Source organism: Rhinoraja longicauda, chromosome 19 (assembly GCF_053455715.1).
Source record: "Rhinoraja longicauda isolate Sanriku21f chromosome 19, sRhiLon1.1, whole genome shotgun sequence".
Lineage (NCBI taxonomy): Eukaryota > Metazoa > Chordata > Chondrichthyes > Rajiformes > Arhynchobatidae > Rhinoraja > Rhinoraja longicauda.
In genome coordinates this window covers 14,157,467-14,229,555 of record NC_135971.1, presented here as the reverse complement: position 1 = coordinate 14,229,555, position 72,089 = coordinate 14,157,467, and the positions used below count along the sequence as shown (strand labels likewise).

General features: G+C 47.0%; 1 protein-coding gene across 1 annotated transcript; it reads left to right on the top strand.

Annotated features, from left to right (window-relative positions):
- Positions 1-15,216: 15,216 nt before the first annotated feature.
- On the top strand, positions 15,217-53,433 carry LOC144603143 (zinc-binding protein A33-like). Its single transcript, XM_078416303.1, has 6 exons — positions 15,217-15,627; positions 15,716-15,811; positions 27,528-27,761; positions 28,088-28,110; positions 28,200-28,318; positions 52,825-53,433. The coding sequence occupies exons 1-6, from the start codon at positions 15,217-15,219 to the stop codon at positions 53,355-53,357; spliced, it is 1,416 nt and encodes a 471-aa protein (XP_078272429.1). The 3' UTR covers positions 53,358-53,433.
- Positions 53,434-72,089: the final 18,656 nt, after the last annotated feature.

Here is a 72,089-nt window from a genome sequence, read left to right as displayed (position 1 = left end):
GGTGTGAAGAGTCTTTGTGGATGCTGGTGGCTTTTCTGAGGCATCGTGTGTTGTAGATGCCCTCCAAGGCTGGTAGCTGTGTTGCGATGGTCCTCTGAGCTCTGTGGACTACCCGCTGAAGTGCTTTCCTTTCTGCCTCCGTGCAGCTGAGGTACCACACAGGGATGCCATGTTAACTTTGACAATTGCAGAAACAGCGGGAATCTGATTTAATAAGTGATTTTTGTCACCTGTTACCACACCTGCGGCCCAAACAACATGCATGGCTTAAAATGAGGAATAAAAGCAGAAATTGCCCCCAAATACTCAGCAGGTCAGGCAGCATCTGCAAGGTGAAACAGACCTTACGTTTCAGATCTGATACTGATGACAAATGATGATCAACCTGAGTTATTAACTTTTGCTCTCTCTATTTAACTATTTTTCTCTCGACAGACGCTAACCGTCCAGCTGAGAATTTCTCGGATTTTATTTTTAATTTTCAGCATCTGCCTATTCCTTCTCTCCAGAGATCCTGCCTGACCTGCCGAGTTACTCTGGCACTTTGTGTCTATCCGTCCAAACCTTTCCTGTCTGTGTGTCTGCCCGAATTTCTTTTCATTATTGTCCATTCGGGAATGCTTGTGCCTCTGATGGATATTAGGGTGCCGTCTGTACGGAGTACGCGTGTTCTCGCCGTGACCTGCGTGGGTTTTCACCAGATGCTCAGGTTGCCATCCACACTCCAAAGACGTGCAGGTTGTAGGTTAATTGGCTTCGATAAAATTGTAAATTGTCCCGACTGTATGTGGGATGGTGCTGGTGTGCGGGGATCGGTGGTTCGTGCGGATTCGGTGGGCCGAAGGGCCTGTTTCTGTGCTATAAAGTGGAAGATAATAAAGAGGACGAAGATTGGACCTTTTTGCCTTCCATCACAGTGAGGAATTTGGGGAATCCGCTGAGTTGGATGTTTATGTTAACTTCTATGTAATTCTGTGTCTTGTTGCTTTTTTAAAATGTCTGGCTATATGGTAATTCGCATATCACTGTACCTTAATTGGTACATGTGACAATAAAAGACCTTTGACTCTAAAACTTACTGAAGCTTACTTGGAGAATTTAAGGCTTTTAAACTAGCTCCTGTTCACACATTATCTTTTTTCTGATTATTGTGTAATGAGGATCTGTGATGCCATCTGCTAGCCTGATTCTCTCCTCACTTACACCTCAATCATCCCCTCTAACATCTTCAGACTTTAAACTCAAAGCTTGTCAACGACTGATTGCTGAAGATAGACACAAAAGGCTGGAGTAACTCAGCGGGACAGGTAGCATCTCTGGAGAGAAGGAATGGGTGACGTTTCGGGTCGAGACCCTTCTTCAGACTCAATCTTCGTTTAAACCAGCATCTGCAGTTCCTTCCAACGCACGGGTCGATTCTGACCGTTTGAAGATGGGTCTTGACACGAAACGTCACCCATTCCTTCTCTCCAGAGATGCTCTTTGTCCCGCTGAGTTACTCCAGCATTTTGTGTCTGTCTTCGGTTTAAACCAGCATCTGCAGTTCCTTCCTACACATACCGACTGATTATTGTTCACTTAAGCTTTGATGGCAACCGGTATTATGGAAGCAAGACCCCATGGCGCTGATGGCGGCGGCAACCCGAGACCCGCTGTTGCCGCGGCTCCTCATCCCCCTCCTCCACCCTCTCCCCCTCATCCCCCTCACTCTCCGCCGGGCCTGCAGCGGCGGCCCCGACCCCGACCCCGCCCGGCAGCGGCTCCACAAGGAGCGGCGGCGGCTGCGGAGAGAGGCGGCCTTGGAGGCCCGGAGTGAAGGAGGAGAGAGAAATGGAGGGGTGAGGGAGAGGAGGAGAGAGAAATGGAGGGGTGAGGGAGAGGAGGAGAGAGAAATGGAGGGGTGAGGGAGAGGAGGAGAGAGAAATTGAGGGGTGAGGGAGAGGAGGAGAGAGAAATGGAGGGGTGAGGTGAAGAGGAAGAGGCGAGGGAGAGGAGGGGTGAGGGGAGGGATGAGGGAGAGGTGGAGAGGAAGAAGTGGGAGGAGGAGGTGCAGGGAGAGAATGAGAGGAAGAGGAGGGGTGAGGGGGAGGAGGAGCAAGAGGAGGAGGGGTGATACGGAGGTATCCTCTTTCTTCAGGAAACGGGGCTTCAACTCCACTCCACGTTGTTGTCCAGCCTCACTTACCCCCTCTGGCAGCTTGTTCCAGACACCCACGAACTTCTTTGTGAAAATGTTGTTCCTCAGGTTCCGATTAAATCTTGCACCTCTCACCACAAACCTGTCTCCTCTAGTTCTCGATTCCACTGCTCCGGGTAACAGACTGCGCATTCACCCTGTCTATTCACCTCTTGATCTTATGCACTTCAGCCTCCTGCGCTCCAATTAATAAACCCTTCCCTGCCCAACCTCTCCCTTTCGCTCTGACCCTCAAATCCGGGCACCATCTTCGTGATTCCACTCTGCAGTTGTTTCCAGCATTTTATCCTGCCTTACACTGTCCCAAGCGCTACTCTCCTCTTACGTCTATATTCAGGACAGTTTAATGTGTAACTGACCCTCCCTGTGGTAAAGAGCGGGGGAACCCTCCATAGTTTCCGCGGGTGGATTTGTCTCCTTCCTTTAAAATGGTCGTAACGATGGTGACCCTCGGGTGCTCTGGCCGGCGCTCCTCTTCCCAGAGGAAGGCAGACATTGATGGTGAAACTCACCAGCGCCTTTAGTTCACCTGCACAACCTTTGGCCGTCTGAGGAGAAGACTGTTTGAATATCAGCACACAATTCGCAAATCCTCAATCATTTTAGAAACATAGAAACATAGAAAATAGGTGCAGGAGTAGGCCTTTCGGCCCTTCGAGCCTGCACCGCCATTCAATATGATCATGGCTGATCATCCAGCTCAGTAACCTGTACCTGCCTTCTCTCCATATCCCCGATCCCTTTAGCCACAAGGGCCACATCTAACTCCCTCTTAAATATAGCCAATGAACTGGTCTCAACTACCTTCTATGGCAGAGAATTCCACAGACTCACCACTCTCTGTGTGAAGAAATGTTTTCTCATCTCGGTCCTAAAAGACTTCCCCCTTATCCTTAAGCTGTGACCCCTGGTTCTGGATTCCCCCAACATCGGGAACAATCTTCCCGCATCTAGCCTCTCCAACCCCTTAAGAATTTTATATGTTTCTATAAGATCCCCCCTCAGTCTTCTAAATTCCAGCGAGTACAAGCCCAATCTATCCAGTCTTTCCTCATATGCAAGTCCTGCCATCCCAAGGATCAATCTGGTGAACCTTCTCTGTACTCCCTCTAAGGCTAGAATGTCTTTCCTCAGATTAGGAGACCAAAACTGTACACAATACTGCAGGTGCGGTCTCACCAAGGCCCTGTACAACTGCAGCAGAACCTCCCTGCTCCTATTCTCAAATCCTCTTGCTATGAATGCTAACATACCATTCGCTTTCTTCACTGCCCGCTGCACCTGCACGCTTGCTTTCAATGGCTGGTGCACCATGACACCCAGGTCACGTTGCATCTCCCCTTTTCCTAATTGGCCACCATTCAGGTAATACTCTGCTTTCCTCTTCTTGCCGCCAAAGTGGATAACCTCACATTTATCCACATTATATTGCATCTGCCATGCATTTGCCCACTCTCCTAATCTATCCAAGTTACTCTGCAGCCTCCTAGCATCCTCCTCGCAGCTAACACTGCCACCCAGCTTCGTGTCATCCGCAAACTTAGAGATGTTGCATTCAATTCCCTCATCCAAATTATTAATATATATTGTAAATAACTGGGGTCCCAGCACTGAGCCTTGCGGTACCCCACTAGTCACTGCCTGCCATTCCGAAAAGGACCCGTTTACTCCTACTCTTTGCTTCCTGTCCGCCAACCAATTCTCTATCCACCTCAACACTGTACCCCCAATACCATGTGGTTTAGGTTTGTACCCCAATCTCCTATGTGGGACCTTGTCGAAGGCCTTCTGAAAGTCCAGATATAACATATCGACTGGTTCTCCCTTATCCACTCTACTAGTTACATCCTCGAAAAATTCTATAAGATTCGTCAGGCATGATTTGCCTTTCATAAATCCATGCTGACTTTGTCCTATGATTTCTCCACTTTCCAAATGTGATGCTATCACATCTTTAATAACTGACTCTAGCATTTTCCCCACTACCGATGTTAGGCAAACTGGTCTATAATTCCCCGTTTTCTCTCTCCCTCCCTTTTTAAAAAGTGGGGTTACATTAGCTACCTAAAGAGCTTTGAAAAATTATCACTAATGCATCCACTATTTCTGAGGCTACTTCCTTAAGCACTCTGGGATGCAGCCTATCTGGCCCTGGGGATTTATCGGCCTTTAATCCATTTAATTCACCTAACACCACTTCCCGACTAACCTGGATTACCCCCAGTTCCTCCATCTCGTTAGACCCCCGGTCCCCTGCTATTTCCGGCAGATTGTTTATGTCTTCCCTAGTGAAGACAGAACCAAAGTAGTTGTTCAATTGGTCTGCCATCACCTTGTTCCCTCTGATCAATTCATCTGTTTCCGACTGCAAGGGACCTACATTTGTCTTAACTAGCCTTTTTCTCTTCACATATCTATAAAAGCTTTTGCAGTCAGTTTTTATGTTCCCTGCCAGTTTTCTCTCATAATCAATTTTCCCTTTCCTAATTAAGCCCTTTGTCCTCCTCTGCTGGAATTTCTGCAGTCCTCCGGTATGCTACTTTCTCTGGCTAATTTACATGCTTCATCTTTTGTTTTAATACTATTCTTGATTTCCCTTGCTAGCCACGGATGCACTACCTTTCCTGGTTTGTTCTTTTGCCAAACTGGGATGAACAATTGTTGTAGTTCATCCATGCAATCTTTAAATGCCTTTAAGTATAAATTGCCAGTCGATCTTGGACAATTCACGTCTCATACCCTCAAAGTTACCTTTCTTTAAGTTCAGAACACTTGTTTCTAAATTGACTTTGTCACTCTCCATCCTAATGAAGAACTCCACCATATTATGGTCACTTTTGCCCAAGGGGCCTCGCACAACAAGACTGCTAACTAACCCTTCCTCATTACTCAATACCCAGTCTAGAATGGCCTGCTCTCTCATTGGTTCCTCGACATGTTGGTTTAGAAAACCATCTCGCAAACATTCCAAGAAATCCTTTTCCTCAGCACCCCTGCCATTTGGTTCACCCAATCTATATGTAGATTGAAGTCACCCATTATAACAGCACACATTTCTAATTTCCTGTTTGATGCCACCCTCAACCTCACTATAGACAATAGACAATAGGTGCAGGAGTAGGCCATTCACCCCCTCGAGCCAGCACCGCCATTCAATGTGATCATGGCTGATCCTTCTCAATCAGTACCCCGATCCTGCTTTCTCCCCATACCCCCTGACTCCGCTATCCTTAAGAGCTCTATCTAGCTCTCTCTTGAATGTCACCACTACTGCGGTTAGGTGGCCTGTACACAACTCCCACTAGCGTTTTCTGCCCCTTAGTGTTTCGCAGCTCTACCCATATCGATTCCACATCCTCCGAGCTAATGTCCTTCCTTTCCACTGCATTAATCTCCTCTCTAACCAGCAACGCTACCCCACCTCCTTTTCCTTTCTGTCTATCCCGCCTGAATATAGAATATCCCTGGATGTTGAGCTCCCAGCCTTGGTCACCCTGGAGCCATGTCTCCGTAATCCCAACTATATCATAATCATTAATAACTATCTCCACATTTAATTCATCCACCTTATTACGTATACTCCTTGCATTGAGACACAAAGCCTTCAGGCTTGTTTTTACAACACTCTTACCCCTTGTACAATTATGTTGAAAAGTGTCCCTTTATGATTTTTGCCCTGGATTTGTCTGCCTGCCACTTTTACCTTTCACCTTGCTACCTATTGCTTCTACCCTCATTTTACACCCCTCTGTCTCTCTGCTCATGCTCCCATCCCCCTGCCACATTAGGTTAAATCCTCCCCGACAGCACTAGCAAACACTCCCCCAAGGACATTGGTTCCATTCCAACTCAGGTGCAGACCATCCTGTTTGTACTGGTCCCACCTCTCGGAGAACTGGTTCCTATGTCCTAGAAATTTGAATCCCTCCCCCTTGCACCATTTTTCAAGCCACATATTCATCTGAAATATCCTCCTATTTCTTCTCTGACTAGCACGTGGCACTGGTAGTAATCCAGAGATTATTACCTTTGAGGTCCTACTTTTAAGTTTATCTCCTAGCTCCCTAAATTCACCTTGTCGGACCTCATCCTGTTTTTTTACCTATATCGTTGGTGCCAATGTGCACCACGACAACTGGCTGTTCACCCTCCCCCTCCAGAATGTCCTGCAGCCGCTCAGAGATATCCCTGACCCTTGCACCAGGGAGGCAACATACCATCCTGGAGTCTCGTTTGCGGCCGCAGAAACGCCTATCTATTCCCCTTACAATTGAATCCCCTATCACCATAGCCCTTCCACTCTTTTTCCTCCCCTCTTTTGCCGCAGAGCCACCCACGGTGCCATGAACTTGGCTGCTGCTGCCTTCCCCTGATGAGCCATCTCCCCCAACAGTATCCAAAATGGCATATCTGTATAGGAGGGAGATGACCGCAGGAGACTCCTGTACTACCTGCCTACTCCTACGCTGGCTAGTGGCCACCCGTTTCCTTTCTGTCCGCTTATCTTTTACCTGCGGTGTGGCCAACTCACTGTACGTGCTATTCACGACCTTCTCAGCATCGTGGATGCTCCAGTATGAGTCCAACCGCAGCTCCAACCGTTCAATGCGGTCTGCCAGGAACTGCAGCTGGACACACTTCCTGCACACGTAGTCATCAGGGACACCGACAATATCCCTGATCTCCCACATGTTGCAGGATGAGCATTCCACGGAGCCGATCTCACCTGACATGTCTTACCCCCAAATTAAATCAAATCGCTCTTAATCCTTTAAACTGTACCTTTACTAAAAAGCACTGTACCCTTAACTCATTGAACCCTTAACTCACTGAACCCTTAACTCACTGAACCCTTAACTCACTGAACCCTTAACTCACTGAACCCTTAACTCACTGAACCCTTAACTCACTGAACCCTTAACTCATTGAACCCTTAACTCACTGAACCCTTAACTCACTGAACCCTTAACTCACTGAACCCTTAACTCATTGAACCCTTAACTCACTGAACCCTTAACTCACTGAACCCTTAACTCACTGAACCCTTAACTCACTGAACCCTTAACTAAAAGTATGAACAAAAAGCAGAAATACAACCCCGGGGTTACGCCCAATCAGCTGCTTCCTCTAGTCCGCTTCCACCAATCAGCGGCTTCCTCCAGACCACTTCTTTTGAAGTGTGATGGAACGTTATTAAACCAACCGCCCCTGGGCCCCGCCCACACGCTGCACCAACCGCTCCTGGGCCCCGCCCACACGCTGCACCAACCGCTCCTGGGCCCCGCCCACACGCTGCTCCAACCGCTCCTGGGCCCCGCCCACACGCTGCACCAACCGCTCCTGGGCCCCGCCCACACGCTGCTCCAACCGCTCCTGGGCCCCGCCCACACGCTGCTCCAACCGCTCCTGGGCCCCGCCCACACGCTGCTCCAACCGCTCCTGGGCCCCGCCCACACGCTGCACCAACCGCTCCTGGGCCCCGCCCACACGCTGCACCAACCGCTCCTGGGCCCCGCCCACACGCTGCACCAACCGCTCCTGGGCCCCGCCCACACGCTGCTCCAACCGCTCCTGGGCCCCGCCCACACGCTGCTCCAACCGCTCCTGGGCCCCGCCCACACGCTGCTCCAACCGCTCCTGGGCCTCTGAAAACAAAGCCCCGCGCTCGGTTTTTAAACCTAGCGCCCGGACGCTGCTCCAACCGCTCCTGGGCCTCTCCCCCGGTCCCGGGGCCGCGCTGCCCGAGTCTCCCCCCGACGACTCTCTGATTCTCTGCTTCTCCCCCCAGTCTCCGTCACCCTGGATGTGGAAACAGCGGCTCCGGGGCTCGAGGTGTCTGAGGATCGGAAGAGGGTGAGATGGACCGGGACCCGGAGGAGTCTCCCTGACACCGGGAAGAGGTTTACAGGCAGTCCGTGTGTGCTGGGATCGGAGGGATTCACATCAGGGAGACATTACTGGGAGGTGGAGGTGGCGGGGAGTCGGGGCTGGAGTCTGGGAGTCGCCGCAGAGTCTGTGGAGAGGAAGAGACCGGTCACACCGACCCCGGAGACTGGAGTCTGGAGCATCAGGCGGGGGGGTGACGGGTTTGATGCATTCACCTCCCCTCCATCCCGTCTCCCCGCCCGTCCCATCCCCGGGAGGGTGGGAGTTTATCTCAGTTGCGAGTCCGGGACAGTTTCATTTTACGACGCGGGCACCAAGTCCAATTTCCACACCTTCACTGGGAATAAATTCACGGAGAAACTTTATCCTTTCTTCGGGGTTTATTGGGTTGGAAACTGGCTGAGGATCTGCTCCGGTTCCGCTCCGGGTGTGTAAAAGGGTCGGGTCCCGGGACCGGCGTCAGGAGCGGGGCTCAGGGGCTGTGGGGCAGAAACCCGATCGGCGCTGAACGGCTCCCATTTAATCCCCAAATTCCTCGTTGTAAAACCCCAAGTGGAATCAGAGCTGTCGATCCGTTCATTTCAACGCGTTAACTGCGCCCGTCAACGGAACAGAAATACTTTTTTTGTAATTCTGTGTCTTGTTGCTTTTATTTTTGTATGGCTTTATGGTCATTCGCATATCACTGTACCTTAATTGGTACACGTGACAAAAAAATACATTTGAAACCTATATCTCTAAAACTTACTGAAGCTAAGTAAGTTGGAGAATTTAATGCTTTTAAACCAGCTCTTGTTCACACCTTATCTTTTTTTCTGATTATTGTGTAATCAGGATCTGTGATGCCATCTGCCAGCCTGATTTCCTCCTCACTTACACCTCAATCATCCCCTCTAACATCTTCAGACTTTAAACTCAAAGCTTGTCATCGACTGATTGCCAACGACAGGTCGGCACTGAATGGCTCCCATTCAATCCTCAAATTCCACGTCGTAAAACCCCCAATGAGCGCGGAAATAAAACCAGGGGGAATGTAAATGTGGGAAGACAGAAATAAACAGCAAGTGGAATTAACCGCGTCACCTCTTGGTCCCGCCACTAGATGGCAGCAACGCCACGCGGTGCGACCACAGACCAGCTGTAACTTTGAGAATTAACTTTGACAATTGCAGAAATAGCGGGAATCTGATTTAATAAGTGACTTTTGTCACCTGTTACCACACCTGCGGCCCAAACAACATGCATGGCTTAAAATGTGGAATAAAAGCAGAAATTGCCCCAAATATTCAGCAGGTCAGGCAGCACCTGCAAGGTGAAACATCCCTGGCACTTCAGATCTAATACTAATAATGAATGGTGTTCAACCTGAGCCATTAACTCTGTTTCGCTCTCTACAGAAGCTAACCGATCTGCTGGGTATTTCTTGGATCTTATGCCTTTCAGATTTTCAGCATATTTTTTTAGATGTTCCAGTTCAATGTCGATTGGAATGCGAGTCTGACCATAAACTGCCAAGAAAACAACAACAGCAAACAGTGGCAGCATTCGGCAGGTCGGGCAGTGTACAGTATCTGGATAGGAAGGCTTAATATTTCTGAGGTGCTGTGGAGCAGCGGGTAGAGCCGCTACCTCACGGGGCCGGAGACCAGTGTTTCCACCCTTACAATAGTTTGGAGTCCACACCGAGAGCAACAGATACAGTAGATGTGGTTGGGGGAGGTGCAAGTGAACCTCTGCCTCACCTGAAAGGACTGGCGGTGTCCCTGAGTGGAATCTGGGGAGGACATATAGGGATGGGTGTTGCATCGACTGGACTCCTATCTATCGGCGAGACCAAGTGATGACTGGGCGGTCGTTTCGCTGAACACATATGCCCAGTGCGCTTTGACCTACGCGATCTCCTGGTTGCCAAACATTTTAATTCCCATTCCCAGAAAGACTCTTCTGTCCTGGGCCACCTCCATTGTCAGAGTGAAACCACTTGTAAATTTGAGGAAGAGCACCTCAAATTTTGCTTGGCAACTCACAAACCAGCGTATAAATACTGATTGATCTAAATTCAAGTACCCCTTGTAATTCATCTCTCTCTGCCCTCCCACCCCCCACATCCTCGGCATCCTGCTGGTTTATCTGTTCGTGTCCCTTAATTGTCATCCTTTCCACAGTCAACAATGGACCATTGTGGGCTCAAATTTTCCTTCGTGATCAGTGCAAGATCTGATTGTTGTCTTCATTTTCATACCTTGAGGTGACCACAAGACATTGGCCACAAACACACTGACTCCAATATCTCCCCAGACTGAGCCTCCTCCAGGGTAGACACAAAATGCTGGAGTAAGGTTAATTCCCTGAATGGCGGGACTGTCGTATGTTGAAAGGCTGGAGCAATTAGGCTTGTATACACTGGCATATAGAAGGATGAGGGGGGATCTTATTGAAACATATAAGATAATTAGGGGATTGGACACATTAGAGGCAGGAAACATGTTCCCAATGTTGGGGGAGTCCAGAACCAGGGGCCACAGTTTAAGAATAAGGGGTAGGCCATTTAGAACGGAGATGAGGAAGAACTGTTTCAGTCAGAGAGTGGTGAAGGTGTGGAATTCTCTGCCTCAGAAGGCAGTGGAGGCCAGTTCGTTGGATGCTTTCAAGAGAGAGCTGGATAGAGCTCTTAAGGATAGCGGAGTGAGGGTGTATGGGGAGAAGGCAGGAACGGGGTACTGATTGAGAATGATCAGCCATGATCGCATTGAATGGCGGTGCTGGCTCGAAGGGCTGAATGGCCTACTCCTGCACCTATTGTCTATTGTATCTTAGCGGGTCAGGCAGCATCTCCGGAGAGAAGGAATGGGTGACGTTTCAAGTCGAGACCCTGCTTCAGACTGATATCAGGGGAGGGGGTGGGACAAAGATAGGAGATAGTCGGAGACAGTTAGACTAGTAGGAGAACTGGGAAGGGGGTGCGGAAAAGAGAGGGACAGAGGAACTATCTAAAGTTAGATAGTTAAAGGAAGAAAAATAACGCTGAATGTTGGGAAGGGAACTACAAATAACCTGTTGGTTTTGTTGACGGCCACATCGATCTAGAACAGTCCCTTCAGCCCACATCAGACTGTGCAATGCCTTTACCGTATGTGCCTCTACCACCACTCAAGCAGCTTGTTCCAGGCACCCACCACCCTGTGTAATAAAACATGACCCGCACATCTCCTTGAACCTTGCCCCTCCTGTGCTAAAATCTATGTCGTCTCGTCTTTGACTTCTCCACGCTGGGAAAATAGCCGTGAATCATTCCAACCCGAGAGCAACCCGGCGGGGGGCAGCCGAGAACGAAGGGGGGCCCGGCGCGGGGGCGCCTGCTGCATCGTGCGGCGGGGCCTGGTTCGCCGCTGCGGGGAAATACAGACAGTTCCATGAACTTCTCGCAACTTTGTCGGCGCCAGAAACGTGGCCACTCTTTCTGCACCGCCCGGGTGAGGTCTGTATTTTACCGGATTGCACGCAAAAGCAAAGCATTTCACCGTCCCTCGGTACCTGTGACAATAGAGTATAATTGAATCATTGAGTTGAATTCAAGTTTGCACATGAGAAATAAAATGATAGTGTGTAGGAAGGAACTGCCGATGCTGGTTTAAACCGAAGACAGACACAAAATGCTGGAGTAACTCAGCGGGACAGGCAGCATCTCTGGAGAGAAGGAATGGGTGACATTTCGGATCGAGACCCTTCTTCATTACAGAAAAATAACTGCAGATGCTGATACTAATCGAAGGTATAACAAAATGAGTTATTCCAGCATTTTGTGATCCCTTCTTCATTACAGTGTTTGCTGGAGAAGTAATGTTATCGTGCAGCCTAATATAATGAAACGTGCCAACTCTCTCTGTACCGCCCAGGTGAGGTCTGTATTTTACCGGATTGCATGCAAAAGCAAAGCATTTCACCGTCCCGAGGTACATGTGACAACAGAGTATAATTGAATCATTGAGTTGAATTCAAGTTTGCACATGAGACTGTTAAATACAATAACAGTGTTTGCTGTAGAAGTAATGTTATTGTGCAGCCTAATATAATGAACAATTCACGATGGGAAACACTGATGTGTTGAGTTAAAGGGAATGAAATTTACCCGCAGCTGATTGCAAATGACATCCACTTTGTGGTCAGGGCTGTGATTGACGGGGCTGAGCTCCGCCTCCCCTCAGCCGTGCCCCGCCCCGCTCATTGACCGCGGGTTCAGCAGCAGCCGCGGCGGCGGCTCCACAGCTCCGGGTCCCCCCGGGTCCTAAAGCCCGCCGCCAAGTTATTGCCCAGCCTCACTTACCCCCTCTGTCCCAAATACTCAGCAGGTCAGGCCGCATTTGCAAGGTGAAACAGACCTGGCATTTCAGATCTAATACTGATGATGAATGGTGTTGCCATTTGCATTTTCAGCATCTGCGTGTTTTTTTTTCGTTTTTCCTGTTGATTGGGTGATTGGAATGTGAGTCTGACCATAAACAGCCAACAAAAACAGAAAACGTTGTCGGCATTCAGCAGGTTGGGCAGTATACAGTGTCTGGAAAGGGAAGGGTTAATATTTCTGAGGTGCTGTGGAGCTGCAGGCAGAGCCTTTGCCTCATTGGGCCAGAGTTCAAACATGACCTCTGTTGCAGTCTGTTCGGAGTTTGCACGTTTTCCCTGTGACCACGTGGGTTTCCTGCAGGTTAGAAGGATGAGAGGGGATCTTATCGAAACGTATCAGATTGTTAAGGGGTTGGACACGTTAGAGGCAGGAAACATGTTCCCAATGTTGGGGGAAGTCCAGAACAAGGAGCCACAGTTTAAGAATAAGGGGTAGGCCATTTAGAACTGAGATGAGGAAAAGCTTTTTCAGTCAGAGAGTTGTGAATCTGTGGAATTCTCTGCCTCAGAAGGCATTGGAGGCTAATTCTCTGAATGCATTGAAGAGAGAGCTAGATAGAGCTCTTAAGGATAGCGGAGTCAGGGTGTATGGGGAGAAGGCAGGAACGGGGTATAGATTGAGAATGATCAGCCATGATCACATTGAATGGCGGTGCTGGCTCGAAGGGCCGAATGGCCTTCTCCTGCACCTATTTTCTATTGTCGATTGCTCCGGGTTTCTCCCACCTCCAAAAGACATGCGGGTTTGTTGGTTAATTGCCCTTAGTGTGCAGGGAGTGTTGCGACATTTAGCACATTGGCATCTGCTTATAATGTGCATTGGAAAAGTGGTCTGTGGCTCAGATTGAACCACGACAAGACTACTGCAATGTTCTTTCTGTATTCTGTGCCAAATCATGCCGTGGAACTTGTGGATGTGTTTCTTGAAAATATAATTACGTACAAAATGGCAAAGCTACAGAACGCGGGTGAGCGCGGAAATAAAACCAGGGGGAATGTAAATATGGGAAGAGAGAAATAAACAGCAAGTGAAATCAGAGCTGTCGATCCGTTCATTTCAACGCGTTAACCGCGTCCGTCAAAGCAACAGAAATACTTTTGTGTAATTCTGTGTTTTGTTACTTTTATTTTCGTCTGGCTTTATGGTAATTCGCATATCACTGTACCTTAATTGGTACACGTGACAATAAAAGACCTTTGAAACCTATATCTAAAACTTACTAAAGCTTACTTGGAGAATTTAATGCTTTTAAACTAACTCTTGTTCAAACCTTATCTTTTTTTCTGATTATTGTGTAATGAGGATCTGTGATTCCGTCTGCCAGCCTGATTCTCTCCTCACTTACACCTCAATCATCCCCTCTAACATCTTCAGACTTTAAACTCAAAGCTTGTCACCGACTGATTGCTGAAGATAGACACAAAAGCTGGAGTAACTCAGCGGGACCGGCAGCATCTCTGGAGAGAAGGAATGGGTGACGTTTCGGGCCGAGACCCTTCTTCAGACTCAATCTTCGGTTTAAACCGGCATCTGCAGTTCCTTCCAACGCACGGGTCGATTCTGACCGTTTGAAGATGGGTCTTGGCACGAAACGTCACCCATTCCTTCTCTCCAGAGATGCTGTTTGTCCCGCTCAGTTACTCCAGCAGTTTGGGTCTGTCTTCGGTTTAAACCAGCACCTGCAGTTCCTTCCTACACATACCGACTGATTACTGTTCACTTCAGCTTTGATGGCAACCGGTATTATGGAAGCAAGACTCCATGGCGCTGATGGCGGCGGCAACCCGAGACCCGCTGTTGCCGCGGCTCCTCATCCCCCTTCTCCACCCTCTCCCCCTCATCCCCCTCCCTCTCCGCCGGGCCTGCAGCGGCGGCCCCGGCCCCGACCCCGCCGGCAGCGGCTCCACAAGGAGCGGCGGCGGCCCGGAGTGGAGGAGGAGAGAGAAATGGAGGGGTGAGGGAGAGGAGGAGAGAGAAATGGAGGGGTGAGGAGGAGAGAGAAATGGAGGGGTGAGGAGGAGAGGAGGGGTGAGGGGAAGGAGGGAGAGGTGGAGAGGAAGAGGAGGAGGAGAGGTGAAGGAGAGGAAGAGGGGGGGTGAGGAGGAGGGTGAAAGAGAGAGGAGGAGAGGGGGAGGACGAGAGGGAGTGGGCGAGGAGGAGGATTTGGGAGAGGAGGAGAGGGAGAGGAGGGGTGAGGGGGAGGTGGAGCAAGAGGAGGAGGGATGATTCGGAGGTATCCTCTTTATTCAGGAAACGGGGCTTCAACCACTCCACGATGTTGTCCAGCCTCACTTACCCCCTCTGGCAGCTTGTTCCAGACACCCACGACCTTCTGTGTGAAAATGTTGTTCCTCAGGTTCCCGATTAGATCTTGCACCTCTCACCACAAACCTGTGTCCTCCCTCTCCCCCCTCAACTGTGTCAACCTATTGCCAGCCAGGCTTTGTCCTGCCCCCTTCCTCCCGTCGTTATTCTATCTCCCACCCCCTACAATCAGTCTGAAGAAGGGTCCCGACCCGAAACATCAGCTGTCCATGTTCTCCAGATGTGCTGCTTGACCCACAGACTTGCTCCAGCACTTTGTACTTTTTTTTGTAAACCTGCATCTGCAGTTCCTTGTTTCTGCATCTTCACGTTGAACATTTGCGTCAGATTTACATTAATTCCTCTAGACGGCGGCGTGCGCAGTGGACATGCGTTTTGAACCAGGAAATGGCAGAGTTAAAAAATGGCTTCGAAAGAACAGGTCGAGAGTTGGTCCGAGGAGGTAGTTTGTCCCATCTGCCTGGATTTCTTCACCGATCCGGTGTCACTGGAGTGTGGGCACAACTTCTGCCGCTCCTGTATCACACAGAGTTGGGACAGGGAGGAGAGAAACTCCTGCCCGGAATGTAGAGAGGTGTTTACAGACCGCAGCCTCAGGGTGAGTCGGGCCTTGGCGAGACTGGCTGAGAAAGCTCGAACACTGAGCCTGAATCGGACAGAGAAGGAAAGTAAACTTCACTGCGAGGAACATCAGGAAGAACTGAAGCTGTTTTGTGAAACTGACAAGAAGCTGATCTGTGTGATTTGTCGAGATTCGCGGGAACACAGAGAGCACCGCTTCATGCCGGTTAAAGAAGCTGTTGAAAACTACAAGGTAAAAGCAAACCGATTTAATCACATCATTTTAATTCCTTCTTTATTGTTCAATAATTTAATTTTCTGATTCCCAAACACAATTCCAGGATCAGGTGAAATCTTCTATCAAATCTCTCACAAAAAAGAAATCAGGGATCCAGCAAATGGAGCAGCAACAGAAAGAAAAGATTTCTGGAGTTCTGGTGAGGTTTTTAAGTTTCGATTTCCTGATCTTGTGCAGGTTTGATCCCTGTGACGCGTGTAATAACAGGGCAGCGCAGTGACACAAGTAGTGCTGCTGTCTCCTAGTTCTGGTGAGCGGGTTCGATCCTGACCTCAGGCGCTGCCCGTGTGGTTCACGCCTTCTCCCTGTGACCGCGTCGGATTCTGTCATGGTGTTCAAAAATGAAGCAGATGACACAGAGAATTCTTCAAGTAGTTAAAGGCCTTTATTTGCAAACAAAAGCTGGAACAATCAGGATGTCAAACATCTGACTGCCCACTTAGTACACCGGGCAGCCTATTTTTATAGGATTATTCTAAACCTTATCTTCTTTACATTACCTCATACCCACACTCCTTTCTTCAGTCCTTCATTTCTTTGTAGCCACCTGTCTGTCCCGCCACCATTAAATCCCATTTAGTAATATATCCTTATCTCAATGCTCACATCCCTTCATACTTCGCCTCCCTTATTTCCTGCTAGTCCATCCCTCACGTCCATCCATCACCCCAAGGCCTATGTCTTTCCTTATCTCTTCTCTTGCCACCATTAAATCCTACTCATTGATGAATGTCTGCATCTCTTCACATTCTGCCACCCTTATCGTCTAGGCTAAAGCAAAGGTAAAGGCTAAAGAAAAGGAGTGTTATGTTACAGACACGTGTCAAGGGTAAGGAATGTCTAGAGCGCCTTAATTAGTTACAGAGTGGCGCCTAATGCCTAAGTAGTTACAAACCTTAAACAACAATGTATAAAATAATACTGTAACAATGTCTAATGTATAAAATAATATCATGTATAAAATAATATCGTATTATCTCCCATATTCCCCCCTTTGAGACCTACACGGTCTCACAGAAAAAGAAAACCAAAAAACGCACATGTTGTTAACTCAAATCATAAATCCACTCTCAACCATTAGCCCCCCAACTTAGGATTGTATAAAGAATGTGCAGTTTGTCAGTGTTCTCCTTCCAACATGCTAACATCCTGGGTCACTCGCCCAAAAACCTACCCCCATATGTCTAGGGTAGGAAAAAAGACCCAGCTTCCCTTACAACTACGTTCTTAGTAATCTTCCAGAGTAAATTGCTCAACAGTATAGTATTCTATCGGAGGGATCTGTTTCTCTTGGAGGTGAAATTTGCCCGTCTCCTGGAGCAACGGCAGCTGATTCGCAGTAGCTTTCACTCTTCTCCTGTATTTTCGTTCTCTTGCCCGTTTACCTCGAGGTCATTCACAGGTTGTGCCTGTGGGACAGTCCTTGTACAATGATTGAGATGGTACCACGTGGACCGGCCCTCTACCTGAACAGCAGTCGGTGAGGCTTTAGTTACTGTGAACGGTCCTTCCCTTCTCGGCTCATTCCACCTTCGTCGAAAGGCTCGCACATAGACCTGATCTCCGGGTTTAATAGGTCCTTCTCCCTGGTCCGCCTCTGGCTCCTTTTGCTTTACCTGTGTGTAAATAGACTTATGTATCATAGTTAATTGTTGCATGTATTGTTTAAGTTCTACCTCTAATTGTTCCAAACTTGGTCCCTTGTAAGGACCTCTCCATTTGGGCATCGGCATGGGTCTGCCAGTGAGCATCTCATGTGGTGTTAAATGAGTTATTCGATTAGTTTGCATGCAACAGCTCATTAATGCCAATGGCAGGGCATCAATCCAGTTTAACTTTGTAGTTGCGCAAATCTTGTTCAATTTAGCCTTCAATGTTCCATTAACTCTTTCTACCATGCCCTGAGATTGAGGGTGGTATACACACCCAAATCTTTGTTTCGCTCTCAGGGCTTGCAGTACCAACTTAACTGTTTTTTGAATAAAAGCCGCTCCATTGTCGGAACTGATTTCGGTTGGTATGCCGAATCGTGGGATGACCTCGTTAGTCAGAAACTTGACTACAGTTCCTGCACCTATCTGCTAAATCTATCAATTACTACCAGCATATACCTTTTCCCTCTTACTTTTTTCAGCATGTCCACATAGTCAATAACCAGGTGCCTAAATGGTCCTTCGGGCACAGGTATATGTCCTATAGGTGTTGTTATTCCCTTTCAAACATTGTTTTGAGCACATATCTCACATTGTGACAAAATGTAATTTACTGAAGCCTGTAGATAGGGTGACCAAAACCCATCTCTCTTTATCGTCTTTAACACTTCCCCTCTTGCACAGTGGTCTAGCCCATGCGCTTCTGAGATGAGAATGGTCAGCAGAGGTGTAGGTGCTACCAGTAAACCTTCGTCCGTAGTCCACAGGCCCTCTGCATTCTGTTTAGCTCCCCTCTGTCTCCACATTGTTTGTTCAGCTAAAGTAGCCCTACCTTACATCGCAACTATATCCTCCTGTGTGGGTTTCAGGTCCAAATTTACCTGCGGGGCAATAATGGCTGATTGGCATCCAGACGCTTTTCTGGCTGCTTCGTCTGTGGCATGATTGCCCTTTGTGATCATGTCGTTTCCCTTTTTATGTGCCTGGCATTTAACGATAGCTAGTGCCTTAGGTTTAGTCAGTTACTTATTAGGTCTGAAATTTGCTGAACATGCTGCATGGGGTCCCCATTGCTTTTCTTGAAGCCTCGTTGCTTCCATACTGCCCCAAACAGGTGACAGACCCCATGTGCATATGCTGAATCTGTGTAAATGTCAGCTTTCTCACCCTCCATCATTTCACACGCTGTCGTTAAGGCCTTAATCTCTGCTAACTGGGCTGAACAAGGTTGTGGGCAAGCTTCTAATCTGATTGTTTGAAAACCTGATTGGTCCTGCTGCACTACTGCAAATCCTGCATGATTGCCATCATAATCCTTATAGCATGAACCATCCACAAACAAAACTTTCTTGTCCTCATCATTCAATGGTTCTGATTGTAAGTCCATCCTTAATTTAGAAAAACCATTGTTTCCCCAACGCAATCATGGGGCTCCCCCTCATAGTCAAGCGGAACATAATCAGCTATGTTACTTGTGGTGCATCTTTGTATTGTAATGTCTGGGAATGTCAACAGCATTTGAAATGCTATTATTCTGGCCGGTGTTAATACAAACTTCCCCTTCTCCAACAGCTCTACTACTTTATGGTGTGTATATATAGTTACAGGATAGCCCGTGGTTATAGATGAGGCTTTGTTGTACGCATAGTGCAACGCAGCCAGTCCCTGATAGCAGGGTGGGTAACCCTGCGCCACCTCATCCAATTTTGTACTGTAGTATGCTACAGGCTGCTTAGCTTTACCTATGCCTGTTTCCTGCGTCAGTACTGCTGCAGCGTAGCCCTCCTGCCTGTTGGAAACGTACAAGTGAAACATTCTCTCATAATTTGGCAGGGCCAGGGCTGGGGCTGACTGTAACTCTCGCTTAATGGTGTTAAAAGCTGTCTCCGCCTCCTCATTCTATTGTAAAACATTTCTCAAATTTGTGTGTCCTGCTTCCTTCAGTATTTTTCTCAATGGCATCACAATTTCAGCATATTCTCCAATCCAGTCTGAGCTATATCCAGACATTCCCAAAAATGTCATTGTTTGCTTTACTCTCTGAGGCTTGGGAGCTTTAATTATTGCCTCAATTTGATCTGGTGCTATAGCCTTTACTCCCTTGGAGATCAATCGTCCTAAATATTCCACCTGTTGCTTACAAAACTGCAACTTCTTCCTGGACACTTTATGGCCTCCATATGCCAGCCTTTCTAAAAGAGTCAGGGTGTCTTGCTCACATTGCTCCTCACTTTCAGAGCAGACCAACAAATCATCCACATATTGTATTAACGTACTATGTAGGGATATACCTTCCAAATCTGCCTTCAGTACCTGATTGAAAACATGAGGCGAGTGTTTAAATCCCTGTGGCATCCTAGTATAAGTATATTGAATGCCCCTGTAAGTAAACGCAAACAAAAACTGGCATCTTTCCGCTAACGGCACGCTAAAGAATGTTGAGCAGAGATCAATCACTGAAAAGTACGTTGCCTCCGGTGGAATGTTAGTCAGCAGTGTGTGTGGGTTTGGAACCACTGCTGGCCAATCCCTCACTACCTCATTGACTGCTCGTAGATCATGTACTAATCTCCACCTTGTCTTGTCTGCTTTTAAAACTGGCAACAGCGGAGTGTTACAGGGACTTTTTGTCTTGACGAGTACTCCCGCCTCTAACAAACCCTGTATAGTTATTGCTATGCCTTCCTCTGCTTCGGGCTTTAAGGGGTATTGTGGTTTCCTTGCCAAAATTGCCCCCTGCTTTAGTTCTATTTCTACCGGGTTTGCGGATTTCACTTTTCCAACATCTGTATCATGTTGTGACCACAGGCCTGTAGAAGCCTGTTTAACATGTTTTCCTTTGTCTGACCTTCTCCCTTCTGTAATGAAAAGAGATGTTGCTGGGGACTAATTTAAACCTCTTTTGTCGTTCCCACCATATCTATGCTCACCACTATCTTGACATAATTATCATCCTCAAATTTCCATACCTTCAGTGTAATTTTTTTCCAGTTAACAATAGTGTTTACTTGCTTCATCATGAGCCCCAAGTCCCTGGACAGATATCCCTTATTTACTAGTAATGTCACATGAGGTGCAGCTCCTGGCACCCTATACCACTTGTCAAAAAAGGTGTTCCATTTAATTTGCAAGGCTGCCCCTTGTTTTCCAATTGTTATGGCTTCTGCCCTTAGGTGCTGCTGGCCGCATGCTCCCAGGCGCCACAACCTCTCCTGCTCTATGTCCTGGGTCTCGTCAAAACGTACCGTACAATGTAGCTCAGTCTTGGGCGGGGTTGCTTCAGGTAATAGGGTCATTACTCCCTCTTTCCATCTGTTCCACGTATTGCAAATTTGATCTTCTATATTTCCTACCCAAAATACATTAGCTTTCCTAGCTTCCCCCATAAACAGCTGGGTATTCAATTTCTCCACGTTCAGACCATCTTTGGTACATTCTAACTTTAATTCTAGTTTCAACAAGGCATCCCTACCTAGCAAATTAATGGGGGTTCCTTTGGACACCAATACCGGCAATACTATTTCTCTATTACTCATTTTTAAACTTACAGGGGTTGTGCATCGTGTTAACTGTGTTTTTCCCGAGAACCCTACAGTTTTAACAAATTTCCCTGACATGGGAAGGTGGGAGGCATACTGCGGCTGTACACAAGTGTATGTAGCTCCAGTGTCTATCATCATAGGTGTTAGCCGCCCTCCCAAAATTACCTGAACCATGGGTTCTTCTTCTGCCTGTCGCGTTATCATTGGGTAAAGTCTCTTCCCATCCGGGTTCTCTGGGCACCCCTAGTATCTAGCATAGGGGTTCACGAGTCCAGTCGGGCCTCCGGCCGAGCACGCTGCGGCTTGCCCTGGGTTAAAACCCTGCTCATCCCCTGTGGGTCCCTGTTGGTACGGGCCGGGCCACGGACGGTGTGGGCAGTTCCTTCTCAGGTGCCCTACCTGATTGCATCCCCAACATATTCTATCAACTACCTGTCTACCTACTGGCCTTCCTCTTCCCCTTCCTTGTGCTCCCCCTTGAGGACCCCAATCCTGTCGGGGCTGATTCCCTGATCTGATTTGCCCCTGATAGGACATTTGAGGAGAAGCTCCCCCAAAGACATTTATTATTGGCATGGGATTATCCAGCCCCAGCCTGGCTCTACCATAGGACTCACTGTGCATTGGTGTATCGTTCACTTCTGCTGTTTCAGCCAGGTCTGCTGTTACTGCCAGCATTTTCTTTCCTTTTTCACGTTCTTTCTTTTTTAGTTCTTCTAGTTGCATTTGCATCAACTTTCTCTGCACCTCTTCTTGTTGGTTCTCCATTTTTTGTCTCTCTTTACGATTTTTGTCGTCTGCATGAACCAGGTGGTCCCTGAACTGGGAGTGGGATATGGTTGACAATTCCACCACTTCCTCCAGTCTGGACTTAACTTGAGGGGACATGGCGTCCACTATAGCGGTCCGAAACAAAACGGTCATCAACTCGTTACCGTCTATGTTTTGTTCGGTTTCGAGTCTCCACTTTTTCAGTTGATCCTCCAGATAAGCCGCTGGGTTCTCCGTGTCCCCCAGCGGGTCTCTTTTCAATATCTTTAGGTCCACCTTGAGCGGGTAACAGTCTCTGAGGGCCTGCCATACCCTCTGCCTGACTTGATCAAATGGCGTGCCATCAATCATCGGGTTATGTGCGTTTTTTATCCCAGCCATTTCAAACAGCTCTGCTAATTTCGTGGTTCCCATTGCCTTCACCAGTAGTGCCTTCAAATCTCCCATAGCCAATAACCGTCCTGTAGTTTCCTCCTCAAAGGCTCTTATCCATTTTCCTGCCCCGTCATATATGTTGGGCAGGGCATTTTTCAGCCCTTCTCGGTCTCGGGTCGCCCAAGGGATATACTGGGTTTGTCCTGCCTTTTTCAAAAGTAACAGCATCATTCCACCCCTCAGCTCCTGTCTCCCGCTTGCCATCCCCTGTTGTGGTACTACCTGTATGCTTTCCCACCTCATTCCTTCCTGGGTGTACACCTGGCTTTCCTTTCTTTCTCCCTCTACAGTTTTTTCCAACTCCCTTATCTCTATCTCTAAGCGCTTCATGGATGCCTCTATTTCCCTTCTACGCTCCCTTGTTCTTTCCCCATCACTTTCTAATTCTGCTTCATTCTCACAGTTTTGCCTTCTCTCTGATGCCTGCTGGTTACTTGCCTGTGATTCTGCGTTGTTGTCTCCCTCACACCCCTCATCTGCTGCCTGACGGGTCTCATAAATCTTTCTGTCCCTGAGGTCCTGCAGCCTTCTGATGTCTCCTTCTAGTTCCCATTCTTCTTGCCTTATCCTTTCCTTTTCTCGCTGCCCCCTTCTCTGTCTATATTCCTTTATGTCTTGCCCATTCCTCCAAACTTCGACTTCTCCCTCTATCTCCACTACCCCTTTCATCAAAGGGCACTGCTTTATTCCTTCCAGGCCGGAATAGGGAGGGGGATACCCAGGGTCCCTTAGGCTGGGGTACAGAGTTGATTTTTTTCTCCTGAAGCTCCTGACTTTCATGCTGTTTTTCAGGTTTTTCACCTGTGTTTGGGGTGGTATTCTTTTCCTGGTATGCTTTCCTCAGCCTTTCTTCTTCTATTCTAAACAATTTAAGCACGTCTAGTTCTTTTTCCTTTTTCATTACTCGGGTTTCCGATTTATCCTTAGGTTTATAGTTCTTGATTAACACTTCCATTTCATCACACATGTTTATATCAAACGTGCCTTCCTTGGGCCATTTCATGACTAATTTTCCCGTCCTTTTTTCCCATTTTTTCAGAATGTTTTTTAATATCCTCTTTGGATACGGGGAATTTCTTACTTAGTATTTCAACTGCAGTTATTTTATTCATTGTACTCGTCTTATTTTAGTGCACTTGGTCAGTCAGTTTAAATGCAGTCCTTGTTCTCACTCCGTTCCGTCGCTATAGTCACTATGCTACCTACTACGCTATTTCTATTTTCTACAGTTCTACTATATTGCTTTAATATTTTGCAATTTTAATTTTGTTATGTTATCCAATTATTCCAATTCTTGATCTGCCCGTACAAACCCCTCCTCACTTAGGGCGGTATCCACAGATCCTCTGATCCTGCCCGTACAGACCCCTAGCTAACCAGAGTAATCCCCGGTTAACTAGAGTGGTATCCACAAGACGTTTTATCCTGCCCGTACAGACCCCTAGCTGACCAGAGTGACCCCCGGTTAACTAGAGCGGTATCCACAGGACGCCCCGTCTATTCAGTCCCCTATCCTCTTAGGGCGGTATCCACAATACAATACAATACAATACAATATATCTTTATTGTCATTGTACCCAGGGGTACAACGAGATTGGGAATGCGCCTCCCATACGATGCAATAATTTAAGTAATTTAGACAACAGCAACCCAACGAAACAATTGTAACAGTTTTAGACAGGGTAAAGTGCAAGTTGATCTATGCGTTGTGACCATCTGGCTCAGCAGGACCGGTTCATAGCAGCTATGGCCCTGGGGATGAAGCTGTTCCTGAGTCTGGAGGTGCGGGCGTAGAAGGCCTTGTATCGTCTGCCCGATGGAAGGAGTTCGAACAGACTGTTGCAGGGGTGTGAAGAGTCTTTGTGGATGCTGGTGGCTTTTCTGAGGCATCGTGTGTTGTAGATGCCCTCCAAGTCTGGTAGCTGTGTTCCGATGGCCCTCTGAGCTCTATGGACTACCCGCTGTAGAGCTTTCCTTTCTGCCTCCGTGCAGCTGAGGTACCACACAGGGATGCCATGCGTTAGGATGCTCTCTATGGTGCAGCGGTAGAAGGTCGTCAGCAGCTGTTGGGGTAGACCAGACTTTTTCAGTGTTCTTAGGTAGAACAGTCTCTGCTGTGCCTTCTTGACCAGCGCAGCTGTCCTCCGAAATGTGAGTGCCCAGAAACTTGAAGCTGGACACTCTCTCCACACTGTCCCCGTTGATAGAGATCGGGGCATATTCCCCGTTATGTGACCTACGGAAGTTGATGATCAGCTCTTTGGTCTTGGTGGTGTTTAGGGACAGGTTGTTATCCGAGCACCAGTCCGCCAGGTTCTGCACCTCCGCTCTATAGTTTGTTTCATCCCCGTTGGTGATCAGCCCTATCACCGTTGTGTCGTCTGCAAACTTGACAATGGTGTTGGTGTCGAATGCAGGAACACAGTCATGTGTGAAGAGGGAGTAGAGCATGGGGCTCAGAACATAGCCCTGTGGTGTGCCGGTACTCAGGGTGATAGTGGAGGACAGGTGCGGGCCCATTCTCACTGCCCGCGGTCGTTCCAGCAGGAAGTCCAGGATCCAGTCACATAATGACGAGCTGAGGCCTAGCTGGTGGAGTTTGGTGATGAGCTTGGTGGGGATGACCGTGTTGAAGGCAGAGCTATAGTCAATGAATAGCATCCTCACGTACGTGCCCTGTCTCTCTAGGTGAGTCAGGACAGTGTGAAGAGCCAGAGAGATGGCGTCCTCGGTGGATCTATTTGCCCTGTATGCAAATTGATGTGGGTCCAGTGAGTCAGGGATGCTGGATTTGATGTGTGAGAGGACCAGCCTTTCAAAGCACTTCATGACTATCAGCGTTAGGGCAACCGGGCGGTAGTCGTTCAGGTTGGAGATCTTGGCTTTTTTCGGCATCGGAACTATGATAGCCGAATTCAGGCACTTGGGGACCGTAGCCAGAGATAATGACAGGTTAAAGATCCTGGTGAATGCCTCAGCCAGCTGTTCAGCACAGTCCTTCAGTACCCTTCCTTGAACTCCATCCGGTCCTGCAGCCTTGCGTGGGTTGACCCTTTGTAGAGCGCGTTGTACCTCCTGTGTGCTCAGTTGCAAGACCAGTCCCTCCGCCTCGGCTGGGATTCTTCCACTCAAGGTGGTTTTGCCAGTTTCAAAGCGGGCAAAGAAGGTGTTAAGCTCGTTGGTCAGTGCCATATCGCTGTGGGGGCAGGCAGGGCGGCTCTTGTAGCCAGTGATGTCCCTGACACCCTGCCACATGCTTCTGGTGTCCGTGGTGTTGAAGTGGTCTTCCACCCGTTGCCTGTGGGTGTCTTTGGCCCTTTTAATACCTTTGTTCAGGTTTGATCTGGCAACACTGTATGCTGAAGTGTCACCAGATTTAAAGGCATTGTTGCGTGCCCTCAGCAGGTTCTGTACCTCCTTGTTCATCCAGGGTTTCCGGTTTGGGAACATCTTTATCTCCTTGTCCTCCGTGACATTCTCCACACAGCAGTTGATGTTGGAGAGCAGAGTGGATTCGTATTCCTCCAAGTCTACCTCTGAACCGTAGGTGGCCTGTTGTGCAAACAGGTCCCAGTCGGTGCGATCAAAGCAGTCCTGGAGTTGTAGGGTGGCATCCTCGGGCCATATTTTGACCGTCTTTATTGTGGGTTTGGTCTTGCGGATGAGGGGTTTGTATGCGGGCAGTAGAAACAGTGAGAGGTGATCGGATTGTCCCAGGGGTGGGCAGGGGAGAGCTCTGTTGGCGTCCTTTACGTTGGTGTACACCTTATCCAGTTTGTTTGAGCCCCTGGTAGGGTACTGCACATGCTGATGGAATTTGTGGAGCGTGGCTCGTAGGTCGACCTGATTGAAGTCCCCTGCAACAATGAAGGCATCGTTGGGGTGGGCATCCTGCTGCTTGCTGATGGCCGAGTGCAGCTGTGCTAGTGCTAGGTTAGCATTAGCCTGTGGGGGAATGTATACGGCCATGATGATGACCACCGTAAACTCCCGCGGCAGATAGAATGGCCTACATTTGAGCAGTAGGTACTCCAGGTCTAGGGAACAGTAGCTCTCCACGAGGTCTTTTTGACGTCACAAATCCACTTTCTTAACTTATCTATTTTCTACGTACCCCACTGCGCAGCCTTCTTGAGCAATCCTCCGGGTCTCTTTTTAGAATATTTTAGCCAGATTCTTTGGATCGGAGAGGCCCTTTTAACCTCCTAGACGCTTCTGTGTCACCAGCGGCCCCCCGTTTCAACAGGTTAAAAATCCAAATGAAGCGGAAAACCGCCTACCTTTTAGCGGCTGGCCACCCTTGTCCTGTTGTTCCGGGGAGCCCCCGTGGGGCTAGGAAGCGCCCTTGGCTGGTCGTCCTTTATCGAACGGGCCTCTATCCGATCCTGCCGACTACGCCAATTTTGTCGTGGTTACCGGTGTTCAAAAATGAAGCAGATGACACGGAGAATTCTTCAAGAAGTTAAAAGCCTTTATTTCCAAACAACGGCTGGAACAATCAGGATGTCAACCACCTAGTACACCGGGCAGCCTATTTTTATAGGATTATTCTAAACCTTATCTTCTTTACATTACCTCATACCCACACTCCTTTCTTCAGTCCTTCATTTCTTTGTAGTCACCCGTCTGTCCCGCCACCATTAAATCCCATTTCGTAATATATCCTTCTCTCAATGCTCACATCCCTTCATATTTCGCCTCCCTTATTTCCTGCTAGTCCATCCCTTAAGTCCATCCATCACCCCAAGGCTTATGTCTTTCCTTATCTCTTCTTTTGCCACCATTAAATCCGACTCATTGATAAATGTCTGCATCTCTTCACATTCTGCCACCCTTATCATCTAGGCTAAAGCAAAGGTAAAGGCTAAAGCAAAGGAGTGTTATGTTACAGACACGTGTCAAGGGCAAGGAATGTCTAGAGCGCCTTAATTAGTTACAGAGAGTGGCCTAATGCCTAAGTAGTTACAAACCTTAAACAACAATGTATAAAATAATACCGTAACAATTTCTAATGTATAAAATAATATCATGTATAAAATAATATCGTATTATCTCACATAATTCCTTCCACGTCCAAACGACACGCCGGGTGGAGAGTCAATCGGCGATTGTAAATCATCCCTGTGAAAGCAGGTGGTGGGCAAATCAATGGGAATTAAAGGGGATGTGAAAGGGAATGGGCGGCAGGGAATTGGATGAGGGGAATGGAATTGATGGGATAATGACATTTCCGAAGCATTTGTACAAGCTATTGAATTCTCGTGATAATCAGCTATCTATTCAATGGAAGTAAATGGGATTGGTGAGGATCTGTACAGTGGCCAGTATGGATATAGTGGGCAGAATGGTCTATTCCTGCGCCCTATGACCAGATATTGATTGGCCCAATAATATTTTCCATACCGTGAGGAAACACAATACAGTGACATATTGATCTTCACCTTTCATTTCACAGGAACAGTCACACAACCTTCAGTCACAGATCACATCCCAGTTTGTTGAACTGCACCAGATTCTCACTGAGAAAGAGCAGCGTGTACTGACAGATATCCAGGAGGAAGAGAAGAAGATTCTGAATACAATGGAGAAACATCTCCAAGTGATTCAAGAGAATTTAAATTCCATTGAGAATGAAGTCAAAAGCTTACAGGAACAGCTGGATCTAAAAGACAACGTGTCATTTTTGAAGGTGAGGGGTTTTGGCGAGGTGAAAGTGCACGGTGGGTGACATTTGTGAAATAAACGCCACATTTACCAGTGATTCAGAGCTGGGCCAATGTTCCCTCTGTCCCAGCAATGTGCTGCTGTTGTTCCAAAACTAAAGGGCTTCCCTCTTAACGTATGGGAGCTCAGCGCTGCCTGCAAACTCCTTGGGAAAGAGCTGCTGTGATCTTACCAATGAGAGTTGGGAAAGGGGAATTATCAGAGGCTTGTAGCAATCTATGTGAAATTCCCACTGTCCTGACGAGAAAAGTCCATCTCAGTTAATTGCGATTTGTGTTTTATTTCTTGCAGGAGGAAGCTGGCCGCAAGATGAGGTAAGACATGGTCTGGACTGAATGTTCTTGTAGAACAGCTCAAAAACATGCTGATGCTCAATTTATAACCTGTCATTAAATATTCGCAGGGTTCATGATGAAGCCAAATCACTGTCGGTTGCAGATGGTGCCTTGCCGATGGAAAGATTCGATAACCCTTTTTTTCTCAACACCGTATTTAGAGAAACAACTGACGTCATCAAGCAAGGTAAATCTTAATCCCTTTCCATTGTTGTTGTTTGATATCTTTACGTCATACTTGGATGCAAAGGTTGGTGTAATGAATGGATTGAAGGGAAATCAGATTCATCTAAGCTGGGAAGCATCACAGTCAGAGAGCAATGCAGCACAGAAACAGGCCCTTTCACTGCACACGCCCATGCCGACCAAGTTGCCCAATCAACTTGCCTGCGTCTGGCCCATATCCTTCCAAGTCATTCCAATCCACCTACCTGCCCAAGTGTCCCTTAAATATCGTAATTGTACCTGTCTTGAACACTTCCTCTGGCAGCTCACTCCATATAGGAATGACCTACTGCTGGAAAAAGCTGCTCTTCAGGTTTCTTCAAGTTAGTGTTTCCCCTCTCACCTGAAACCGATGTCCTCTAGTATTAGATTGGAAAAATACTGTGGGTATTCACCTTATCTGTGCACCTTATATAGATCTTATCCACGCCTATAAAGTCAGCCTGATAGGCTCCAAAGACAAATGTCCCCACCAGCGCAAACTCTCCTGATAAACAAACCTTCCAGACCCGATAGAGTCCTCGTAAATCTTTTTGCACCCTCTCCAGTTTGCCAACAACCTCATTGTCTCAACGCCGTCTTTAATATCCTGACTTTTGAAAGAATGAGCAACAAACACATTCTTCACCTCCCTGCCTGTCACCGTTGCATCTTCCATGGCACTGTGTACCTGCACCCCGACATCTCTCCATTCTATAAAGCTCCCCATTTACTGTGTGTGTCCTGCCCTGGTTTGTCTCAGCAAAGTGCATCGCCTCACCTTCACATGAATAAATCCCACCTGCCGTTCCTGAGCCCATTGGCCCAGTTCACAGGGATCCCATTTACTCTCAGGTAACCTTCTTCACTCTCCACAATGTCACCAATTTTAGTTCCATCTGCAAACTGACTAACTGTGCAACCTACATACACACCCAATCGTGTATATAAATAAGGAACAACAGTGGACTCTGTCTCCAGTCAGAAAAACAACCCTCTACCAACATCCTCTGTCTGTGACCTTCAGGTAATGTTGTATTCCATCGGCTAGTTCACCCCGGATTCCATGAGATCCAACCTTCCAGAGCAGCCTCCCATGTGGTGTGTAGAAGTTGCATCTCTCAGAGGGCAGTGAATATCTGGCATGTTGTGCTCAGGGTGGTGGTAAAAAGCTGAGTTGTTGGATATGTGCAACTTGGCTACAAATAAATGTTTGATAGATCGAAAATTTAAGATTATGGGGAACTCACACAGAAGAGGAATTGGTGCCAGCTTAGATCAGCCATGATCACATTGAATGGAGAGGCAAGCCTGAGGAGCGGATCCTAATCCTGCTCCTGTTTTCTGGTGTTCCTATGCTCCTGCGTACCGATAAATTGACAGACTTGACACAGAGGAAATGCAGCAAAGATTAACAATACTTGTGCCTGGTAGAATGAGTTTGCTGTGTGGGGTGAGATTGAGCAGACTAGGCCTGTGTACTCGAGAGTTCAGGTGTATTCACATATTAAAGTTTAAATCTGTTTCCTAGGGACTTAGGAGGGAGGGAGGGAGGGGGGAGGAGGGAGGATAAGGGGGGTTGAGGGGGATGGAGTGGGGGCAGAGGGGAGAGGGGGGAGGAGTGGGTGCTGCAGCAGCGCAGGAGAGGTTTGGGCCCAACGGGTCCACTTGATCTAGTAAAACCGAAATCTCAGATATACTTTAAAATTCCTTGCTCTCAATATAAACCTGCACTCTCGTGATTTGATTTCTCTGCATGCAAATAAGGTTTAGATAATTACTCTGCATCCTGCTGCAGACTTTGACAACATTCCCCACTATCCACAATTTTTGCATCCTCCACAAACTTACTAATCACACCTCCCACATTCACATCCAAGCCATGGTCATATAACATAAACAGCAAAGGTTGCAGCACCGATCTCTGCTGCACCCCACCAGCCACAGACCTCCAAGCAGAAAGATCATCCTTCTACCACTACCTTCCACCTCCAACCACCCAGCCAATTGTGGATCCATTTCACCAGCTGGCCTTGGATCCCACCTGCCTTCGCTTTCTGGACCAGCCTTACATGCGGAACATTGTCAAGTCCCTCAGTGAAGTTCATATATTGGTTCACAATGAGATCAGTGTGTTAGTTGTACACACCCATTAAATCCACCCATGAATCCGCTCTCTTTCAACGACCCCACAACCACAAGTCTCCACACATTCTGTCCAACACCCAATCATTCAACCTCTGCCTCCTTCCATGGTCCAAGCCACTGCTCCCTCTCTCGCACCCTCCACTCAAAGAAACAGGGGCAGGTCATCTGGCCCCTCGTGTCTGCCCCCATTCATTATGATCATGACGACTTCACCCCACACCTGTACCTCCTCTTTAACAACCTCAAATTACCGCTCACCTCAATATCCTCCTGCTCCGATCTGCCTCCATATCTGAATAACCCGCTTCATTCCTCCATCCCCACCGCAATCTCGCAATCCTCCTCACTCTCCACACTCGTTCTCCCCGTCCTCCCTCCCCCACCTCACGAAATTCCCCTCTCCATCCCCGGATAAAAACTCCGGGAGAGATGTCTGTTGTCCACCCGCTGTGGTCGGGGTGAAACCCCGGGCAAGGTTTCAGTTGTCCACCCGCCTGTGCCTGAGGCCGAGCGGCCTCTCCCCCGGTCCCGGGGCCGCGCTGCCCGAGTCTCCCCCCGACCCCCGGGGACTCTCTGATTCTCTGCTTCTCCCCCCAGTCTCCGTCACCCTGGATGTGGAAACAGCGGGTCCGGAGCTCGAGGTGTCTGAGGATCGGAAGAGGGTGAGACTGACCGGGACCCGGAGGAGTCTCCCTGACACCGGGAAGAGGTTTACAGGCAGTGTGTGTGTGCTGGGATCGGAGGGATTCACATCGGGGAGACATTACTGGGAGGTGGAGGTGGCGGGGAGTCGGGGCTGGAGTCTGGGAGTCGCCGCAGAGTCTGTGGAGAGGAAGGGACCGGTCACACTGACCCCGGAGACTGGAGTCTGGAGCATCGGGCGGTGGGATGACGGGTTTGATGCACTCACCTCCCCTCCATCCCGTCTCCCCGCCCGTCCCATCCCCGGGAGGGTGGGAGTTTATCTCAGTTACGAGTCCGGGACAGTTTCATTTTACGACGCGGACACCAAGTCCCATCTCCACACCTTCACTGGGAATAAATTCACCGAGAAACTTTATCCTTTCTTCGAGCCGCCGTGGTTTGGAAACAACTGGCTGAGGATCTGCTCCGGTTCCGCTCCGGGTGTGTAAAAGGGTCGGGTCCCGGGACCGGCGTCAGGAGCGGGGCTCAGGGGCTGTGGGGCAGAAACCCGGTGGACAACAGGTCGGCGCTGAACGGCTCCCATTTAATCCCCAAATTCCGCGTCGTAAAAACCCCAGTGAGCGCGGAAATAAAACCAGGGGGAATGAAAATGTGGGAAGAGAGAAATAAACAGCAAGTGGAATCAGAGCTGTCGATCCGTTCATTTCAACGCGTTAACCGCGTCACTTCTTGGTCCCGCCACTAGATGGCAGCAACGCGACGCGGTGCGACCACAGATCAGCTATATCTTTGAGAATTTGCAGAAACAGCGGGAATCTGATTTAATAAGTGACTTTTGTCACCTGTCACCACACCTGTGGTCCAAACCACATGCATGGCTTAAAATGTGGAATAAAACCATGAATTGCCCCAAATACTCAGCAGGTCAGGCAGCATCTGCAAGTGAAACAGACTTTACATTTCAGGTCTAATACAAGTCAAGTCAAGTCAAGTTTATTTGTCACATACACACACACGATGTGGAGTGAAATGAAAGTGGCAATGCGTGCGGATTGTGCACCAAAAAGAATTACAGTTACAGCATATAAATAAAGTTAATAAGTTAACACAGAGAAGACAAAATGTAGTCCCTGGAGATATAGAAGTTAACAGTCCCGATGGCCTGTGGGAAGAAACTCCGTCTCATCCTCTCCTTTTTCACAGCGTGACAGCAGAGGCGTTTGCCTGACCGTAGCATCTGGAATAGTCCATTACTGGGGTGGCAGGGGTCCCTCATGATCTTGCTTGCTCTGGATCTGCACCTCCTGATGTATGGGTCCTGCAGGGGGACGAGTGTAGTTCCCATGGTGCGTTCTGCCGAACGCACTACTCTCTGCAGGGCCATCCTGTCCTGGGCAGAGCTGTTCCCAAACCAGACTGTAATGTTGCCGGACAGGATGCTCTCTACAGCCCCAGAGTAGAAGCAATGAAGGATCCCCAAAGACACTCTGAATTTCCTCAGCTGTCTAAGGTGGTCAAGGCGCTGCTTTGCCTTACCCACCAGTGCGGCAATGTGCGTTGCCCATGTCAGATCCTCTGTAATGTGGACTCCCAAGTATTTAAAACTGCTCACCCTATCCACAGTAGACCCATTTATCTCCAGTGGCGTGTACGTCCTTGGATGTTTAGCCCTTCTAAAGTCCACAATCAGCTCCTTAGTTTCAGTGACATTCAAGAGGAGGCTATTGTCCTGACACCAGAGTGCCAGATCAGCCACCTCCTCCCGGTAGGCCTTCTCATCGTTGTCGGAGATGCGGCCCACCACCACAGTGTCATCAGCAAACTTGATGATGGAGTTTGAGCTGAACCTGGCCCCACAATCATGTGTGTACAGGGAGTACAGTAGGGGGCTAAGGACGCAACCCTGGGGGGATCCTATGTTCAGAGTGAGGGAGCTAGATGTGTGTTCCCCCATCCTGACCACTTGGGGCCTGGCAGTGAGAAAGTCCAGGACCCAGGCACACAGAGGGGTGCTAAGCCCCAGTTCCAGCAGCTTCTCAGCCAGTCTGCTGGGGACCATTGTGTTAAAAGCTGAACTAAAATCAATGAACAGCATCATCACATAGCCCCCCTGGCTGTCCAGATGAGAGAGAGCGGTGTGCAGAACCTGGGAGACCGCATCATCCGTGGACCTGATCGGACGGTATGCGAACTGTAGTGGGTCCATGTTACGAGGACGACGAATGGTGTTTCCATTCGGATTTTCAGGATCTGTGTTTTTTAAAAACTTTATCCAGTTGATTGGAATGTGAGACTGAGCATATACTGCCAACAAAAAACAGAAAATGTCCGCATTCAGCAGCTTGGGCGGTATACTATGGGCACAGCGCTGTGGGCTTTAAATATAGCACTATGTCCACAGTGCTATGGGTCACAGACTGCTCAGGAAATTTACGTTTACCAAGGGTGACCATCCCTGTGGGGTGCTAGGGGAATGAGATGCTGACGTTCAGATGAATTGTTAAACTCCAGTGACATCCACTCCATTGGATGGACTTAGTTTCGTATAGTTTCGTTCATTTCAGAGGTGCAGATCGGAAACAGGCCCTTCAGCCCACCGAGTCCGTGCCGACCATCAACATTATGACCATTACCATCAACACTATCATACACAATGGGAACGTTTTAAAATTCTTAACGGAGCCAATTAACCTACCAACCTGCACGCTTTTGAAATGTGGATGGAAACCAGATCACCTGGAGGAAACCCATGCGATCACACGGAGAACGTATAAACTCTGTGCAGACAGCACCCGTAGTCAGGATTGAACCCTGACTCTGTATATCTAATGTTTAAAAGACACTTGGACAGGAACATGGATAGGAAAGGTTTAGAGTGTCGTGGGCCAAATTTGGGGCAGGTAGGACTAGTGTAGACAGGGCATGTTGGTTGAGTTGGGCTGTTGGGCCCGTTTCCACACTGTATGACTTAATTGGTGCATCAGGCTTGACTTGGTGTAATGAATATTTGAATAATTGAATAGGCAACATCACCAGAGAACCTCAATAGGTGACATTTCGGATTGAGTCCGAAACGTCGCCTATCCATGTTCTCCAGAGATGTTGCCTGATGAGTGTTTGACTGCACTGGGCCTGTGCTCGCTGGAGTTTAGAAGAATGCAGGGGGACCTCATCAAAATGTACTAAATAATGAAAGGCTTGGATATAGTGGAGATGATGTTTCCACCAGTGGGAGAGTCTAGGTCTAGAAACATAGAAAATAGGTGCAGGAGTAGGCCATTCGGCCCTTCGAGCCTGCACCGCGATTCAATATGATCATGGCTGATCATCCAACTCAGTATCCCTTACCTGCCTTCTCTCCATACCCCCTGATCCCTTTAGCCACAAGGGCCACATCTAACTCCCTCTTAAATATAGCCAATGAACTGGCCTCAACTACCTTCTGTGGCAGAGAATTCCACAGATTCACCACTCTCTGTGTGAAAAAAAACTTTCTCATCTCGGTCGTAAAAGACTTCCCCCTTATCCTTAAACTGTGACCCCTTGTTCTGGACTTCCCCAACATCGGGAACAATCTTCCTGCATCTAGCCTGTCCAACCCCTTAAGAATTTTGTACGTTTCTATAAGATCCCCCCTCAATCTTCTAAATTCCAGCGAGTACAAGCCGAGTCTATCCAGTCTTTCTTCATATGAAAGTCCTGCCATCCCAGGAATCAATCTGGTGAACCTTCTCTGTACTCCCTCTATGGCAAGAATGTCTTTCCTCAGATTAGGAGACCAAAACTGTACGCAATACTCCAGGTGTGGTCTCACCAATGCCCTGTACAACTGCACCAGAACCTCCCTGCTCCTATACTCAAATCCCCTGGCTATGAATGCCAACATACCATTCGCTTTCTTCACTGCCTGCTGCACCTGCATGCCTACTTTCAATGACTGGTGTACCACGACACCCAGGTCTCGTTGCATCTCCCCTTTTCCTAATCGGCCACCATTCAGATAATCGTCTGCTTTCCTGTTCTTGCCACCAAAGTGGATAACCTCACATTTATCCACATTATACTGCATCTGCCATACCTTTGCCCACGCACCTAACCTATCCAAGTCACGTTGCAGCCTCCTAGCATCCTCCTCACAGCTAACACTACCCCCCAGCTTCGTGTCATCCGCAAACTTGGAGATGTTGCATTCAATTCCCTCGTCCAAATCATTAATATATATTGTAAATAGCTGGGGTCCCAGCACTAAGCCTTGCGGTACCCCACTAGTCACTGCCTGCCATTCTGAAAAGGACCCGTTTATTCCTACTCTATGCTTCCTGTCTGCCAGCCAGTTCTCTATCCACATCAATACTGAACCCACAATACCGTGTGCTTTAAGTTTGCATACTAATCTCTTATGTGGGACCTTGTCGAAAGCCTTCTGGAAGTCCAGATATAACACATCCACTGGTTCTCCCTTATCCACTCTACATCCTCGAAAAATTCTATAAGATTCGTCAGACATGATTTACCTTTCATAAATCCATGCTGACTTTGTCCAATGATTTCACCACTTTCCAAATGTGCTGCTATCCCATCTTTAATAACTGATTCTAGCATTTTTCCCACTACCGATGTTAGACTAACTGGTCTGTAATTCCCCGTTTTCTCTCTCCCTCCCTTTTTGAAAAGTGGGGTTACATTAGCTACCCTCCAATCCTCAGGAACTACTCCAGAATCCAAAGAGTTTTGAAAAATTATCACTAATGCATCCACTATTTCTGGGGCTACCTCCTTAAGCACTCTGGGATGCAGCCTATCTGGCCCTGGGGATTTATCGGCCTTTAATCCATTCAATTTACCTAACACCACTTCCCGACTAACCTGGATTTCACTCAGTTCCTCCATCTCATTTGACCCCCGGTCCCCTGCTATTTCCGGCAGATTATTTATGTCTTCCTTAGTGAAGACAGAACCAAAGTAGTTATTCAATTGGTCTGCCATGTCCTTGTTCCCCATGATCAATTCACCTGTTTCTGACTGCAAGGAACCTACGTTTGTTTTAACTAATCTTTTTCTCTTAGAAGAAGGTCATAGCCTCAGAATTGAAGAATGTTCTTTTAGGAAGGAGATGAGCAGGATTTTCATTTTGCCAGAGGGCAGTGAGTCTGTGGAATTCTTTGCCACAAATGGCTATGGAGGCCATCAGTGGATGTTTTTATGGCAGAAATAGTTGGATTCTTGATTATATCGGGTATCGGAGGTTATGGGGAGAAGGCAGGAGAATGGGGTTAGGAGGGAGAGATAGATCAGCCATGATTGAATGGCGGAGTAGACAATGGGTGGAATGTCCTAATTCTGCTCCTATAACTTGTGACCCGCTGAGTTACTCCAGCACTTTGTGTCCTTTTGAACATAATATTCTCGAGTGCAGCCTCACCAGTGAGTTGGACAAAGTGAGTGCTGTGGTCTTTGCAGATGGGACACTGAAACATGTGAAGCTCCCACTGTCAGTCCAGGCGTAGGTTGGGTGACCAAGTCAAGGGCTCCCAGGAGATTTTTTAATGAATTAGCACGTTTAAACACGGCTGTTTTTCTATCCCTTTTCACTGAACAGAATGATTTAGAGATAAACACAACTGTTTTGTTGAATGGCACTGTGGATAACTTCCTGGAACTTCACTTCTGCAACTTATGTTCATCCCCATGACCAAAGCTTCAAAGAGTTGCCAATCTTTGAAGCCGGGATGAGGCTGGGGGAGCGGGGGCCCTTGTCACGTGCGGAGGGCGAGACAATGGGAGCGCCCTGAGTTATGTCACTCTGCTGTCACGTGCCGTTCAATGGGTTGAATGGGATCTGGCGTCACATGTCGGGGGCGGGATAATGGAGATCTGGTGTCACGTGTCGGGGCGGACGAATGGAGATCTGGTGTCACGTGTCGGGGGCGGGGAATGGGGTCTGGTGTCACGTGTCGGGTGAATGGGGTCCGGTGTCACTTATCGGGGCGGGAGAATGAAGTCTCGTGTCACGTGCCGGGGGCGGGGAATGGGTTCTGGTGTCACGTGTCGGGGCGGGTGAATAGCGATCTGGTGTCACGTGGCGGGGATGGGATCTGGTGTCACGTGTCGGGGAATGGGGTCTGGTGTCACGTGTCGGTGCGGGTGAAAAACGATCTTGTGTCACGTGTCGGGGGCGACGGGGCGGAATAGCGGCGCCGGCCAGTGACGTGTGGTTGGGCGCGCGAACGGGCCAGCGCTGGAGCAGGAAGGGGGGAGAATGGGTGAGTAACCATGGCGACCGGAGGAGGGGGGAGAGGGAGGCAACGGCGGGGCCCGTCTCCATGGAGACGCGGCCTGGTCCCAACCTGGAGAGGGAAGAGGGAGGAAAAAGGGGAAGGGCGGGTTATGGGGGGGGGGAGGGAGGTGTTTGGGGAGGAGAAGTGACGGGGAAAATGAGGAGGGGGGGTGAGGGGCGGGAAGGGAGGAGGGAGGAGGGGTGGGAAAGGAGGGCAGGCAGAAGAGGAGAGGTTGAGGGGAGGGGGACAAGATGGGATACATTGATAAATAGACAGTAGGTGCAGGAGGAGGCCATTCGGCCCTTCGAGCCAGGACCGCCATTCAATGTGGTCATGGCTGATCATCCACAATCAGTGCCCATGTTCCTGCCTTCTCCCCATATCCCTTGGTTCCACGAGCCCCTAGAGCTCTATCTAACTCTCTCTTGGATATATCCGGTGAATCCACAGATTCACAACTCTCTGGGTGAAAAGGTTTTTCCTCATCTCAGTTCTAAATGGCCGACCCCTTATTCTTAAACTGTGTGTGACCCCTGGTTCTAGACTCCCCCAACACCGGGAACATGTTTCCTGCATCTAGCGTGTCCAATCCCTTCATAATTTTATGTGTTTCTATAAGATCCCCGCTCATCCTTCTAAATCCCAGTGAATACAAGCCCTGCAGCTCCATTCTTTCATCATATGACAGTCCCGCCATCCCAGGAATTAACCTTGTGAACCTGCGCTACACTCCCTCAATAGGAAGACAGCTCGTTCCACGTACCTACCACCCTTTGTATTAAAAAAGTGACCCCTCATGTTCTTGTTAAATCTTTCCCCACTCTCACCTTAAACCTATGTCCTCTGGTTCTTGATTCCCCGACTGAGTAAAAGACTCTGTGCCTCTACCCTAGCTATTCACTTCAGGATCGTATACATCATCATAAGGTGACCCCTCAACCTCCTGCGCTCCAAGGAATAAAGTCCGAGCCTGTTCAACCTCAACCTTTTGCTCAGGCCCTCAAGTCCTCGCAACATCTTTGTGAAACTTCTCTGCAATCTTTCCGGTTTAACGACATGTATACATGAATGACACACAACATTCTACAAGAAGGACTGTGCGAAAAAGCGAGACTTTTATTCTGCAAATTCTGCAGGGGCATTGTAACTGTTCGTGCCAGCCCCAAACTGTGGTCCCAAATCGCCCCTTCCAGTTTTTAATCGTGTGATTTTTCTATTAACACAAGTTTGCTAGGAATGCAACTATTACATTACAGCAGGAATGTATATTTTAATTTAGTTTATTAATATAAACTGCAGATTCTGTTTCCAATATTGCAGCCATTTCAATGACAATTTTAATGTTCTTTGAAATATTTTTGTGGGTTTTGTTTGAATTATTCATTGGATGCAAATGACACAAAACAGACATCTAAAGAGGGGTCTCGACCCAAAACATCACCCATTCCTTCCATCCGGAGATGCCGCCTGTCCCGCTGAGTTACTCCAGCAATTTGTGTCTTTGTTTGGTTTAAAGCAGCATTGGCAGTTCCTTCCTACACACAAACAGTCCATTTGACCCAATCAAGCATTTCTGGTCTTCATGCTCCAGGCACGCTTCCTCCTCAGTTTAAAACTATCGGCATAACCGCCTATTTTGCTTTTTCCCTCAAGTCCTGCCCGCCCTCTCCCTCCCCCTCCCGAAACCTCACAAAATTCCCTCTCGATCCCGGATAAAGACTCCGGGAGACATGTTCTCCCCCGGTCCCGGGGCCGCGCTGCCCAAGTCTCCCCCCGACCCCTGGGGACTCTCCGATTCTCTGCTTCTCCCCCCAGTCTCCGTCACCATGGATATGGAAACAGTGGGTCAGCGGCTCGAGGTATTTCAGGATCGGAAGAGGGTGAGATGGACCAGCACCCAGAGGATTCTCCCTGACACCGGGAAGAGGTTTACAGTCAGTGCGTGTGTGCTGGGATCGGAGGGATTCACATCGGGGGGACATTACTGGGAGGTGGAGGTGGCGGGGAGTCGAGGCTGGAGTCTGGGAGTCGCTGCAGAGTCTGTGGAGAGGAAGAGACCGGTCACACTGACCCTGGAGTCTGGAGCATCAGGCGGGGGTGGGGTGACGGGTTTGATGCACTCACCTCCCCTCCATCCCGTCTCCCCGCCCGTCCCATCCCCGGGAGGGTGGGAGTTTATCTCAGTTACGAGTCCGGGACAGTTTCATTTTACGACGCGGACACCAAGTCCCATCTCCACACCTTCACTGGGAATAAATTCACGGAGAAACTTTATCCTTTCTTCGAGACTTATTGGGATGAAAACACCTGGCTGAGAATTTGCTCCGATTCAGCTCAATCATCCCATCTAACATCTTCAGACTTTAAACTCAAAGCTTGTCACCGACTGATTGCTGAAGATAGACACAAAAGCTGGAGTAACTCAGCGGGACAGGCAGCATCTCTGGAGAGAAGGAATGGGTGACGTTTCGAGTCGAGACGCTTCTTCAGACTCAATCTTCGGTTTAAACCAGCATCTGCAGTTCCTTCCAACGCACGGGTTGATTCTGACCGTTTGAAGATGGGTCTTGACACGAAACGTCACCCATTCCTTCTCTCCAGAGATGCTGTTTGTCCCGCTGAGTTACTCCAACATTTTGTGTCTGTCTTCGGTTTAAACCATCTGCAGTTCCTTCCTACACATACCGACTGATTACTGTTCACTTCAGCTTTGATGGCAACCGGTATTATGGAAGCAAGACCCCATGGCGCTGATGGCGGTGGCAACCCGAGACCCGCTGTTGCCGCGGCTCCTCATCCCCCTCCTCCACCCTCTCCCCCTCATCCCCCTCCCTCTCCGCCGGGCCTGCAGCGGCGGCCCCGGCCCCGACCCCGCCCGGCAGCGGCTCCACAAGGAGCGGCTGCGGAGAGAGGCGGGCTTGGAGGCCCGGAGTGGAGGAGGAGAGAGAAATGGAGGGGTGAGGGAGGAGAGAGAAATGGAGGGGTGAGGGAGAGGAGGAAAGGGAAATGGAGGGGTGAGGCGGAGAGGAAGAGGAGGAGGCGAGGGAGAGGAGGGGTGAGGTGAAGGAGAGGGATGAGGGAGAGGTGGAGAGGAAGAGGGGGAGGAGGAGGTGCAGGGAGAGGATGAGAGGGAGAGGAGGAGTGAGGGGGAGGTGGAGCAAGAGGAGGAGGGGTGATTCGGAGGTATCCTCTTTGTTCAGGAAACGGGGCTTCAACTCCACTCCACGTTGTTGTCCAGCCTCACTTACCCCCTCTGGCAGCTTGTTCCAGACACCCACGACCTTCTGTGTGAAAATGTTGTTCTTCAGTTTCTGATTGAATCTTGCACCTCTCACAACAAACCTGTGTCCTCTAGTTCTCGATTCCACTGCTCCGGGTAACAGACTGTGCATTCACCCTGTCTATTCACCACTTGATCTTATGCACTTCAGCCTCCTGCGCTCCAATTAATAAATCCTTCCCTGCCCAACCTCTCCCTTTCGCTCTGACCCTCAAATCCTGGCACCATCTTCGTGAATCCACTCTGCAGTTGTTTCCAGCATTTTATCCTGCCTTACACTGTCCCAAGCTCTACTCTCCGCTTCCGTCTATATTCAGGACAGTTTAATGTGTAACTGACCCCTCCCTGTGGTAGAGAGCGGAGGAACCCTCCATAGTTTCTGCGGGTGGATTTGTCTCCTTCCTTTAAAATGGTCGTAACGGTGGTGACCCTCGAGAGCTCTGGCCGGCGCTCCTCTTCCCAGAGGAAGGCAGACATTGATGGTGAAACTCACCAGTGCCTTCAGTGCACCTGCACAACCTTTGGCCGTCTGAGGAGAAGACTGTTTGAAGATCAGGACACAATTCGCAAGTCCTTAATCATTTTGTCACACACCTTCTGTCTTTTCATCTCTGGTCTTTGTCCAACCGTCTGACTATCAACTACCTCTCCCCCCTCAACTGTGTCAACCTATTGCCAGCCAGGCTTTGTCCTGCCCCCTTCCTCCCATCATTATTCCATCTTCCACCCCCTACAATCAGTCTGAAGAAGGGACCCGACCCGAAACATCAGCTGTCCATGTTCTCCAGATGTGCTGCTTGACTCACTGACTTACTCCAGCACTTTGTACCTTTATTTGTAACCCTGCATCTGCAGTTCCTTGTTTCTGCATCTTCACGTTGAACACTTGCAGCGGAACTACATTAATTCCTCTAGACGGCAGCGTGCGCAGTGGACCTGCGTTTTGAACCAGGAAGTGGCAGAGTTAAAATGGCTTCGAAAGACAGGTTCGAGAGTTTAACCGAGGAGGTAGTTTGTCCCATCTGCCTGGATTTCTTCATCGATCCGGTGTCACTGGAGTGTGGGCACAACTTCTGCCGCTCCTGTATCACACAGAGCTGGGACAGGGAGGAGAGAAACTCCTGCCCGGAATGTAGAGAGGTGTTTACAGACCGCAGCCTCAGGGTGAGTCGGGCCTTGGCGAGACTGGCTGAGAAAGCTCGAACACTGAGCCTGAATCGGACGGAGAAGGAAAGTAAACTTCACTGCGAGGAACATCAGGAAGAACTGAAGCTGTTTTGTAAAACTGACAAGAAGCTGATCTGCCTGGTTTGTGCAGCTGGGCGGGAACACAGAGAGCACCGCTTCATGCCGGTTAAAGAAGCTGTTGAAAACTACAAGGTAAAAGCAAACCGGTTTTGATCGCATCATTGTTTAATTCTGTTTTTATTGTCTAACGATTTTATTCTCCGATTTTCAAACACAATCACAGGGTCAGGTTAAAGCTTCCATCCAGTCTCTCACAAAAGATAAATCAGGGATCCAGCAAATGGAGCAGCAACAGAAAGAGAAGATTTCTGGAGTTCTGGTGAGGCTTTTAAGTTTCCATTTCCCGATCTTGTGCAGGTTTGATCCCTGTGACGCGTGTAATAACAGGGCAGCGCAGTGACACAAGTAGTGCTGCTGTCTCCTGGTTCTGGTGAGCGGGTTCGATCCTGACCTCGGGCGCTGCCCGTGTGGTTCACACCTTCTCCCTGTGACCGCGTCGGATTCCTTCCACGTCCCCAATACACGCTGGTTCAATGGTCAATGGGCGACGGTAAAATTATCCCGAGGAAAGCGGATGGTGGGCGTATAAATGGGAATTAAAGGGCACATGAAAAGGAATAGGCAGCAGGGAATTGTATTGAGGGTAAAGGATTGATGGGTTATAAGATTACCCTCTCGACATTTCAGAAGCATTTAGACAAAGAATTGAACTGGCAAAGCAAACAAAATTGCACAGGACAAATGTTACGGTCAAGGTGGTGTGGAAACACAATCAGTGACATGAAATATTGATCTTCACCTTTCATTTCACAGGAACAGTCACACAACCTTCAGTCCAAGATCACATCCCAGTTTGCTGAACTGCACCAGATTCTCACTGAGAAAGAGCAGCGTGTACTGGCAGATATCCGGGAGGAAGAGAAGAGGATTCTGAATAGAATGAAGAAAAATCTTGGAAAGATCGAAGAGAATTTAAAATCTATTCAGGAGGAACTCTTTAAGTTGCAGCAGCAGATGGATCAAAAGGACAGTGTGGTGTTTCTGAAGGTGAGGGGTGACACTCCAGTTTGGCGAAGTGAAAGTGCACAGTCACAAAATGGTGGGGGATATTTGTGAAATAAATGCTGCATTTGCCAGTAATTGAGAACTGGGTAAATGCTCCGTCTGTTCCAGAGCTGTGCTGCTGTTGTTCCCAAACTAAATGGCCTCCCGCATAATCTGTGGGATCTCAGCACTGCCTGCGGTCTCCTTGGGATGAGTTACTGTGATCCTGTCACTGAGTTAGCGAATGTTTGATATTTCCCCGAAAAGATGGAAAATCTCCAGGACTCAAAACATCATGTGGAAAGTTTGTCCTATGTTCCTCTTTAGTGGGAAAGAATTACGCGGCGTTAAACCGATCTGTTGAAGGCTTGCTCTCGGATACACTTCTTCAAGCCCTTTGATTTACCCACTTTAACATGCCTTGAGGTCGCCAGCAATTAAGGGGACCTATCCTATCCTATCCTAATTATCCCTTTGCTCTTAAAGGAACCTATTCTCCCCATAGTTATTATTTTGCTATTAATACACTTGTAGAATCTCTAGGGCAATATCCAATATTTGTCTCTGTGACGATGACAATAAATGCTGGGCAATGGAACATTTCTGGGGCTTGTTGTGATTTGTGTGAAACTCCTGCTGTTGGGATGTGGATGTCCCGTCTCAGTCTGCTCAGATTTGTGTTTTATTTCTTGCAGGAGGAAGCTGGGAGGAAGAAGAGGTAGGACATGCTCTTGACTGAAACACTGCATGTTTGTGTGTAAAAGCTCAAAGAATTTGTTGATGCTCAGTTTATAACCAGCTGCTAAATATTTGCAGGGTTAGTGATGAAGATAAAGCATTCACAGTGACAGACGGTGCCTTGTCGATTGAAAAATTCCATCAGCATTTTTTGATGAACACGCTGTGGAGAGAAACATCTGTCATTAAGCGAGGTAAAACCTGTCCAGTTCCCCTCTTCTTGTTTATAACGCCTTTTCGTAACACAGATGCAAACATTGCCGAGAGAGATTATATTCGCCTCTAACACTTCCTATGGCAGCTAGCTCTCTGCCACCCAGTGCCTGAAAACATTGAAAACTTTAGACTTTCCCTTCACAACTTAAACCGATGCCCTCGAAGTTTAGAAAACTGCATCTCCTACTCCTCAGTCCGTTGGCCCAGTTCATTATGACCAGTTTAATCTTAGACCTTCTTCACTCTCCACGATGTCTCATGAATTTTAGTCTCATCCACAAACCTGCTAGCCATGCCACCCACATACACATCATTTATCTAATCATTTGTATGAATAGGGACCAACAGTGGATTCAGCATTGAGCATTGTGGGGCACCACTTGCGACAGGCCTCCAGTCTGAAAAACAACTCTCTACCTCCACCCTCTGTCTCCCACCTTCAGGCCACATGTTTACCCATTGGCTAACTACCCTGGATTCCATATGTTCCAGCCTTCCTGATCAGCCTACCATGGAGTTCGCTGCTATCAAATTGCTAATCAGACCTCCAACATTCACATCCAAGCCTTAGAAATATAACATAAACAGCAGTGAGCATCTGAAATGTTCTGCCCTGGGAGGTAGTGATAGGTCAGATTATTGGAATAGGCAAAGTGAACACAGATGGATATTTGAAGGATCGAGAAATTGGCGGTTATGGACAACTTGTATAGAACAGGAATTGGTGCCATCGTAGATCAGTCAGGATCACATTGAATGGCGGAGTCGGCCTGAGGAGTGGAGCCTACTCCTCCTGCTATTTTCTTGTGATCTTTAGTTTTTTTCATACCTACAGCATGATAAACCTTACACAGAGTTGAATGCCGCAAAGATTGACAATACTTGTCCCTGGGACAATGATTTTGCTGTGCGGGGTGATATTGGGGAGACTAGGCCTGTGTACTCGAGCGTTTGGGTGTATTAGAGGGGATCTCAGTGAAACACAGTTCTTACAGGGCTCAGTGGGCTGGATGCAGGGAGGATGGTTCCCCTGTCAGAGGGGTCTGTAGAGCGGGCACTCTCTCAGAATGTGGGCCGCACCGTGTAGGACAGAGATAAGGAGACATTACTACACGCAGAGACTGGGGAACGACCCTGCACCGGTGGCTGTGGAGACTCAGTCATTCAGTGCTCTTGGAGCTGAGAGCCGTGGTTGTACATTACAGAGTCTGGCCCTTCGGCCCATCGTGTCCATGACCATCTTTTCCCCAGCTATACTAATCGATTTGCCCACATTCCACCGGCATTCTTCTCCACCTCACCTATTTAAATACCTCCAATATATTGATTTATATCTCACTCCACCACCTCCTCTGTAGCATGTTCCAGATATCACCCACTCTCAGTGTAAATCTATGTACTAAACCTCTCGTTTGTTTGTTTGTTCCTGAACTACAGCCAAAACGGTACACGATAGCATAACGATTTTAAGCCCACCTTACTCACCGTCATCCCTTTGGTGCTAATGGAAGAAGTTTCATTGAAATCGGTGTTATATTTTTTAAGTTATTCACATTTTAAGGTTTAAATCTATCTCCTAGGGACGTTGGGGGGAGGGAGAGAGGGGGGGCGGAGTGAGTGAGGAGGGAGGGGGGAGGAGGGGGAGGGGGGAGGAGGGGGAGGGGGGAGGAGGAGGGGGAGGGGGGAGGAGGAGGGGGAGGAGGGGGAGGGAGGAGGGGGAGGGAGGTGGGGAAGAGAGGGTGCTGCACCAATGCAGGAGAGGTTTGGGCCCAATGGATCCACTTGGTCTAGTAAAACCTAAATCTCAGATATACTTTAAAATACTTTGCTCTCAATATAAACCTGCACTCTCGTGATTTGATATCCCTGCATGCGAATAAGGTTTAGATAATTAACCTGCATCCTGCTGCAGACTTTGACAACCTTCCCTACTATCCACAATTTTTGCTTCCTCCGCAAACTTACTAATCACACCTCCCACATTCACATCCAAGCCATGATCATATAACATAAACAGCAAAGGGGACTCGAAGTAAAAGAGCCATTAGTAGGCAGTGATCTCAATATGATAAGTTTTACTCTAAAAATTGAGCGGGAGAAGGGAAAATCGGAAGTGTCAGTATGAGGCAGGAGCTGGCCAGAATTCACTGGAAGGAGGCCCTAGCAGGGAAGACGGTGGAACAGCAATGGCAGGTATTCCTGGGAATAATGCAGAAGTTGCAGGATCAATTTATCCCAAAGAGGAGGAAAGATTCTAAGGGGAGTAAGAGGCACCCGTGGCTGACAAGGGAAGTCAAGGACAGCATAAAAATAAAAGAGAAGAAGTACAACAAAGCAAAGAAGAGTGGGAAGCCAGAGGATTGGGACTCTTTTGAGGAGCAACAGAACTAAGAAGGCAATATGGGGAGAAAAGATGGGGTACGAGGGTAGAAACATAGAAACATAGAAAATAGGTGCAGGAGGAGGCCATTCGGCCCTTCGAGCCTGCACCGCCATTCAATATGATCATGGCTGATCATCTAACTCAGTATCCTGTACCTGCCTTCTCTCCATACCCCCTGATCCCTTTAGGCATAAAAGCCACATCTAACTCCCTCTTAAATATAGCCAATGAACAGGCCTCAACTACCCTCTGTGGCAGAGAATTCCACTGATTCACCACTCTCTGTGTGAAAAAAAAACGTTCTCATCTCGGTCCTAAAAGACCCCCTTATCCTTAAACTGTGACCCCTTGTTCTGGACTTCCCCAACATCGGGAACAATCTTCCTGCATCTAGCCTGTCCAACCCCTTAAGAATTTTGTAAGTTTCTATAATATCCCCCCTCAATCTTCTAAATTCCAGCGAGTAGAAGCCGAGTCTATCCAGTCTTTCTTCATATGAAAGTCCTGCCATCCCAGGAATCAACCTGGTGAACCTTCTCTGTGCTCCCTCTATGGCAAGAATGTCTTTTGTCAGATTAGGAGACCAAAACTGTACGCAATACTCCAGGTGTGGTCTCACCAATGCCCTGTACAACTGCAGCAGAACCTCCTTGCTCCTGTACTCAAATCCCCTCGCTATGAATGCCAACATACCATTTGCTTTCTTCACTGCCTGCTGCACCTGCATGCCTACTTTCAATGACTGGTGTACCACGACACCCAGGTCTCGTTGCATCTCCCCTTTTCCTAATCGGCCACCATTCAGTTAATAGTCTGCTTTCCTGTTCTTGCCACCAAAGTGGATAACCTCACATTTATCCATATTATACTGCATCTGCCATGCATTTGCCCACTCACCTAACCTATTCAAGTCACCCTGCAGCCTCCTAGCATCCACCTCACAGCTAACACTGCCCCCCAGCTTCGTGTCATCCGCAAACTTGGAGATGTTGCATTCAATTCCCTCGTCCAAATCATTAATATATATTGTAAATAGCTGGGGTCCCAGCACTGAGCCTTGCGGTACCCCACTAGTCACTGCCTGCCATTCTGAAAAGGACCCGTTTATTCCTACTCTTTGCTTCCTGTCTGCCAGCCAGTTCTCTATCCACATCAATACTGAACCCACAATACCGTGTGCTTTAAGTTTGCATACTAATCTCTTATGTGGGACCTTGTCGAAAGCCTTCTGGAAGTCCAGATATAACACATCCACTGGTTCTCCCTTATCCACTCTACTAGTTACATCCTCGAAAAATTCTATAAGATTCGTCAGACATGATTTACCTTTCATAAATCCATGCAGACCTTGTCCAATGATTTCACCACTTTCCAAATGTGCTGCTATCCCATCTTTAATAACTGACTCTAGCATTTTCCCCACGACCGACGTTAGACTAACTGGTCTGTAATTCCCCGTTTTCTCTCTCCCTCCCTTTTTGAAAAGTGGGGTTACATTATCTACCCTCCAATCCTCAGAATCTAAAGAGTTTTGAAAAATTATTACTAATGCATCCACTATTTCTGGGGCTACCTCCTTAAGCACTCTGTGATGCAGCCTATCTGGCCCTGGGGATTTATTGGCCTTTAATCCATTCAATTTACCTAACATCACTTCCCGACTAACCTGGATTTCACTCAGCTCCTCCATCTCATTTGACCCCCGGTCCTCTGCTATTTCCGGCAGATTATTTATGTCTTCCTTAGTGAAGACAGAACCAAAGTAGTTATTCAATTGGTCTGCCATGTCCTTGTTCCCCATGATCAATTCACCTGTTTCTGACTGCAAGGGACCTACATTTGTTTTAACTAATCTTTTTCTCTTCACATATCTATAAAAGCTTTTGCAGTCAGTTTTTATGTTCCCTGCCAGTCTTCTTTCATAATCTATTTTCCCTTTCCTAATTAAGCCCTTTGTCCTCCTCTGCTGGACTCTGAATTTCTCCCAGTCCTCTGGAAGGCTGCTTTTTCTTGCTAATTTGTATGCTTCATCTTTTGTTTTGATACTATCCCTAATTTCCCTTGTTAGCCATAGATGCACTACCTTCCCTGATTTATTCTTTTGCCAAATTGGGATGAACAATTGTTGTAGTTCATCCATGCGGTCTTTAAATGCCTTCCATTGCATATCCACCATCAACCCTTTAAGAATCAATTGCCAGTCTATCTTGGCCAATTCACGTCTCATACCCTCAAAGTTACCTTTCTTTAAGTTCAGAACCGTTGTTTCTGAATTAACTATGTCACTCTCCATCCTAATGAAGAACTCAACCATATTATGGTCACTCTTGCCCAAGGGGCCACGCACATCAAGACTGCTAACTAACCCTTCCTGATTACTCAATACCCAGTCTAGAATAGCCTGCTCTCTCGTTAGTTCCTCTACATGTTGGTTTAGAAAACTATCCCGCATACATTCCAAGAAATCCTCTTCCTCAGCACCTCTGCCAATTTGATTCACCCAATCTATATGTAGATTGAAGTCACCCATTATAACTGTTTTACCTTTGTTGCACGCATTTCTAATTTCCTGTTTGATGCCATCCCCAACTCTACTACTACTGTTAGGTGGCCTGTACACAACTCCCACTAGCGTTTTCTGCCCCTTAGTGTTTCGCAGCTCTACCCATATCGATTCCACATCCTCCAAGCTAATGTCCTTCCTTTCTATTGCGTTAATCTCCTCTCTAACCAGCAACGCTACCCCACCTTCTTTTCCTTTCTGTCTATCCCTCCTGAATATTGAATATCCCTGGATGTTCAGCTCCCAGCCTTGGTCACCCTGGAGCCATGTCTCCGTAATCCCAACTATATCATATTCATTAATAACTATCTGCACATTCAACTCATTCACCTTATTACGAATGCTCCTTGCATTGAGGCACAAAGCCTTCAGGCTTGTCTTTACAACACTCTTACCCCTTATACAATTATGTTGAAAAGTGGCCCTTTTTGATTTTTGCCCTGGATTTGTCTGCCTGCCACTTTTACTTTTCACCTTGCTATCTATTGCTTCTACCCTCATTTTACACCCCTCTGTCTCTCTGCTCATGCTCCCATCCCCCTGCCACATTAGTTTAATTCCTCCCCGACAGCACTAGCAAACACTCCCCCAAGGACATTGGTTCCATTCCAGCTCAGGTGCAGACCGTCCTGTTTGTACTGGTCCCACCTCCCCCAGAACTGGTTCCAATGTCCTAGAAATTTGAATCCCTCCCCCTTGCACCATTTTTCAAGCCACATATTCATCTGAAATATCCTCCTATTTCTACTCTGACTAGCACGTGGCACTTGTAGTAATCCAGAGATTATTACCTTTGAGGTCCTACTTTTTAAGTTTATCTCCTAGCTCCCTAAATTCACCTTGTAAGACCTCATCCCGTTTTTAATCTATATCTTTGTTGCCAATGTGCACCACGACAACTGGCTGTTCACCCTCCCCCTCCAGAATGTTCTGCAGCCGCTCAGAGACAACCCTGACCCTTGCACCAGAAATCGTTTGCGGCCGCAGAAACGCCTATCTATTCTCCTTACAATTGAATCCCCTATTACTATAGCCCTTCCACTCTTTTGCCTCCCCTCCTTTGCCGCAGAGCCACCCACGGTGCCATGAACTTGGCTGCTGCTGCCTTCCCCAGATGAGCCATCTCCCCCCACAGTATCCAAAATGGTATATCTGTCTAGGAGGGAGATGACCGCAGGGGACTCCTGCACTATCTGCCTACTGCTACACTGGCTAGTGGCCACCCGTTCCCTTTCTGTCCGCTTAACCTTTACCTGCGGTGTGGTCAACTCACTGTACCTGCTATTCACGACCTTCTCAGCATCGTGGATGCTCCAGTATGAATCCAACAGCAGCTCCAACCGTTCAATGCGGTCTGCCAGGAGCTGCAGCTGGACACACTTCCTCCACACGTAGTCATCAGGGACACCGACAATATCCCTGATCTCCCACATGTTGCAGGATGAGCACTCCACTCCACGGTAAACTAGCCAATAATATATAGGAGGATAGAAAAAGCTTTTTTAGGTATGTAAAGAGGAAAAAAATAGTCAAGGCAAATGTGCGTCCCTTGAAGACAGAAGCAGGGGAATTTATTATGGGGAACAAGAAAATGGCAGACGAGTTGAAACGGTACTATGGATCTGTCTTCACTAAGGAAGATACAAGCAATCTCCCAGATGTTCTAGTGGCAACAGATCCTAGGGTGACGGAGGAACGGAAGGAAATTCACATTAGGCAGGAAATGGTGTTGGGTAGACTGATGGGACTGAAGGCTGATAAATCCCCAGGGCCTGATGGTCTGCATTCCAGGGTAGTTAAGGAGGTGGCGCTAGAAATTGTGGGCGCATTGGTGATCATTTTCCAATGTTCTACAGATTCACGATCAGTTCCTGTGGATTGGAGGGTAGCTAATGTTGTCCCACTTTTTAAGATAGGAGGGAGAGAGAAAACGGGAAATTATAGACCAGTTAGTCTTACATGAGTGGTGGGGAAGATGCTGGAATCAATTATAAAAGACGAAATTGCGGAGCATTTGGATAGTAGTAACAGGATTTTTCCAAGTCAGCATTGATTTACAAAGGGGAAATCATGCTTGACTAATCTTCTGGAATTCTTTGAGGATGTAACTAGGAAAATTGACAGGGGGGAGCCGGTGGATGTGGTGTACCTCGACTTTCAGAAAGCCTTCGACAAGGTTCCACATAGGAGAGGTTGAGTGAGTGGGCGGATACATGGCAGATGCAGTTTAATGTAGATAAGTGTGAGGTTATTCACTTTGGAAGTAAGAATAGAAAGGCAGATTATTATCTGAATGGTGTCAAGTTAGGAGGAGGGGGAGTTCAACGAGATCTGGGTGTCCTAGTGCATCAGTCAATGAAAGGAAGCATGCAGGTACAGCAGGCAGTGAAGAAAGCCAATGGAATGTTGGCCTTCGTAACAAGAGGAGTTGAGTATAGGAGCAAAGAGGTCCTTCTACAGTTGTACCGGGCCCTGGTGAGACCGCACCTGGAGTACTGTGTGCAGTTTTGGTCTCCAAATTTGAGGAAGGATATTCTTGCTATGGAGGGCGTGCAGCGTAGGTTCACTAGGTTAATTCCTGGAATGGCGGGACTGTCGTATGTTGAAAGGCTGGAGCGATTGGGCTTGTATACACTGGAATTTAGAAGGATGAGGGGGGATCTTATTGAAACATATAAGATAATTAGGGGATTGGACACATTAGAGGCAGATAACATGTTCCCAATGTTGGGGGAGTCCAGAACAAGGGGCCACAGTTTAAGAATAAGGGGTAGGCCATTTAGAACGGAGATGAGGAAGAACTTTTTCAGTCAGAGGGTGGTGAAGGTGTGGAATTCTCTGCCTCAGAAGGCAGTGGAGGCCAGTTGTTGGATGCTTTCAAGAGAGAGCTGGATAGAGCTCTTAAGGATAGCGGAGTGAGGGGGTATGGGGAGAAGGCAGGAACAGGGTACTGATTGAGAGTGATCAGCCATGATCGCATTGAATGGCGGTGCTGGCTCGAAGGGCTGAATGGCCTACTCCTGCACCTATTGTCTATTGTCTATTGTCTATTAGTGGGCAAAATTAGATTTTTAGATTTAGAGATACAGCGCGGAAACAGGCCCTTGGGCACACCGGGTCCGCGCCGCCCAGCGATCCCCGCACGTTAACACTATCCTACACACATTAGGGACATTTAAAAAAAAAACATTTACCCAGTCAATTAACCTACATACCAGTACGTCTTTGGAGGGTGGGAGTAAACCGAAGATCTCGGAGAAAAGCCACGCAGGTCACGGGGAGAACGTACAAACTCCGTACAGACGCCGCCCGTAGTCAGGATCGAACCTGAGTCTCCGGCGCTGCATTCGCTGTAAGGCGTCAACTCTACCGCTGCGCCACCATGCGGCGCATGAGCACATGGTATTCTGTCCAACACCCGATCATTCATACTCTGCTTCCTTCCATGGTCCAAGCCACCCCTCCCTCTCTCTCACCCTCCACTCCAAGAAACAGGGGCAGGTCATCTGGCCCCTCGTGTCTGCCCCCCTTCACTGTGATCATGACGACCCCACCACTCACCTCTACCTCCTCTTTAACAACCTCAAATTACCGCTAACTTCAATATCCTCTTGGTCCGATCTGCCTCCATATATGAGTAGCCCCCCCCCCCCCCCCTTCGTTTCTCCACCACCGCAATCTCGCAATCCCCCTCACTCTCCGCACTCGTCTTCCCCGTCCACCCTCCCCCACCTCACGAAATTCCTTTGCTATCCCCGGATAAAAACTCCGGGAGAGATGTCTGTTGTGCACCCGATGTGGTTGTGGGTGAAACCCCGGGCACGGTTTGAGTTGTCCGCCCGCCTGTGCCTGAGGCCGAGCGGCCTCTCCCCCGGTCCCGGGGCCGCGCTGCCCGAGTCTCCCCCCGACCCCCGGGGTCTCTCTGATTCTCTGCTTCTCCCCCCAGTCTCCGTCACCCTGGATGTGGAAACAGCGCATCCGTGGCTCGAGGTGTCTGAGGATCGGAAGAGGGTGAGAGTGACCCGGACCCGGAGGAGTCTCCCTGACACCGGGAAGAGGTTTACAGACAATCCGTGTGTGCTGGGATCGGAGGGATTCACATCGGGGAGACATTACTGGGAGGTGGAGGTGGCGGGGAGTCGGGGCTGGAGTCTGGGAGTCGCCGCAGAGTCTCTGGAGATGAAGGGACGCGTCACACCGACCCCGGAGACTGGAGTCTGGAGCATCGGGCGGTGGGGTGACGAGTTTCTTGCATTCACCTCCCCTCCATCCCGTCTCCCCGCCCGTCCCATCCCCGGGAGGGTGGGAGTTTATCTCAGTTGCGAGTCCGGGACTGTTTCATTTTACGACGCGGACACCAAGTCCCATCTCCACACCTTCACTGGGAATAAATTCACGGAGAAACTTTATCCTTTCTTCTGGCCTTGGGATGAAGACCACTGGCTGAGAATCTGCTCCGGTTCCGCTCCGGGTGTGTAAAAGGGTCGGGTCCCGGGACCGGCGTCAGGAGCGGGGCTCAGGGGCTGTGGGGCAGAAACCCAGTGGCAACAGGTCTGCGCTGAACGGCTCCCATTTAATCCCCAAACTCCGCATCGTAAAACTCCAGTGAGCGCGGAAATAAAACCAGGGGGAATGTAAATGTGGGAAGAGAGAAATAAACAGCAAGTGGAATCAGAGCTGTCGATCCGTTCATTTCAACACGTTAACTGCGTCACTTCTTGGTCCCGCCACTAGATGGCAGCAACGCCACGCGGTGCGACCACAGACCAGCTGTAACTTTGAGAATTAACTTTGACAATTGCAGAAACAGAGGGAATCTGATTTAATAAGTGACTTTTGTCACCTGTTACCACACCTGCGGCCCAAACCACATGCATGGCTTAAAATGGGGAATAAAAGCATAAATCGCCCCCAAAACTCAGCAGGTCAGGCAGCATCTGCAAGGTGAAACATACCTTACATTTCAATGGACAAGAGATGCAGGAGTAGGCCATTCGGCCCCTCGAGCCAGCACCGCCATTCAATGTGATTATGGCTGATCATTCACAATCAGTACCCCGTTCCTGCCTTCTCCCCATAACCCCTGACTCCTCTATCATTAAGAGCTCTATCTAGCTCTCTCTTTTTAAAAAATATATATATATATATATTTATTTTTTTACAGAACTTTTTTAAACAAGTCATCCCTCCCAACCCCCCTCCCACATCCCTCCCCCTGTATTAATGCTTAATAAGAAAAAGAAAGGAAAGATAAAGAAAACAGAAAGATTGCCTGGGTGGTGGAAGTTCTGAACACGCTCCATGGGATTCCAATCAGAATAAACTATTTATATATATGTACTTCTCACCCAAAAGGACCAACGAGAATATCAGCAACTCTTCTATGTGTATAGACCCATCTTTTGTAAATAAGAGCGCCAAATATTTAAAAACGTATCATATTTGTTCCTTAAGTTATAAGTAATTTTTTCAAGTAGGATACAATTAGAAATTTCATTATTCCAAAGGTCCATGTTTAAATAGGAATCTGATTTCCAAGTAACTGCGATAGATTTTTTGGCTACTGCTAATGCAATTTTTATAAATTCTTTCTGATATTTATTCATTTTAAGTTGTGGTTTTAACCCTTCAACATCACCCAATAAAAAAAGTCTTGGGCTATGTGGGAGTATTCCAATAATCTGTTCCAAAAAACCTCTTAAATTTGTCCAAAAAGGTTGAATTTTTGAACAGGACCAAGTAGAATGAAAAAAAGTACCAATTTCTTGATTGCACCGAAAACATTGGTCAGATAAGCTTGGGTTTATTCTCTTTAATTTTTGTGGTGTCATATATAATTGGTGTAAAAAGTTATATTGTACTAATCTAAATCGAACATTTATTGTATTTTTTCATACTGTCAAGGCATAATTTTGACCAATTTGTTCCATCAATATTAATATTCAAATCCGTCTCCCATCTTCGCCTTGATATATGGATTCCTTGTTTAGTGTCTTTTTTTGGATTAAATTATACATAATAAAGATAAAAAATTTAATTTGTCCTTTTTGAATTAGGTTTTCAATTTCCATAGGTTTCGGAAGTAACATTGTTTGACCCAGTTTATCTCTTAAATAAGCTCTTAATTGAAAGTAACAAAAAAGAGTATTATTTGATATTTGGTATTTATTTTTCAGTTGTTCAAATGACATCAATATACCTTTTTCAAAACAATCTCCTATATATCTAATCCCTTTTTGATACCATCTATATAAAAGCTGATTGTCCATTGTAAAAGGTATCAGTCTGTTTTGAATCAGAGGGGTCCTTGCTAATAAGGATTTCTTAGTTTCATCCTCAAAGTTTACCTTATTCCATAATCTGATCAGGTGTTTTAATAATGGAGATTCTTTCAGTCCCCGTATCAATTTAGGTTCCCATTTATATATAAAGTCTTCTGGTATATTTTCTCCTATTTTATCTAATTCTATTCTCGTCCATGCCGGTTTTTCTTCTTCAAAAAGAGATGCAATAAATCTAAGTTGATTTGCTTTATAATAATTATTAAAATTTGGAAGTTGTAATCCTCCTGAATCAAATTTCCATGTCAATTTTTCCAACGATATTCTTGACATCTTACCTTTCCAAAGAAATTTCCGCACACATTTATTTAACTCTTGAAAAAACTTCTGCGGTACTTGTATTGGTATTGTTTGAAATAAATATTGTAGTTTCGGAAATATATTCATTTTTACAACATTAACTCTTCCTATTAATGTTATTGGTAACGTCATCCATTTATCAAGGTCTTCTTGAATTTTTTTTAGTAATAATAAATAATTTAATTTATATAAATTCCTCATATCATTATCAATTCTTATACCTAAATACTTTATACCAATTAATGGCCATCTAAATTGGGTTACTAATCGACATTGAGTATAGTCTCCTTTAGTAAGGGGTAAAATTTCATTTTTATCCCAATTTATTTTATAACCTGATACTTTGCCATATTCTTCCAATCTAAAAGATAGTTTACGCAACGGGTCTAATGGCTTTGTTAAATATATCAAAACATCATCTGCAAATAAGTTAATCTTAAATTCTTCCTGGTTAACTTTAAAACCCTTAATATCTGAGTCAGTTCTGATTAGTTCAGCTAATGGTTCTATCGCCAGCACAAATAAAGCAGGTGATAATGGACATCCTTGTCTAGTTTACATTTTTAATTGAAAGGGTGTTGAAGTTTGGCCATTTGTCACTACTTTGGCGTTTGGATTAGCATTTAGAGCTTTAATCCAATTTATAAAGGTTGTTCCGAACCCGTATTTTTCCAATACTTTATATAAAAAATCCCATTCTAACCTATCGAATGCTTTTTCTGCATCCAAAGCTACTGCTACACTTATTTCATCCCTCTTTTGTGCCAAATGCATTATACTAAATGATCTAGTTACATTATCTGCAGAATGTCTATTTTTAATAAACCCAGTTTGATCCATATGTATTAATTTTGATAGATATTTAGACAATCTACTAGATAAATTTTTTACTATTATTTTATAATCTGTATTCAACAAAGATATAGGTCTGCATGATGCTGGTTTTAAAGGGTCTCTATCTTTTTTTGGTATTACTGTTAGGATCGCTGTCGTAAAAGACTCTGGGAGATTATGCGTTCTTTCCGCCTGATGTATTACCTCCATAAAAGGAGGAATTAATAATTCTTTAAATTTTTTAATAAAATTCTGGTGGGAACCCATCTTCTCCTGGAGATTTATTACTCTGTAATGATGCTAAAACTTCTTTAACCTCTTTTAATGAAAAAGGCATATCTAATCCCATCTGTTCTTCTAAATTTAATTTTGGAAGGTTTATTTGTCATAGAAATCTTTCTATCTCGTTAATATCTTTTTGTGATTCCGACTGATATAATTCAGAATAATTTTTTTTTTAAAGTTTCATTAATTTCTAAAGGTTTATAAGTAATTTTATTTGTATTTATTCTAATGGCATTAATCGTTCTCGAAGACTGCTCAGTTTTCAATTGCCAGGCAAGAACCTTATGTGATCTCTCTCCTAACTCGTAGTACCTCTGTTTAGTTCTCATAATTGCTTTTTCTGTTCGGTATGTCTGTAACATATTATATTGTAACTTCTTATTAATAAGTTGTCTTCGTTTCTCTTCTGTTTCATACCTTTGAGATTCTTTTTCTAATTTTGTAATTTCTTTCTCCAATTGCTCTACTTCAGCCATATATTCTTTCTTAATTTTAGAAGTGTAACTTATTATCTGTCCTCTCAAATATGCTTTCATTGCATCCCATAAAACAAATTTATCATCAACTGAGTTGGAATTTGCATCTAAAAAAAAATTGAATTTGTCTTCTCATAAAATCACAGAAATCTTCTCGATTTAATAATGTTGAATTAAATCTCCATCTATAAGTCGTTTCCTCCTTATCCATCATTACCATTGTCATTATTAAAGGGGAATGGTCTGACAATATTCTTGCTTTATATTCAACATTTTTCACTCTGTCCTGTATATTTGTTGATAATAAAAAGAAATCAATCCTCGAGTAAACTTTATGTCTATTTGAATAAAAAGAATAATCTCTTTCTCTTGGGTTAAGTCTTCTCCATATATCGGTTAGATTTAAATCTTTCATCAATGACAAAGTTAATTTTGCTATTTTAGTTTTTGTAACTGTCCTAGCTGATCTATCTAAAACTGGGTCTAAACAAAAATTAAAGTCTCCACCTATTAGTATTTTATCGTGAGCATCGGCCAAATTCAAAAAAGTTTCTTTTATAAATTTTATATCATTTTCATTTGGTGCATAAATATTCATCAAAGTCCATAATTCCGAAAAAAAGTTGACAATGTATAATCACATATCTTCCCGCAGGATCGATTATTGTATTTTGTATTTTAATTGGTAACGTTTTATTAACCAAAATTGCGACTCCCCTCGCTTTTGAGTTAAATGAAGCTGCAGTAACCGTTCCCACCCAGTCTCTTTTTAATTTCTGATGTTCCATCTCTGTTAAGTGTGTTTCCTGCAAAAAAGCTATATCTATCTTCATTTTTTTGATGTGTGTTAAAATTCGTTTTCTTTTCACCGGCCCATTTAGCCCATTAACATTAAAACTCAAAAAATTCAATAATTTAGCCATTATTCTTAACAAAATTACTCCGATCTACAACGTTGCTTAACACCTCATTTCTCGTAGTTCTTTGGGGAATTTCCTTAAAATTCACCATGTTGCTGTACTCCCCGCCCCCCCCCTAACATCCAGGCTAAAAGAAAGAGAAAAAGAAAAAAGAAAATATTAGAGGATCACAAAATACCCCCATACTAATGCTGTTTGTGAAAAAGAAAACAACATTACCTCCCTCCATTTTACGGGTCATGGCTAATGCCATGAAAACACACATGAATCCCGCAGTCATCAATCAGTGGTTCTCCAGCCCCCCCGAACCAAAATAACTTTTCTCCACTACTCATTTTATATATTTTTCCACCATTTCAAGTCTATATCTTATTTTCTTTCATCTTGTATCTGGAGAGCTTTTGGAAGTTTTAAAGCAAAATCCTCTGCCTCCCGATAGTAAAGAATTTATTTCCTTCAGTTTCTGAAAATATTTTCAACGTTGCAGGATATCGCAGATAAAATCTGTAGCCCTTTTTCCCACAAGACTTTTTTCACTGGTTTAAATTCCTTCCTTCTCTTCAAAAGTTCATAACTTATATCAGGGTAGAAAAAAAGTTTATTCTCTCCACTTCTCAATGGACCAGAATTCGTTTTGGCACTTTGTGCAGCCGCCTGCAAAACTCTTTCTTTGTCCTGATGTCTTAAACATTTTATTAGAATTGATCGCGGATACTGACCATGTTTTGGTCTTGGTCTTAAGGCCCTATGTACCCTTTCAATTTCAATTGGTTGGTCACTCTTTTCCATTCCCAAGATATCCGGGATCCATTTTTGAAAAAATTCTATTGGCTCCTCTCCCTCTGCACTTTCTTCAAGACCGACAATCTTTATATTATTTCGTCTAGTGCTATTCACCAGCAAGTCCAATTTTGCAAATATCTGTTTCCTTTCCATTGTCCAGGCAGTTACATCATTTTCGATCTTGTTCACTCTATCGTTAGTGTCTTCAGTTGTTTCTTCCAGTCTTTTAACTTTCAAATGCCTCCATTTTTTTAAAACTCCTGTTGATCGCAATGTTATTATTGTTAACTGTCAGTTCCAATGATTTTAATTGGTCATATATTTGTTGTAGGATCTCTTCTATATCTCCACGGTATTTTTTACTTTCGATTTTACCTTTGGCTCTAACAGGTAGGTAAGATTCTTCTTGCAATTACTCTTCTTGGTCATCTATATTTTCAGGCGGGCCTGGGTCTTGGTCGATTTCACTGTCTGTAGTGGCAGAGGCATCCTGGGATTGTAGTTCTTTGAAACAGTTTGTACCGTTTCGCACATGCGCAGCTCCCCGCGATCGCTCATGCGCAGCTCCCCGCGATCGCGCATGCGTAGCTCCCCGCGATCGCACATGCGCAGTTCCCCGCGATCGCGCGGGATGCGCTTCTCCCTCCCGGATGTCGCCGCCACTACTTGTCGATCCTCAGTGCCTGGGCCGAGGCATGTCGTCTCAGACATAGGCTCAACCTGAGCGCGAGGATTCTCTGTTGCAGCAGGCCCGCCTTTCTTCCCCTCTCTCAGTCTCTTCGAGTCGGATATTTTCTTTGATTTAGGCTTAGAAGCCATGCTTTAAACAATCCCGGGTGGTTTTTTAAACAGTTATAAACAGTTTCTTTACTTAATCGGCAGTTTTCTAAATTTTTTCGAGGGAGCTGCAAGACCATGACCTGAACCTACGTCATCACGTGACGACCCCCTATCTAGCTCTCTCTTGAACGCATCCAGAGAATTGGCCTCCACTGCCTTCTGAGGCAGAGAATGCCACAGATTTACAACTCTCTGAATGAAAAAGTTTTTCCTTCCCTCCGTTCTAAATGGCCCACCCCTTATTCTTAAACGGTGGCCCCTGATTCTGGACTCCCCCAACATTGGGAACATGTTTCCTGCCTCTAGCGTGTCCAATCCCTTAATAATCTTATATGTTTCAATAAGATCCCCTCTCATCCTTCTAAATTCCACTGCATAGAAGCCTAGTTGCTCCAGTCTTTCAACATATGACAGTCCTGCCATTCCGGGAATTAACCTAGTAAACCTACACTGCACGCCCTCAATAGCAAGAATGTCCTTCCTCAAATTTGGAGACAAAAACTGCACACAGTACTCCAGGTGCGGTCTCACTAGGGCCCTGTACAACTGTAGAAGGACATATTTGCTCCCATACTCAACTCCTCTTGTCATAAAGGCCAACATGCCATTAGCTTTCTTCACTGCCTGCTGTATCTGCATGCTACGTTTAAGTGTCTGATGAACAAGGACACCCAGATCTGATTGTACTTCCCCATTTCTTAACTTGACATCATTCAGATAATAATCTGCCTTCCTGTTCTTTCGACCAAAGTGGATAGCCCCACATTTATCCACATTAAACTGCATCTGCCATGCATCTGCCCACTCACACAACCTGTCCAAGTCACCCTGCATCCTCATAGCATCCTCCTCACAGTTCACACAGCCACCCAGCTTTGTGTCATCCGCAAATTCGCTAATGTTACTTTTCATCCCTTTATCTAAGTCATTAATGTATATTGTAAATAGCTGCGGTCCCAGCACCAAGCCTTGCGGTACCCCACTAGTCACTGCCTGCCATTCTGAAAGGGACCCATTTATCCCTACTCTTTCTTTCCTGTCTGCCAACCAATTTTCTATCCATGTCAGCACCCTACCCCCAATACCATGTGCTCGAATCTTGCCCATTAATCTCCTAAGTGGGACCCTATCAAAGTCTTTCTGAAAGTCCAGGTACACTACATCCACTGGCATTCCCTTGTCCATTTTCCTAGCTGCATCCATAAGAGATTCCAGAAGATTAGTCAAGCATGATTTTCCCGTCGTAAATCCATGTTGGCTCGGAACGATCCTGATACTGCTATCCAAATGTTTTTCAGATCGGATACTGATGACAAATGATGATCAACCTGAGTTATTAACTCTGTTTCTCTCTCTACAGACGCTAACCGTCCAGCTGAGTATTTCTCGGATTTTATGTTTGATTTTCAGCTTCTCCCTATTCCTTCTCTCCAGAGATGCTGCCTGACCTGCCGAGTTACTCCGGCACTTTGTGTCTATCCGTCCAAACCTTTCCTGTCTGTGTGTCTGCCCGAATTTCTTTTCATTATTGTTCATTTGGGGATGCTTGTGCCTCTGATGGATATTAGGGTGCCGTCTGTACGGAGTACGTGTGTTCTTGCCGTGACCTGCGTGGGTTTTCACCAGATGCTCAGGTTGCCATCCACACTCCAAAGATGTGCAGGTTGTGGGTCAATTGGCTTCGGTAAAATAGTAAATTGTCCCTACTGTGTGTGGGGTAGTGCTGGTGTGCGGGGATCGGTGGTTAGTGCGGATTCAGTGGGCCGAAGGGCCTGTTTCTGTGCTATAAAGTGGAAGATAATAAAGAGGACGAAGGTTGGACTTTTTTGCCTTCCATCACAGTGAGGAATATGGGGAGTCCGCGGTGGTGGATGTTTATGTTAACTTCTATGTAATTCTGTGTCTTGTTGCTTTTTTTTGTCTGGCTATATGGTAATTCGCAAATCACAGTACTTAATTGGAACATGTGACAATAAAAGACCTTTGACTCTAAAACTTACTGAAGCTTACTTGGAGAATTTAATGCTTTTAAACTAGCTCTTGTTCACACCTTATCTTTTTTTCTGATTATTGTGTAATGAGGATCTGTGATGCCACCTGCCAGCCTGATTCTCTCCTCACTTACACCTCAATCATCCCCTCTAACATCTTCAGACTTTAAACTCAAAGCTTGTCGCCGACTGCTTGCTGAAGATAGACGCAAAAGGCTGGAGTAACTCAGCGGGACAGGCAGCATCTCTGGAGAGAAGGAATGGGTGACGTTTCGGGCCGAGACCCTTCTTCAGACTCAATCTTCGGTTTAAACCAGCATCTGCAGTTCCTTCCAACGCACGGGTCGATTCTGACCGTTTGAAAACGTGTCTTGACACGAAACGTCACCCATTCCTTCTCCCCAGAGATGCTGTCTGTCCCGCTGAGTTACTCCAGGATTTTGTGTCTGTCTTCGGTTTAAACCAGCATCTGCAGTTCCTTCCTACACATACCGACTGATTACTGTTCACTTCAGCTTTGATGGCAACCGGTATTATGGAAGCAAGACCCCATGGCGCTGATGGCGGCGGCAACCCGAGACCCGCTGTTGCCGCGGCTCCTCATCCCCCTCCTCCATCCTCTCCCCCTCACTCTCCGCCGGGCCTGCAGCGGCGGCCCCGACCCCGACCCCGCCCGGCAGCGGCTCCACATGGAGCGGCAGCGGCTGCGGAGAGAGGCGGCCTTGGAGGCCCGGAGTGGCGGAGGAGAGAGAAATGGAGGGGTGAGGGAGAGGAGGAGAGGGAAATGGAGGGGTGAGGGAGAGGAGGAGAGAGAAATGGAGGGGTGAGGGAGAGGAGGAGAGAGAAATGGAGGGGTGAGGAGGAGAGGAGGAGGCGAGGGTGAGGGGGAGGAGAGGGATGAGGGCGAGGTGGAGAGGAAGAGGGGGAGGAGGAGGTGCAGGGAGAGGGAGAGGAGGCTGAAAGAGAGAGGAGGAGAGGGGGAGGACGAGAGGGAGTGGGCGAGGAGGAGAGGTGAGGGGGAGGTGGAGCAAGAGGAGGAGGGATGATTCAGAGGTATCCTCTTTATTCAGGAAACGGGGCTTCAACTCCACTCCACGATGTTGTCCAGCCTCACTTTCCCCCTCTGGCAGCTTGTTCCAGACACCCACGACCTTCTGTGTGAAAATGTTGTTCCCCAGGTTCCCGATTAAATCTTGCACCTCTCACCACAAACCTGTGTCCTCCCTCTCCCCCCTCAACTGTGTCAACCTATTGCCAGCCAGGCTTTGTCCTGCCCCCTTCCTCCCATCGTCATTCCATCTCCCACCCCCTACAATCAGTCTGAAGAAGGGACCCGACCCGAAACATCAGCTGTCCATGTTCTCCAGATGTGCTGCTTGACCCACCGACTTACTCCAGCACTTTATACTTTTTTTTGTAACCCTGCATCTGCAGTTCCTTGTTTCTGCATCTTCACGTTGTACATTTGCGTCAGATTTACATTAATTCCTCTAGACGGCAGCGTGCGCAGTGGACATGCGTTTTGAACCAGGAAGTGGCAGAGTTAAAAAATGGCTTCGAAAGAACAGGTCGAGAGTTTAACTGAGGAGGTAGTTTGTCCCATCTGCCTGGATTTCTTCACCGATCCGGTGTCACTGGAGTGTGGGCACAACTTCTGCCGCTCCTGTATCACACAGAGTTGGGACAGGGAGGGCAGAAACTGCTGCCCGGAATGTAGAGAGGTGTTTACAGACCGCACCCTCAGGGTGAGTTGGGCCTTGGCGAGACTGGCTGAGAAAGCTCGAACACTGAGCCTGAATCGGACAGAGAAGGAAAGTAAACTTCACTGCGAGGAACATCAGGAAGAACTGAAGCTGTTTTGTGAAACTGACAAGAAGCTGATCTGTGTGGTTTGTGCAGCTGGGCGGGAACACAAGTCTCACAGCTTCATGCCGGTTAAAGAAGCTGTTGAAAACCACAAGGTAAAAGCAAACCGATTTTGATCGCATCATTGTTTAATTCCGTTTTTATTGTCTAACACTTTTATTCTCCGATTTTCAAACACAATCGCAGGGTCAGGTTAAAGCTTCCATCCAGTCTCTCACAAAAGATAAATCAGGGATCCAGCAAATGGAGCAGCAACAGAAAGAGAAGATTTCTGGAGTTCTGGTGAGGCTTTTAAGTTTCGATTTCCTGATCTTGTGCAGGTTTGATCCCCGTGACGCGTGTAATAACAGGGCAGCGCAGTGACACAAGTAGTGCTGCTGTCTCCTAGTTCTGGTGAGCGGGTTCGATCCTGACCTCGGGTGCTGCATAGAAAATAGGTGCAGGAGTAGGCCATTCGGCCCTTCGAGCCAGCACCGTCATTCAATATGATCACGGCCTACTTTTTATTCTTAAACTATAACCCCTGGTTCTGACTCCCCCAACATCGGGAACAATTTTCCTGCACCTAACCTCTCCAATCCCTAAAGAATTTTACATGTTTCTATAAGATCCTATCAAATTCCAGTGAATACAAGCCCAGTCGACCCATTTAAAATCAGGCTGAAGAAGGGTCTCGACCCGAAACGTCACCCATTCCCTCTCTCCTAGATGCTGTCTGACCTGCTGAGTTACTCCAGCATTTTGTGATACATTCTTTCATCATATGTCAGTCCCGCCATCCCGGTAATTAACCTGATGAACCTACACTGCACTCCCTCAATAGCAAGAATGTCCCTCCTTAAATTAGGAGAACAAACAGCACACAATTTTCCAGGTGTGGCCTCAACAGGACCCTGCACAACTGCAGTAGGACCTCCTTGCTCCTAAACTCCAATCCTCTCACAATGAAGGCCAACATGCCATTAGTTTTCTTCACTGCCTGCTGTACGTGCATGCTTACTTTCATTGACTGGTGTACAAGGACACCCATGTCTCATTGCACCTCCACTTTTCCTAATCTGACACCATTCAGATAATAATCTGCCTTCTTGTTCTTGCCACCAAAGTGGATAACGTCATATTTATTCACATTTTACTGCATCTGCCATGCATCTGCCCACTCACCCAACCTGTCCAACTCACCCTGCAGCCTCACAGCATCCTCCTCGCAGCTCACACTGCCGCCCAGCTTTGTGGCATCCGCAAACTTGGAGATGTTACATTTAATTCCCTCGTCTAAATCGTTAATATATATTGTAAATAACTGCGGTCCCAGCAATGAGCCTTGCGGCACCCCACTAGGGAGTGGTGGACGGATAAATGGGAATTAATGGACACCTGAAAAGGAATAGGCAGCTGGGAATTGTATTAGGTGTAGATGATTGAAGGTTATAAGATTACCCTCACAACATTTCAGAAGCATTTAGACAAACTATTGAATTGCCAAAGCAAGTAAAAAAATGCACAGGACAAATGTCACCGTCGACCTCTGAGGGAAACACAATCAGTGACATTACATATTGATTTTCACCTTTCATTTGACAGGAACAGTCACACAACCTTCAGTCCAAGATCGCATCCCAGTTTGCTGAACTGCACCAGACTCTCACTGAGAAAGAGCAGCGCGTACAGGCAGATATCCGGGAGGAAGAGAAGAGGATTCTGAATAGAATGAAGAAAAATCTTGGAGAGATCGAAGAGAATTTAAAATCTATTCAGGAGGAACTCTCTAAGTTGCAGCAGCAGATGGATCAAAAGGACAGTGTGGTGTTTCTGAAGGTGAGGGGTTACACCACAGTCTGGCGAAGTGAAAGTGCAGTCACAAAATGGAGGGGGATATTTCAGAAATACATGCTACATTTACCAGTAATTCAGAACTGGGTAAATGTTTCATCTGTTCCAGCTGTTGTTCCCAAACTAATTGGCCTCCCGCATAATGTATGGGATCTCAGGACTGCCTGGCCTGAATGTAGAGAGGTGTTTGTATTCTGTGGAGTTGAGAACTACGATGGGTGATCCTATATCTGATCCCAAGGGCCACGAATGAGCAGAGGACAGTAAATCTCTGGGATTCTCCAACCAAGAGACTCTGAGAGGTTTAACCTATTAGACGTATTTATACCAGAGGAAGATAAATTTTCGAAAATTCGGGGAACTGAAATCAAAGGGAATGGGACAAGGCGGAGGAGTTCGTTCCTGGGCTAGATCAGCCATGACCACATTGTGGGGATTAACATTGAAATCTAGAATGTGGCGCACACAGCAGATTGGACATCTATATCCGGTTCCCATCAGCAGTGGGCGGTCACCTTGGGGGAATTTGCTCTGTTTGTTTTACCCGCCTTTGTTCACCATAGAATTACATCCCATTCTACATAATAGACCAGGCCATTCGCCACATCCTATCCAGTCAGGATTTCTGCTCCACTCAACATCCCTCCCATCTACTCACCACACCCGGTAACAATACCCCAAATACTAGGAGTGCTCACGAGTTTATCCCGCTTGCCCTTAAATGTATCTCTGCTGTTGTCTTCATTCCCTCCAATGCTAGCGAGGTCCATGTTCTCATGACTGCATTCCTTTCGGTATTTGTTGAAGACCAGGTTACACTGCAGCTTTGATTTTTGCTCTCCCATCGATTAGAGATATTATTTCATCCTCACCCATTTAAATCCACCGATAAATTAAATCCTATCTCATCATTCCTGACATTTTCTCCAGATAAAATCCCACGACCTGCCCAGTCTTTGCATGGAGCTCCATCCTCTCAGTCATGGCATCATTCTCATGAACATTCCTTGTGCTTTTCCCCATCGTTCTATGTCTCGACGGTAATGTCCACTTTCTATCTGTATGGCAGCGGAGATAAGAGTTGGGAAATGGGAATTATCAGAGGGTTGTAGAAATGTGGAGAAATTCCCGCTGTCGGGATGAGGACGGTCCATCTCAGTCAATTGAGATTTGTGTTTTATTTCTTTCAGGGGGAAGCTGGTCGCAAGCGAAGGTAGGACATGCTCTTGACGGAAATATTGTAGGTTTTCGTGGAACAATTCAAAATATTTCTAATGCTCAGTTGATAACCGGCTGTTAAATATTCGCAGGGTTCGTGATGAAGCCAAACCACTGTCAGTGGTAGAGGAGGCCTTGCTGATTGAAAAATTTCATTGCCCTGTTTCATTCAACACAACATTTAAAGAAACATCTGATGACTTCAAGCAAGGTAAAGCTTATACCTTTTCCATTGTTCTTGTTTCTGACATCTTGAAGTAAGATGTGTACGAAAGAACTGCAGTTGCAGGTTTAAATCTAAAGTAGACACAAAATGCTGCTGTGACTCAGTGGGACAGGCAGCATCTCAGTCGAGAAGGAATGGGTGATGTTTCAGGTCTGAACCCTTCTTCAGTCTGAAGAAGGGTCTCGACCTGAAACGTCACCCATTCCTTCCCTCCAGAGCTGCTCCTGTTGTAGTCCGTGGCCTATTAGAAAAAACAGGCAGACAACCGAATTCGTTTAACCTCTTTATTTTACTCACCCAGCTGGGAGAGAGTCTAGAAACCGAAGCGTTTAGAAACGCTTAGGAAGCCAGTGTAGTCTCTCTCCCCGAATGCTAACAATTACACACATTTTATACCCGTAATACATGTGCCAGTACATTTCCGTTGCTACCTTATATGGCAAGTTTTACAATGTCCTATAAATCTTTATGTGCCCTTTAGGACCCCTGTGTCCTCCGTGTCCTGTGTGACCTACATGTCCTTGGTATTCCCAGGACCAAAGAGCAGTCTTTATGGCCAAATGTTCCCCTTAACAATCAAAGGATGGTTAACCTTCAAAGCCTTAAAGCCAGTTGCCCATATCAAAGGATACACTTAGCCATAAACCGCGCTTCCATGCTGACAACAGGATGTCCTGGCAACATAATCAAGCTGGAGCTTTCACACCACTTTTACACCCCTGCAATAAAACCCACATGGCTACATTCGTAATGTGAGCTCTTACACTCCCGGTCCCGCTGAGTTACTCTAGCATTTTGTGTCTACCTTTGATTGGTCTATCTTTAAGTAATGCTAAGATGCAAAGATTAATGTTATTTTGAACTGAAGGGAAATTGAAGATTTGATCTCCCACCAAGCTCATCTGCTGGGAAGCATCACAGAGTCAGAGAGCTTTGTAGCACAGCAACAGGCCCTTTGACTCGACTCGACCATGCCAACCACGTTGCCCAACGAAGCTAGCCCCACTTGCCTGAGTCTGGCTCATATCCTTCCAAGTCTTTCTTATCCACGTATCTACCCAATTCTCTGTGAACAGTTGTAATTGTACCTGCCTCGACCACTTCCTCTGTCAGATCGTTCCACATCTACACTACCCACTGACTGAAAAACCTGCTCCTCAGGTCCTTTTTATTGTTTCCACTCTCACCTTAAACTGATGCGCTCGAGGTTTAGACTCTCCGACCTTGGGTAAAGTATTGCGGCTAATCACCTTGTCTGTGCATCTTATACACATCTATAATGTCACTCTGACAGGCTCCCAAGAAAAAATGTCCCAGTCTGAATAGTCTCAGGAATGAGTATATGAATCTATGATGAGCGTTTGTCGGCATTGGGCCTGTACTCGCTGTTGCTTAGAGGAATGAGGGGGGATCTCATACAGAATAGTGAAAGGTTTGGATAGAATGGACGTGGAGAGGATGTTTCAATTAGTGAGCGAGTCTAGGACTAGATATTTATTTACAAAAATGCTGGAGTAACTCAGTAGGTCAGGCAGCATCTCAGGAGAGAAGGAAAGGGTGACGTTTCGGGTGGGACAAAGGAAGGATGTAGGTGGAGACAGGAAGACAGAGGGAGAACTGGGAAGGGGAGGGGAAGAGAGGGACAGAGGAACTATCTAAAGACAATAGACAATAGGTGCAGGAGGAGGCCATTCGGCCCTTCGAGCCAGCACCGCCATTCAATGTGATCATGGCTGATCATTCTCAATCAGTACCCCGTTCCTGCCTTCTCCCCATACCCCCTGACTCCGCTATCCTTAACAGCTCTATCCAGCTCTCTCTTGAATGCATTCAGAGAATTGGCCTCCACTGCCTTCTGAGGCAGAGAATTCCACAGATTCACAACTCTCTGACTGAAAAAGTTTTTCCTCATCTCAGTTCTAAATGGCTTATTCTTAAACTGTGTTCTGGACTCCCCCAACATTGGGAACATGTTTCTGCCTCTAACTCAGATCCTGGGGGGACAGGGCTTTCTCCATCGCTGCTCCCACCCTATGGAACTCACTACCCCAAACCGTTAGAGACTCCTCCACACTCACCACATTCAAAACATTGCTGAAGTCTCACCTGTTCAGTACTGCCTTCAACCACTGAAGGTCACCTCACCTTCTGTCTCCTTTCTCTGTTCGTTTACTTGTTTACTTATTTATCTATTTATTCATTTCCCTATGTTCTCTAAATCTCTGTAAAGCGTCTTTGAGTATATGAAAAGCGCTATATAAATAAAATGCATTATTATTATTATTATTAACGTGTCCAACCCCTTAATAATCTTATACGTTTCGATAAGATCTCCTCTCATCCTTCTAAATTCCAGTGCATACAAGCCTAGTCACTCCAGTCTTTCAACATATGAAAGTCCCGCCATTCCGGGAATTAACCTATTAAACCTACGCTGCACGCCCTCAATAGGAAGAATATCCTTCCTCAAATTTGGAGACCAAAGCTGCACACAGTATTCCAGGTGCGGTCTCACTAGGGCCCTGTACAACTGCAGAAGGACCTCTTTGCTCCTATACTCAACTCCTCTTGTTATGAAGGCCAACATTCCATTGGCTTTCTTCACTGCCTGCTGTACCTGCATGCTTCCTTTCAGTGACCGATGCACTAGGACACCCAGATCTCGTTGTACGTCCCCTGTTCCTAACTTGACACCATTCAGATAATACTCTGCCTTCCTATTCTTACAACCAAAGTGGATAACCTCACACTTATCCACATTAAACTGCATCTGCCATGCATCTGCCATTTCACACAACCTGTCCAAGTCACCCTGCAACCTCAGAGCATCTTCCTCACAGTTCACACTACCACCCAGCTTTGTATCATCTGCAAATTTGCTAATGGTATTTTTAATCCCTTCATCCAAGTCATTAATGTATATTGTAAATAGCTGCGGTTCCAGCACCGAGCCTTGCGGTACTCCACAAGTTACCTCCTGCCATTCTGAAAGGGACGCACTTATCCCCACTCTTTGCTTTCTGTCTGTCAACCAATTTTCTATCCATGTCAGTACCCTACCTCCAATACCATGTGCTCTAATTTTGCCCACTAATCTCCTATGTGGAACCTTGTCAAAGGCTTTCTGAAAGTCAAGGTACACCACATCCACCAGCTCTCCCCTGTCAATTTTCCTGGTTACATCCTCAAAGAATTCCAGAAGATTAGTCAAGCCTGATTTCCCCTTCGTAAATCCATGCTGACTCGGAACAATCCTGTTACTACTATCCAAATGCTCTGCAATTTCGTCTTTTATAATTGACTCCAGCATCTTCCCCACCACTGATGTAAGACTAACTGGTCTATAATTTCCCGTTTTCTCTCTCCCTCCATTCTTAAAAAGTGGGACAACATTAGCTACCCTCCAATCCACAGGAACTGATCCTGAATGTATAGAACATTGGAAAATGATCACCAATGCGTCCACAATTTCTAGCGCCACCTCCATAAGTTCTCTGGGATGCAGACCATCAGGCCCTGGGGATTTATCAGCCTTCAGTCCCATCAGTCTACCCAACACCATTTCCTGCCTAATGTGGATTTCCTTCAGTTCCTCCGTCACACTAGGATCTCTGCCCACTAGAACATCTGGGAGATTGCTTGTACCTTCCTTAGTGAAGACAGATCCAAAGTACCGGTTCAACTCGTCCGCCATTTCCTTGTTTCCCATAATAAATTCTCCCGCTTCTGTCTTCAAGGGACCCACATTTGCCTTGACTATTTTTTTCCTCTTTACATACCTAAAAAAGCTTTTACTATCCTCCTTTATATTATTGGCTAGTTTACCCTCGTACCTCATCTTTTCTCCACGTATTGCCTTCTTAGTCATCTTCTGTTGCTCTTTAAAAGAGTCCCAATCCTCTGGCTTCCCACTCTTCTTTGCTTTGTTGTACTTCTGCTCTTTTATTTTTATGCTGTCCTTGACTTCCCTTGTCAGCCACGGGTGCCTCTTACTCCCCTTGGAATCTTTCCTCCTCTTTGGGATAAATTGGATGGAGTTGAGGGGGGGAGGTGAAGGGACAGGTGTTGCATCTCCTGCGGTTGCAGGGGAATGTGCCCGGGGATGGGGTGGTTTGGGCAGGAAGGGACGAAAGGTCAGAGCCTCAGAATTACTGGATGTTCCGTTAGGAAGGAGATGACGGGAAATGCTTTTAATCAGAGGGTGGTGAATTTGTGGAATTCATTGCCACAGAAGGCTGTGGAGGCCAAGTCGGTGGATATTTTTAAGGCAGAGATAGCTGGATTCTTGATTAGTATAGATGTCAGAGGTTATGGGGAGAATACAGGAGAATGGGGTTAGGAGGTAGAGATAGATCAGCCATGATTAAATGGTGGAGTAGAATTGAAGGGCCGAATGCCCAAATTCTAATACTTTCACTGATGACATTACGACCTGATGATGGTCCAACTTCACCTGATAACCCAGCCCTTCAGACCTGATGAAGTTGTTGTAAACCCTTTTGCACCCACTCCAATTGACTAACAAACCCACCCTTCCCTTTGTCTCACCCTCCACTCAAACAACACAGGAGCAGGTCATATGGCCCCTCCTGTCTGCCCCTTTCACTGTGATGATGACGACCCCACCACGCACCTCTGCCTCCTCTTTAACAACCTCAAATTACCGCTCACCTCAATATCCTCCTGCTCCGATCTGCCTCCATATCTGAATAACCCGCTTCATTCCTCCATCCCCACCGCAATCTCGCAATCCTCCTCACTCTCCGCACTCGTCCTCCCCATCCACCCTCCCCCACCTCACGAAATTCCCCTCTCCATCCCCGGATAAAAACTCCGGGAGAGATGTCTGTTGTCCACCCGATGTGGTCGGGGTGAAACGCCGGGCAGGGTTTCAGTTGTCCGCCCGCCGGTCCCGGGGCCGCGCTGCCCGAGTCTCCCCCCGACCCCCGGGGACTCTCTGATTCTCTGCTTCTCCCCCCAGTCTCCGTCACTCTGGATGTGGAAACAGCGAGTCCGGGGCTCGAGGTGTCTGAGGATTGGAAGAGGGTGAGATGGACCCGGACCCGGAGGAGTCTCCCTGACACCGGGAAGAGGTTTACAGTCAGTGCGTGTGTGCTGGGATCGGAGGGATTCACATCGGGGAGACATTACTGGGAGGTGGAGGTGGCGGGGAGTCGGGGCTGGAGTCTGGGAGTCGCCGCAGAGTCTGTGGAGAGGAAGAGACGGGTCACACTGACCCCGGAGACTGGAGTCTGGAGCATCAGGCGGGGGGGTGACGAGTTTGATGCACTCACCTCC

Coding starts and splice junctions, on each gene's coding strand:
- LOC144603143 (XM_078416303.1), top strand. CDS start 15,217: ATGGCTTCGAAAGAACAGGTCGAGAGTTGGTCCGAGGAGGTAGTTTGT. Junction 27,762..28,087: donor ACAACGTGTCATTTTTGAAG/GTGAGGGGTTTT, acceptor TATTTCTTGCAG/GAGGAAGCTGGCCGCAAGAT. Junction 28,111..28,199: donor GAAGCTGGCCGCAAGATGAG/GTAAGACATGGT, acceptor AAATATTCGCAG/GGTTCATGATGAAGCCAAAT.